Source organism: Sphaerodactylus townsendi, linkage group LG07 (assembly GCF_021028975.2).
Source record: "Sphaerodactylus townsendi isolate TG3544 linkage group LG07, MPM_Stown_v2.3, whole genome shotgun sequence".
NCBI classification, from domain to species: domain Eukaryota; kingdom Metazoa; phylum Chordata; class Lepidosauria; order Squamata; family Sphaerodactylidae; genus Sphaerodactylus; species Sphaerodactylus townsendi.
In genome coordinates, this window is record NC_059431.1 from 36,129,071 (window position 1) to 36,201,159 (window position 72,089).

Here is a 72,089-nt window from a genome sequence, read left to right on the forward strand (position 1 = left end):
TTATTCACAAAATATAACAGCCCACAGTTATTATTAGTAGCAGTGGTGGTAATGCTGTTTGTTTCCCTTCCTTCCTTTCGCTAAACCAAAATTTTGACCAATCTATTCCACACATAACTTGGAACTAAGATCAAAACCAATTTGCCCCTTCATTCAGCAGTAGTTAATCGCTTTGACATTTACTGTACTTCCCCACTTCAAATGTTTTAATCCTTCTGCCTAATTAGAAGGGACACATTTCTGATGCCTAGCATTTTAAACTTGGAACAAGCAGGGTGATCAATAAGCAGTGTCAAATTAGTAGCAGTATTGGTATTGTCATTAAGGCAGGCTCTTTTCCAGCTGCTGCTTCCCTGTTAAACAACATGTGAAGTTTGTGCCAGACACAAAGAAATAGATGCTGGTCTTTTCTCCAAACCTTGCACTGCCGTAGTAACCATGACCCAGATTTGGGAAATCTTTGTTCAGTGACATACTCTTCTGCAATGTGCAAATTAATGGGATCTCTCTTCTCACTGCCTTTCTCTTTACAGCGCAATTTGTGAGATGTTTCAGATCCAAGAAAATGAGGATGTTCACATACTACATTCAGTCAGACAAACAAGGGCCACCACGGAACTTATTTATCAGAAAGATACTATTTTGCTGGACTCTCCCTGTTCATTCTTAAATCACTTCCACCATTGAACATCATTTGCTATGTACCAGTTCTCCAATATACTTTTTCTGTGAAATATGGAATGTAAGTGTGAAACCGTGCCATCCTGAGCAGTGTTATAGCCTGTTATGTCCACTGAAGTCAATGGATGTAGAAGTGCACACTCTGCTTAAGACTGCACTGAAAACGACCATTATTTGCCACTGTGAGTCAGTCTTATAAGTGCTTCCATATTCAGGGTTCATAGCAATTCACAGCCTGGAAAACTTTTTAAATAGCTTGAATCAGCAAGCCATTCTCCTGACACTTCCTGGTTTATCAGCAGAGCCAACTCACGATGCCAAATCTTTTGAAAGAAGTTAAGCGTGCTCATCATGTGTTACTGCAAATCTCATACCTTCAGGAAATCTCCTGCTTGACAGTCAATGTTGACATAGTCAAAGTCTATGGTAATTAACTCTTCAGGGTCTGCTATGAAGAAAGTAGCACAGTGCAGTTGGGGCTGTTCTGCAGTGAAAATGAACTGTCCCTCTATACTCAGCATGTCAAGGCATCCTGTGGAAGAGAGAAGAGAGACAATATTGTATTGTAAATTCTATAGAGCTAGTGTTAGGCATGGTTAGATTTATTTTAGGTTTATAGTGATATGATGCTGTATTTTTAGATTAGTCACTAGACTAGGCTTGTTGTACTAACATGGATGTAGATTGGTTGGGAGTTAGTCTTAGGTCACCGTGGCTACAGAAGGGGAAAGTCGCCATCTATGTTTATTACATTTCTCTATGCTGATTATGTATATTGCTGCCTCATAGCTTATGATATTATGATTATTGATGTTCTTGTTGTTTATAATGCTATGTTTATTGATGCTATGTTTATTGATGCTATGCTTATTTATTGATGTTTTGTTGCTTGATATTATGATTACTGATGTTTGCTATTATGCTGTTGTTGTTCACCGCCCTGAGCCCTTCAAGGGAGGGCGGTATACAATTCGAATAATGTGAATAATACAATAAACAGTATTCACTCCCTCTGCATTTGGTTCTCACTTATGGATAGAAGACTGCATTACATACCCAGTTAGGTACATATGTGTAAAATTAGGCATATATCTATTTAAACCAATGGTTTATGGGATCCATAACTGGACTCCCATGATGAGGTCCCTTACCTCAGTGTAACTGCAATTTTCATTTTTATTTTCAATTATTTTTTTAAAGTGACAATAAACCAGAAAGATGGGGGTCATGGAGGAAGATAATGAGAAAATAAAGGAGAGAAGAGAGAAAGGTGGGGAAGCAGAAAGAAGGGCATGTTTGTGTGTGTGTGTGTGTGTGTGTGTGTGTGAGAGAGAGAGAGAGAGAGAGAGAGAGAGAGAAATCCTGTCAAATCACAGCTGACAATTACACCAAAAGATCAGTGTAACAGAAATATATAACAATCAACCATTGACGGAAAAAGAAAGTTTAGGCGATCCTCTGTAGCCAGAGCATAAGTGTTTGCAGGACCTGAACCAAAAACAGAAAGACCGGCATGTTAGCTAGTTAATGGACTAAAATACCAGCTGTTCCCCAACTGTAACTATTTTTAGGTAGCAAAGTCATGATTGTAAATTGGTATATATCTGAGTGCTGGTAGAGCCAGATTACACTTAGAACAAATGTGAAGCTGAGCCTCATTAATCAGAAGACAGCGGGCTTTTTTCCACGAGTCATGTAAGTTATAGAATTATTATTTATTTTTAATCTTTATTTTATGCACATTAGTACTTTAAGTTCTACAGTCAATTATTTATTCTTTTGTTATGAACTTATAATATAGAATTTTAAGAGACGGTTAAAGAATATGTAGCTCTACTGTCTTTTATGAAAGAATAGACCTGTGAGCTCCCACCACGGAATAATTCTTCTGAGGAAGCAATACTCACGAAACGGGCAGTTACCAGAGACCCTGTCATTTCCAGAGACTCCTTGTTGCAACAGTCTCCTTCTTTCAGTGCCTTTTGAACTGGATTCAAATATTTGTGGCAAATAATAGAGACTTTGGTTGAAGCACTGATTTTTGTCCTTGTTTGTGATCCTTTTGTGTATTTTCTGGGCTCTGTATATGTGTGTATGACAGTGAGATGCTTTGTTCTTTATAGGTTTATTTAAAGCATTAGAATTGGTTGCAGTTTTTGCACTGCTTCAATATAGATCAAATCACAGCTGATAGCCAACATGGTGTGTGATGGTTAAGAGAGGCAGATTCCAATCTGAAGAATCAGGTTTGATTTCTCACTCATCCACATGAAGCCTGCTGGGTGACCTTAGGTCAATCACAGTTCTCTCAGAACTCTTTCAGCCTCACCTTCCTCACAAAGTGCCTTTTGTGGGGGTGGGGGGTGGGGGGTGGGGGGTGGGAGGGAAGGTGATTGTAAGCTGCTCTGAGATCACATACAGTAGAGAAAAAGCAGGGTATAAAGACCAATTCTCCTTCTTATGACAATCCCAGCAAGGTGCGTTATAGCAAGTGAGAAGCAGAGGTGGTTTGCCGTTGCCTTCCCTTGCAGAGTATTCCTTGCTGAACTCCCTTTGAAGTAATTATCCTTCTTAGCTTTTGAGATCTGACAAGGTTGGGCTATAGCAGTGGTGGCAAACCTATGGCACGGGTGCCAGAGATGGCACTCGGAGCCCTCTCTGTGGGCACACAGAGTTCATCATTGGGGGGTGGAAAATAACCCCCCCCACACACACACACATCTAGGCTGACCTGGGCCGCTGGGCATGATGTGTAGGTAACCCTGTTAAGTACTGTTAAACCCCACTGATTTTCATGGGAAGAACTAAAGCGCAATCCTTTACCTGGGAGTAAGCTCGGTTGCTGGCAATGGGGCTTGATTCTGAGTAAACCCTCCTAAGGTCATGATTCACCTGTTCATAGCGTTGCACGGTTGCTTCAAAGCAAAGCCACCAACTACCACCAAGTTTACTTCCGAGTAATCGATGCCTCGGAATTAACCGTTTCCTAAACTAAAACCTCTAGGGGTATTCCAGGTTAAATTGCTGTGTTTGGTACCTCTTTGCAGCCTTAAATAGAGTGCGTTTTGGATTGCAGTTTGAAGCCAGCAACTTCGGTCTACCTGAAAAGGTTCACCATCACTGAGCTACAGCCTGCCACCCAAGGACATATATACTAGAAAACGTTAAAAGAGTTCTGGTGTAGTAGGTTGAAGTAAAAAGTTTGAAATGGTGGTTCCTTTATATCGCCAAGAGCAATGACTAGGAAATATTTGCCCGTCTGTTCTGAGTTTTTTAAAGGGTCAGTCACACCTTTACATACAAGCATCTATCTCATTTATAAGGGACATTTGCATTTTGTACTTGGGTATTTGTGCCTGAACACAAAATTTAAAATAAGAATGACCCCCAAACTCTGTATTACTGATAAATGTTTGTCATGTAGCCTAGTACCTCCCCCTGAGTCTGACAGCTTCAATTCCGCCGCTGGTAATTTTTCCTGCTATGATGAATCAAATGCAAAAAGAAAATGCCAGAGGGCGGGGCCTTTTGGAGCAAACAATGAATTAAGCTCTTTCTGTGATCATTGTTTCTCTGATCTCAATCAACACTTCCCAAAAGGCTATAGTTACACATGTTCACAGGTAAAATGTAATTTAACCCTAACATGGAAATTCTGAATGTTCAAAGATTTTATTTTTATTTCAGCACATTTTTATGCTGCTGTTTCTCTAAGAAACTCACGGTGGAGTGTATCAGGCTTCCCTTTTTAATTTTACCTTTACAACACCGTTATGAGGTAAGTTAGGCCGGAGAGAGAGTGGTTGACTTAAGATAAGTGGGAACATGGCTGTGGGACAGGGGCAGGAGCTGTTCCTCCCCCCACAGTCCTGTTCTAAGACTGTTTGGGTTCTCTCTCTCTCTTTTTAAATAGAAGCAATTCCCTGCAGCAAATGTGAGGCTGCTGGGAACACAAACTGGAGCTGGGAGACCCAGACTCCAAATCTTTAAGAACTGTAATGTTTAGTTTGATTGTGAGAGAGTTGATTGGTTCAAAATCTAACTTTAGGCATTTATTTCTCCTCCGTGGGAACCCAAAGTAGCTTACAATTCTATTCTCCTATCTTCCTTTTTATTCACACTGGCTTTCTGAGGTAGGTTGTGATGAGAGAGAATGATTGGTCCAAGGTCACTAAGCAAGATTTCATGGCAGAATGGGGATTTGAACCTGGTTCTCCCGTGCCCTAGTCCAATGCTCTAAGCATTGAACCAACCAAACTGGCTTCACAAAACCATCTTGGTAAGGCATACAACACCCCCCCCCCCCAAAAAAAAGTATGTCTGCCCTATGACATGCCTGTTGCAGTTGGGTGCTAAGGCTGCATGATAACTTAAGGCTGCCTAATGGAACTGAGCTGAGTTTTGAATGGTGGCTTCACCATTCCCTCTCCAAAGGCCAATTAGATGTGACCTGAGATAGATCAACCATTGGGATCTTCTACCATTTTTCAAAAGGCTAAAAGCAACCATGGGGATGGAGGTCATTCCAACTGACGCTGTGGGCACTGGCAGGTGTAGAAAGCAATTTCCTTTCAGAAAATACCAAGTGCAGAATGCCCTTCCTCTGCATTATGGACCCTCTCCAAATCCCCATTTCCTGTACTTTGAAGACAGAGCAATTTCTGTACTAGGGTGTGGGGGGTAGATTTTAGGAAATGTTACTCCCTCCTCTGTATCATCACACTGCATGGCAGCTGTGAAACTAAAAGAGAAGGACAAAGGGGGAGAGATGATGTCCCCTTTATTCATGAAACAGGCACAAGATGTTCTCAAAAAAACAATTTGTTGTTTTACTCTAGCTTACATTATCGGTCCCTTCTTTTTCCTTCTCAAAGAAGATATTTGATTTCAGGAGTGTCACAAGAATCAGCCACAGCAGTCCTGGCTAAGTTATGCATTGCTGCTTCCCTGATATTCAGTCTCCCCAAAAAGGCTTAAAGTGAGCCCTGGGTCACCGGAAGCAAGCTCTGGTATTTTGCCAAGGCTCAGGCACGGCAGGTATAAAATAATAGCAAAGGCCAGGCACTGGAGCATCTGCAGAGTCATTTACCCATGGTACAAGGGAACAAACCTCAGCAAGGACATAGCCTCAGCAAGGAGATTAGAGGAAATCCAGAGCAGAAGATCAGACTTTTATACTGGTATAAATTTCAAGGGCCTTATTTTATAATTTAAGCAATATCCCCAATTCATTCCACCTGCTCAAATTCTGGTCAGCCCCCTTGCCTTTCAAGGAAAATGATACCACCTTCTTCAACACCCTCTCTCCTATCTACTTTCACTTCTGAAGAGGGGAAACGACCCTTATCCACATCTTGAGCATTCTTCCCAGCTTCCTATTCTCAGTCCTCACCCAGCCTTCAGCATTCCAGGAGGATCTCAATATTCCATTATCTTGTTTTAAACCAGGAACTCCGCCCCACCCATCCACCAACCCACCAATACTTTCATTCATTCCGCTTGAAAGCCAGTTTCTGAACCTACCTGTAGTTCTGCAGAATATGCCTGAAAAATGATTTATTCAAGGCTCATTTTTTGCAATATTTATATGAAAAATGGTGAACAACCCTAACCCCTTATTTAAACCCAGCGAATGAGGCTATTTTTGTGCACTGGAGATGGAAATGCAGAAAAAAAGCTTAAAAAGGCTGCTGAATCTTTCATAGCCGGAAAGTAGGGGCTTTACTACATGCCCTTTCTGCAAATATCAATCTACAGGAGCTTTGTTGTATCTGACCATGCACAGAAAGGCACTCTGCACATGTTCAGGAGTGTTTTATTTACTCTCTTATTCCACATATTCTAAACAAAATTGTAGCATTTAGAACCCACCCCCCCACCCCCCCGCCGCCACAGCATCCTATGAGAATTCAGGGTCAAAATTTACTGGCAGCTGCATTCAGCACACGCAAGCAGTTCTTGGCAGGATGCATAATTAATTGGTGGACTTTATTGCCTCTAGGCATGGTTATGACTCCTGGCTTAAAAAGGAACTGGGTGCATGCACAGAGTCAAGGTGGCTCTTGGAAATTGAGCTTCTTTGTTCAGAGGCAATCTACCGCTAAATAGAAGAGCTCTTAGCTGAGTGCCTTCACCCCGGCTTCTCGGTTTTTTCGAATCAGCGGGCTGGCTTGGAAAGAAGATGCTGGACTAGAGAAGCCTTTGACCTGGTGGTCCAGCAAGAACCTGCTTTTTAACCAAGCCCGGATTCAGCCATTTCCCCGGGGGATCGCGCTTTCCCAGAGCACCGGCTGCCCTGCCCGGAAGACCCGCCGCCTCCCTCCCCGGTCCGAGTACCGGCAACTTCGCCTGCCCCTGCCAGACACTCCCCTCCCGAGAGCCTTTCGAGAAACTCACGCAGCGCCCGGCGGTAGATCTGGCCGCCCGAGAGTTCCCGCTTCATCTGGGCGTCGAGTAGCAGGAAGGGCTCGTCCTCTCCTCCGTCCCTCACCTGGGGAAGCCAAAGGGGAAAGCTGAGCCTTCGGGCAGCCCTCAAGAGCTCACTCAGCTGCCATCCCAGAGGGTGGGCAGGGGAAGGGGCAGGGTTGGGGAGGGGGTCCCCCGATTGCCTCACCTCGAGGTACCTGCTTTCTCCTTCGAGGGCTGCCAAGACGAGCAAGACGAAGTGACACCGCAGCCGGGAAGGCATGCTGCTCCGCTCCGCTCCTTCTCTTGGAGGTGCTGAAGTTTCCTTCCTGGGCTGCTTTCGGAGGCAGCGGCGGCGGCGGCAGCTTTGTTGGGGGATTTTTGTTTTCCGTGACAGATCCTTTTTATAGAGCACTTGGGAAGGGGAGGTCCCCGGTCCCCTGGCTGATAGGGTAACCCATGGTAACTGAATGCTTGACAGGGTGACAAAGTGCGTGGCAATGACGAGGGTCCAGATTCCCAGGTTCCACTTGTGCCCACCCGCTTGGGCTCATGAATTCTGCAGAGTCATGGGGGAAATTGCTCTCGCCCCCATTCATCCACCTGGAACGTTTCCCATCACTAGAAAATCCTTCCTCGCATGTATATTTTTTCCCAGTCTTCTAAAAGAACAGTCCTTGGCCCAAAAACCTGCCTCCAAGCACAACTACTGACCAAGAGAAACTTCCCTCCATTCCAGATGTGGGTGTGTTTTAGTAATTCAGTCATGGGAAGGAAGCCACTCTTCACATGCTCAAGAGCACCTTCTTCGTAATGATTCTAAGATTAAACAGTGGGAATGAAAACCAAGTCTGGAACAAAGCCTTGGTTCAAATTAAGTCCTGACTTTCACACAGTCAGTCCGAAGAAGCCTTTCTTCTTTTCCAAAGTACAAGCCATTATGGTCTACCATTTTAACTGCGCACAGCCTAGTTTAGCAGTTTTCAGCCTAGTTACTATGTAACCTTGGATAAGTTGCTTCCACACAAATGTAGATATGAACCACCTAGCTCTTATCTGTATACACAAAAAGAACCATCACAGCATCTTCCATACTAGTTATGCTGTAGAATTTATGAAACAGAACCACTATCTTAAAGTGCACGGCCCCTCTTCCCCTAGTCCACAGGTGACAAACTCGTGGCCCTCCAGATGTTATAGACTACAGTTTCCAATATCCCCTGCCAGCATGATGCTGGCAGGGGATGATGGGAACTGTAGTCTATAACATCTGGAGGGCCACGAGTTTGACACCTATGCTCTAGTCTGATATTCTCATAATTTTATAGTTAATCATCAAAACAAAACGAAAAGTAAACTGTAAATCTCTTCACCCCTTCCATCACATTACTAAACACTGAAATGCATGGATTTGTACACAGATGGGTAGTGTGTGTTGCTTCTCACTTCCAGAATGACACAGTCCAAGTACTTTGGAGTTGCAGGAGATCTGAACTACCAGGATTTTGGGAGACCAAGAAACATAATCAAAGCCCATGCAATATATCACACTGGATTTTCCCATTTAGGACCTTAAAAAAAATAAAAACATGCATGACCACAAGAAGTTGCTTTTTTCTGTAACTCGATGTGGCTCTCCAGAGTCTTTCCCTTCTATCTCTCAAGTTGAGCTGTAAAGAAATTAACTTGGGACATTTTGCGTGCAAAGCAAATGCTCTGCCACTGAGCTATAACCCCTTCCTGACAAATAACTTGGGTAGGATTGACATGGGTTATTTCACAAGTGAAGTTCATAAGCTTTTCTTTTTCTTTTTCTTTCCTGTATCTAAACTGCACACAGTGTAAAGTGCTGTCAAGACACAGCTGACTTCCAGCAACCCTGTAGGGTTTTCAGGACAAGAGACTTACAAAGGTAGTTTCCATTGCCTTCCTCTGCATAGCAACCCTGGTATTCCTTTGTGGTCTCAAAGTACTACCCAGTGCCAACTCTGCTTTACTTTTGAAATCTAGCCCAGGGCATACAACCCCCAGCTAGCTACAATGTACATTCCCATTAAACACTGGCCCATTTCCATATCTGTCTCACATGAGTGTTTTCAAATGACAGATTATGTCTTAGTATTCTTAGCATTTGCTTTATAATAAACAAACTGACAAGGTGAAACATCAACAATTTATTATTAAATATGTTGCTGATGAACTCAGCATGAAGAAATGGGCTTGGCTGTAAAAATGATGACCTAAAAAGGGATGGGGAAGGAGTACAGTTTTACAGGAATGCGAAATGATGACTATCATGGTCGGCTGCAGATGGATGCTGGCAATCTCTCAACACTATTCTATTCTACATGCCATTATGGAATAACATCTGCAAGGATTAATTTAGGTTTTCACAGTTCTCGGTATAATTTTTTCCAGTTAAATATTTCGGAAGTGTGCGTTGCTACACAGGAATGTTTCCTGTACAATCAACTCAAAGCATATACCTGTGCAATTTTAGCCAATTTTAGTCACCGTTTCTTTTAATCAAATCTACATTTACTAAAAGTGATATTTCAGTAACCATCATGCAACTATTGCACCTTCCTTGCAGCCATTTGCTAATTGCTGTGGGTCATGCCCAGGGACGTAGGTATAGAATTTTAATGGGATGGGTTTGGGGGGGCGTGGCTCAGGTGGAGAGAACATGCCCCACCCCCTGGGGGCATGGCCCCACCTTCCCAAGCCCCACCTCCAGCTTGCAAGCCAGCTGGAGCCCAGCAAACAGGAATGGAAAGTATACTCAATGTGAAGGAGACCACACATGTGTAAAAGCCCCTGAATAACCCAGGCTAGCCCAATCTTGTTCAATCTTGGAAACTAAGCAGAACCAGTCCTGCTTAGCATTTGAATGGGAGACCACCATGGAAGGCCAGGGCCGCTACAGAGAATCAGGGAATGGCAAACCACTTATGAACATCTCTTGCCTTGAAAATCCTATGAGATAGCCATGAGCTGACTGACTTGATGGCACTTTCCACCCCCACCCCCCCAAGACCAGAGGTCCTAAAGAACTCTTCTAACTGGACAATATGACAAATCTATGAGGCCAGTGGCACGCTCTGGGATAGTGTTATCTGTAGCTGGAATCCCAATGCCTTCTTCCATATTAGGGAGGCTGAACATTGAAGACAGAGGTCCAAGTCAGAAACATTTTGTTAGGGTCAGTGGACTTCTTCTAAATTTTAGTAGCTTCAGCCCATTACATCATTCCTTAATCTTCACCCAACTTTTCTCATAACAACATTCTTAGGGCAAAGATGGCAACTTCTTGTTTTCCTAGAACAATACTTGAGCTAAGTATGAGAAGCTATTGTTAAACAGTGCAGTACTATTTAGTGTTATTACTTCTGATTCTTCAACATTCATGGCCCAGGACAGTCTTACCATCTACTGGTTTGCTTCTATTATGAGTCTCATTAAACACTTCCAAACTGTTGTCAGGTATATTCAGCTATAAAGGGTTGGTCTAAGGAGGTACTATATGAGCTGCACTCATAATTACAAGGTGGAAACAAGGACATAAAGTCCAGGAGCCACATTAGGTGAAGAAACATTGCCCAGAGTTTACTTGCCGTAAACTGCATTTCCTTTTCATCCCACAAGATGAATTTCATTCATGACCAGGTCCCACATTAGATAAGGATTCATATTTGTTCTCCTTCAAAGATGCTACCTGGATGCAATATAATTTTAGAGATGTTCTAACTATTCTTAAAGTCTTGTCTCCTTCAAGGCAAATCCTAAATACCTTCAATGTCCTCTGAAGGTTCTGTATGCTGCAAATTATTTGTGAGTTTTCCCAGAAAAACTAAGAGAGGGCTGTAAGTTGCCAAAAGGAACTGCTTGCTGCTTAAAAGAATGTAGTCCTCTTTCTGATTCCCAGGTTGCTTCTGCGTGGCAGTGATTCACTGTTTTAGTGTCATTGTTGCTACAAATGCAAAGGCATTCACAGTGCAATAGATGATTCATACAGGGCAATTCCCCATTCTTTCCTATCATGCCCACTATTCTCTCCCTCACCTCTGCTGAGCTTTTTGTTAGTTTTTTTTAAAAAGTGGTATTAGGTGTATCTGCTATAAAGTTTTACCATTCAAGGTAGGGAAATTTGTGCCAGGGGCAGTCTTAAACGCAGGACAGTAGCCCCAGGCTTTATGCTGGAGGGTGCTGACCTCCTTGCAGCCAGTGGACTAAACTGCTGCTCTGCTCAAGCCAGGACTGCCAGATCTCCATCCCACACAGCTGATTGTGTAGGGTGGCAGGACCCCCCCCCCCTTCTGTTCTACAGCTGATTGCCAGCCACTGCTTTGAACCCATCACTGTGACTTCAGAGGCTCTGGTGTTGGTGAGGCAGTGGCTTCACTCAGGTAATGCCAAGGGGAACTATTAGCTGTGTGGCAAGGTCACAGGGACCATATCCTGCTCCTTGAGTCCAGTAATTATGCAGCCTCCTCCTCGAGTTTTGCCTGGGATCCTAGAATCACCAAGATGGTCCCTGATCTGCACTCTCCCCACCACATTTCCCCCATATCCACTTTGGGTATGATCTTTTCTAAAAGATCATACTGTACTAAAACCAGTTTGGGAAAGAGTATTGCAGAATGAGAGAAAATCCAGAAGGACAACCAGTAGATGATGAAGTCACGTGGAAGCTTCCAGAAGAACTATTGTAATTTGGTGGGGCACAAAAGAAAATCTTTGTGTGGAAGTGACCACATGTAACTGCTACTGCTTTCAAAGGACAGATGGGCCACTTAAGTAGATACCAGAGGGAATCGTGAGAGACTAGAGATGGGAAAGAGAGGTTAAATGGATGAAAATGCATTCAGTGTCAGAGAGGAGGGACCTTTACTTGCAGTTGTGACCAGCCATTACCAGATCCATCTCTCTAACAATAAGAACAACACCACTTGATGAGCTGACAGTTGTATGAACAGTTTCAAAACAGCACAGATGACGAAGATTTTGGAACAAAAGAGTCTTTGTAATTTAGACATATTATCTATTGAACGTGAAATGAATGTGAAAATAAAATTAGCACAGATAATTGATGGATTTTGTGAACAAAAGAAACACAAAATGATGCTTAAATTTATGAGAAGCAATTTTTACTATTATATGTTTTGTATTAGTTCACAGATGGTAACATTTTGTGAATGAGCCATTGAGCCATTGAACTGGGATTGTGGTGTGTTTTGTTTTTTACAAGTTGAGGAAAGGGAACCATGCTGAAGACACCACAAGAAATCCTGTTATTCTCTTCCTTTCTCTCCCTCTGTTCCTGAATTCACTCCACTTTGGGTTGATTCATTATAACTATGACCCTTCATTGAAACAAATAAGCTAATGTAACCTCAGCTTGTGGGTTCTGTGGGGCAGTACTTGGAATGAGTTGCAACAACAATTTTTAAACAACAAAATGGTTTACTTTTCTTTACAATTAACACTTTTAAAACATCAACATTTAACGTTACAATTCAAGGTCCTGTTCAGGTTGCATTTCAAGTCCTTCTATTTACAGTCTACTGATATTGCCAAGTCCAAATTCTTCTTTGCAAGACTCCAAGGGCTTGATGAACAGGTTGCAACATGATGAAGGTTTCCAGGAGAACTCTCACCCATTACAACCACAAAAGAAAACCCTTAACAAGGTGTTAAGGGCTTATAGAAATCAAGGTCCGAGTCTGGTAGCCTTGTCCTTCTGCAAAAGAGCTCTTTCAGCCTCTCTGCTGCTCCGAGTCTCCACCCCTTACTGGGTCAACCCATTCTGGGCCAACCCATTCTGGGCATGGGGGTTACACTAACAGGACAACCTTATGTATCTTTGCTCATAAATTCTATTGTCTGCAAAAAGATTTACTCCCAAGTAAGCATGCATAAGACTGCATGAAATATTCTGTTCACACACACAACCCAGGCTGTACTAGTCCAGGGCTTCATGACTGCCATGTATAGGTAGACAGATGGAAGAACAGCAGGTGCCGTAGAATTCCCACACGAACCAGTCCTCAGACCCACATCAAATTTTACGCGTTATTATAACATATCAGACTAGATTTATCATTTCCATTTTCGAGATTACAAGGATCTATTCAAATCCTTCAGTACAAAACTTTACATGTGTTGTACTCACAAGTACAGGGGAAACAGCCCAGAAGTTTTAATAATGCAAAAAAGCTTTTAAACAATCTTGTAATAGTAAATGATGATCCCACATACCACCCTTAGGCGAATCGATAAGGTGACACTGACCATTCATTAAGATGATTGTTGTTAGCACTTGTTGAAAGTCTCATTTGTTAACGTTGCACTATATTATCTAATAAAACACACTGAGAGGCTGATATTGCTCTGGGCCATCTAAATAATCTAATTTTTCTCACATTATTGTGATCTTGGCCTATGTTGGGAAATTGCACGGCTATAAGTCACAACCCAATTTGCTTGTGGATGTGCATTTTTTTAGTATATTGCTCATACTTTCTGCCATGTCTTTCCCCACCCTGTCCTGAAATGGCAAGGAGTTTGGAATGTCCAGGACACGATGGTGGGTTTCCCTAGAAAACAGAACCTAATTTTATTTATTGTAACTTTTCTATATGGGTCTACATGGCTCTATTTGTGGCAGTTTGTTGATTTATTAATGGACAGGTTGAGCAAGCTTGATAAGAAACATCACCTCTCCCCCCCACCCCAACTCATTCAGTACCCAATACACACAATTGTGAGTCTCTTCTGTCCCAAATTGATCTATGGTGGTTGTCTTAACTGGACAAAAGGTTCTAGGTGTAAACAACTGCTCAGCCTTTGCATATCAATATTGGTGCCACTTACAGGTAGCTGGTTATCCAGCCAGGTTGAGATGACCCTGCAGCAACAGCAGCGTCTCACTGACAACTCACTAGATTTAATTATTCCTGCCAGTTGCCAGGCTCTGCCATGCAGAAAGGAAACACACTTTGTTGACATTGTGCAATAGAACAGCCAGGATACAAAAGCTAGTCTCTCTCTCATCTATAAAAAATTCGTTTCATAGTGACCATCCTTTCCAGAATCAGTTTCATAATCTTCCAACCCTCATTTCAGAACTGTTTAGGTGACAATTTATTTATTTTGTCATATGCAGAGAAAGAAGGATCACAAAGTAGCACAAACAGAGAACAGGCATAAGTAGACTTGAGGTTTTTTTTTTTTAAAAAAAACTATTCCCTGCAAGTACCATCTTTTTGGGTACATATACATGATTATAAAGAGGAGGATCTTTTCTATACCATGGAATTTTCTCCTTGAAAAGATCCCCATTTTTTTCTATACAATATTAGTAATTAGGCAGCTAGCCACTGCCTTTTAATTATTCAAGTGTGGTTTCAATGCTGTTTTTAACATTGATTTTGATTATGTTTGTGTATTTCAATTTATTGCTTCCTAGGCATCTGGACCAGTGTAGGCTGAGAAAGTAAATAAATGAAATTGATAATTCCATACACAAAAGGTCCTAAAAGTACACCTAATTCAGGGGAAACTTGGTGCCTCATGCCAATCCTCTTCTTACCACATCAAAGAAAAATGCCTTGAGAATAAATGTTTGCCAAAATGTTATTCACATTTGATTTGCTTACATTTATATGATTCATTTTCCAAATCATCACTTTTACACCTGTTCAGATATTTTATTCTGTCCTTTATTTCTTTTTCTTTTCAGTGGAAAATGTTTTCCACCCAGCTGGGATGAATTATAAAAAAAAAATCACCCAAAGAATTATAAAGCATTTCAGTCCCCAAAACATCCCTGTTTTATAGGCAATTACAATTCCCAGCTGGTGTGCTAGGATCCTTTCCCAGGATCCGTGAAGGGAGGTGGGATATGGTTTGGGTGTCAGTTTTGAAGTAAGAATGGAGCGCACAGGCAAGGAGATGTAAAGTCCACCTTCTTGCTTTATTGCATCTTCCTCCATCAAAGACCAACTTGTTTCTGGAATCAGAGACTTGTTGGGAGTAAAGCATAGACTGGGTCAAATATTTACCCCCTTCCCGTTGGGTCTGGTTTATTAAAGATATTAAAGGATAGAGAGAATTCACACAGGGTTTTGATTAGTCCATTTCAGAACATGCAAACCAGTCTGGCACACAACTCCTGCATTGCAGATTATAAAACCTTGCTATTTGGATAGTTAGCTAAACAGGTTTTAACTTCCTTAATGTTTATGACTCTTGTTAGCCAATTACATTTTTATTAACATGGTGTTACAGAGAGAAACAGGTGGCAGCATTGCTGATCTCTACTGATTGTGCAAAACTAATGACGCAGCCTTCAGGTAAAAGGTATATTCTTACAAACGGCTGATGATACAATAAACCCGTTCACCACTTCACACTGCAGGCCAGGGTCCACGTGGCTGAATGTTTTTTCTATACAAAATACCTTCCTTCACATAGAAAATTAGCAAGACAAGGCTGAGTCAGGTCTTTGACATTCTAAGTGCTACCCCTAAGCAGAGTTATATCTTTCTAAGTCCAATAAATAGGGTTACCAACTCTGGGTTGGGAAATACGTGGTGATTTTAGAGGTGGAGCCTAGGGAGGGAGGAATTGGTAAGAGACAGGTCATCAGTGGAATATAATATAATGGAGTTCACCCTCCAAAGAAGCGATTCTCCAGGAGAACTGATCTCTGTTGCCTGGAGATGAGTTCTAATTCCAGGAGATTGCCAGGCCGTACCTGGAGATGGCAACTCTAAAAAGACAGTGGGTTTAAAAGGGTGTAACTCTGCTCAGGACTGCACTGTTGGTCTTATTGTTGAGGTACTTTACATGGAGAAACATTTATTCTTATGAGACCTCTCATCTCTAGTTTAAAAGAGTACAATGCCAAAGCAGGTTTAATCGCCTAATCTAGTGTTTATCAGAACTAGGAAGACTGGCACTTTGGGTTGGCATTTGTGTGGCTTTCACCAATCCATGTTACAGTTGCCATGCTGGGTGACCATGGGCCAGTCACAGTTCTCTCAGAACTCTCTCAGCCCAGCCATAGGCAGATAATGGCAAACCACTTCTGAACATCTCTTGCCAATGGGATAATCATAAATTAGGTGTGACTTGACAGCACTTTTCACTACCACCAATACATCTGAAATATGACTGGTAAAAAGGGGAGAGAGCTGCAGTAGGAACAGATGTGTGTACACACACACACACACACCTATTTCTACTGATGGTGAAGGTGAGCAGGTTGACAGCTGAAATTGGTATACACACTAACCCTTGGCAAGCTCTGTCTCTAGCTTCTCTCAGTAGCTCTTGTTTTTCAGCTGGAGGCAGAAAAAGTCCATAGTCAGCACCAGTGAGACCAGTAGAAGTATTTGAGAAGGGGATAACATCATTCTATTGATTGAAGCACTGACTGGTTCTGCATTCTGAAAATCCCTTGCATTTTGGGAGTCTCCATCTCTGCACTCAAGTTGTTACAAAAAAGATATGATCATAAAAAATGTCTGGAAAGGTTTGCTATTTTACATCTGGCACATGAATGTCATAGAGTATGAAAACAGGAAATATAAAAGGTAGACTTTCCATTTGGCCTGAAAGTTGCCTTGTTATCACACTCTCTTCTTTCAGTATCTGTGAAATATATTTAGAATGGGGTGATATACAAACATTTTAACGTAACCTACTGATTAATCAATTGGTTCAGGTGAGTGGTGAACTAAAAATTGTGTAATAATACTTTAAAAGAATGAATTACAACAGTATACCATCAAGTTAACTATTTCCCTGTCACATTAGCATTATTCAGTTGTCCCTTAACAGCACCTATAAGGCTAGCCCAAAGCTCCATAGAACAAAACTTACAGATAAATTTAGAAGAATTAGCCCTTGTCAAGTGCAGCTCCTGAGGCTATTAAAATGGAACTGATGTTTTGTTCATAGCAGATATTAAGCTAAAGATTTGGGAAAAGGTTTGTAGCATGTAATGATAAATCCTCAGTGTCAGAAGCTTACTCATCACTAGTGGGCAGCATTATAAACTTTATCTCAAAAAAGGAGACCTTGGTGAAGAAATAAGATGGTATAGGACTATAAACTTATATTATAACAACTTTTAGCCTATGAAATTTAATTTGCAGTATTTAAGCAATATCATCTTACTAGGGTAGCTGTACTGGCTGTGAAGAAGGTGTTGTGGTAAAATAATAAACACACTCTTTTTGGAATTCTGAATTTATAGCATACCCACTTTTTTTTTACATGGAGATTGACCTGTATGTTAGAAATTGTATGTATGGCCCCTTCCGCACACGCAAAATAATGCGTTTTCAAACTACTTCCACAACTGTTTGCCAGTGGATTTTGCCATTCCGCACAGCTTCAAAGAGCACTGAAAGCAGTTTGAAAGTGCATTATTCTGCATGTGTGGAATGAGCCTATAATAGCCAGAGGTGTAGCAAGGGGGGAAAGCGTCCGGTACACCGGCACGTCCTCCCCCTGCCCCAGTACGCCCCGTCCCACCTGGAACGCCCTCGCCATGCCCCTGGAACACCCTCACCACACCCCCACAGGGGCATGTGCCCAATCCGTTGTGCACCCCCCTCCCCTTGGAGCTATGCCTCTGATAATAGCTGCATAGTCTGGGAAGCATGGTATCCTGCTGTAAACACTCTTCAAGCAAGTATACTCCAAAAAGATAAAACTTACTTTTATCAAGGCAGAGAACTCAGGTATTCAGTTCAAGGTATTCAATTCACACCCATGTTACAGTGGAAAAGAGAGAAAATCTAAGAGATACTAATCTCTATTACAAATGAACTGCTAATCTGGCAGCATTTATGATTATAATCTGTCCACACTTATGATTGTATGGCTGTACAGGAGAGACCTGTAGATGTGTCCTGCTTCTTGCAAGTTCAGGGAGGGGGAGAAAACACAAAGGCCATGCCACAGGAAGAGAAGATGGAATCAGAGAGAAGCCTCCCGTTTAGACAGAGGCATGCCATTCATTAAGAAGACAACACATACACAAATTTGTATCTATTGCACAGTGTCTCCCAATGTCTCACCTTTACTCTGACATCTATGAATTGTTCTCCCAAGAAAGTACCTGAAATTGTCTCTCGTCAAAATAATGACGACAAGCACTGCTCCAGCCAAGCCATCCACACAACTGCTTGGGACAGAGCAGTGAAGAGGGCCCCAATGCACCCCAACAGCTCATCTCATTTACAGCCATCAGAAGTACAGGAGGTGACTGGCATCTTCTCCGGGGTCCACACTGTCAACAGCCAGGTCTCTGGCAGCAACACAGGCCCAAGAGGGAAAGGGGGCAACCGGGAACTATGCCTGCTGAATACAAATCATGCAACAAGTAATTTCCACAGCAGTGTTTCCCCAAGACAGATTGTAAGCCCAGTTTTCACTAGCTGCTCTGCTGTCTTTGAGTCACATCATCAATATATTAACTTTTACAAAGGTAAGAAGAGTCCTGCTGGGTCAGACTAGTGGTCCATCTTATCTAGCATCATGTTACACACAGCTCATCTGAAGGGCCAAAAACAGGGCCTAGAGGCTGAGGCTTTCCCCTGAGTTGCTCCGGGCACTGCTATTTAGACATTTACTGCCTGTGAATGTGGAGGTTCCCTTTAGTCACTATGGCTAGTGGCCACTTTTTGTAGAACTCTTTGCTTCTTGTGCTAAAAACTGTCAAACTAATTCCATTGTCACTCTGGCTCTGTCATACTAATTCTATACCATTGTCACTCTGGCTCTGTGTCCTGTTCCTAGCAATGACATATTAGTTGCCCCTGGGAGTTTATGAGCATTTTGGTTTGCTCTGCCCAAAGCTATGCTAGTTCGAAATTTTCCACCATTAGTGTTAGCTGTTATTTCTCACTTCTGTAGACTTATATTCTGTAGACTTTCAGTTGAGTCAGAACAAGTAATTATCATTATTAAGGCAGAGCTGATCATGATGAATATCCCCCTAGGGGTTATGTTTGGGTACGTTTTCCTGCTAAATTGGAATCCTGCCTTATCTTTTGACTGCCAAAATTAAGCTGCCATAACAGTCATACTTTAGTTCTTTTGACAAAGCCATGAGGTGTGAGGCTTTTAAAAACCTTACTTGGTGACAACAGAAACACTCCCCTTAGCTTACCCTATTAAGGAAGATGAGGTTGCTGCTCGGGGTTATATCTTAGCAGTCTGCGCATGGAACTTGGAGTTTTCCTGCATTCCTCTGTTCTTGCTGCCTCTTCTGACCCTCGGAAAGATCATTCAAAGATCATTCTGCGACCCAGGTTGAGGAACAACTTCATAGGTTCATCTCTTTGCCCCACCTCACCTCAACCAACTGACTCACATGACTGCTCCTTTGCACAGTCCCTATGACTGAATGAATGATTTTCTGGGAGTCGATGAACAAACAGAGAGGATGCAGGAGAACTCCCATGCATGGAACTCCCAAGCATGGATACTCAATCACAAGCTTCCAACTATGAAATGAATATAGAGGCAAAGGAAAACTGTCTAAAAACAGTTTTGTTATAAGACAATGAAAAGCAATTAAAATGTTGAATGTCTTTTATGTTTCATCTATATTTGTGGTTGCTTCTATAGATCTGGAGGAGACATGGCGCAGTGTTTAAGTGCATCCTTTGCATGCAGAGGCCTCTGGCTGAATCCCTTTAATCTCTGGGTGGAGGGGGGTGGGGGTATGTGTGGAGAGTTGGATCTTTTCTGCCTAAGACTCTAAAGAGCTACTACCAGTCACAATATTGAGCCTGGTGAATCAATAGTCTGACTTACTATAAAGAAGAAGAAGAGTTTGATTTATATACCCCCTTTCTCTCCTGTAGGAGATTCAAAGGGGTTTACAAACACCTTTTCCTCCCTCCCTCACAACAAACACCCTGTGAGGTAGGTGCTGAGAGAGCTCAGGTGCTGAGAGAGCTCAGAAGAACTGTGACTAGCCCAAGGTCACCCAGCTGGCGTGTGTGGGAGTGCACAGGCTAATCTGAATTCCCCAGATAAGCCTCCACAGCTCAAACGGCAGAGCGGGGGAATCAACCTGGTTCCTGCAGATTAGAATGCACCTGCTCTTAACCACTATGCCACTGCTGCTCCGCCTCCTGCAGCTTCATACAGTTTCATACAATCTTAGAAAATATGTGCTAGTGCTGGTACAGTATTAGTGCATGTATATAGATAGCAACCTACACAAGTCATGAGTTTCTCCTTACACTGCTCACCCGCTTGCTTTAAAAGAATTGTGTCCCAACTTATTTTGAAAAGGTAAGCTGAAAGTTACTTCATGACTTTGGCCCACTAAGAGAAAAACTGAAGAAAGCCAAGTCCATGGAATTCTGACACCTCAGTGAATTTCATTTTATTTTAAATCAATTGATAATCATTAAAAAAAGGAATTACATCAATTTTTTTCCTGTAAATAATCATGTCTATCCACTATTCTTGCTATGTGATGTTAAAATGGAAAAATCTACCAAAGAAATAATTATAGACTTTTGAGTGGCCTCTTTGTAAATCTGTAGCTAGTTAGTACATGTGACACCGGTTTCAATGTGTGTGTATAAAAACTGAAAGATCCAGCAAAACACAAAACAACACGCACTTTTCTATTTTGGGACTATGAATTGGGAATGCTTTAGGCTCATGTCATCTGCATGAAAACAAATGCAAGTGAATCACTGCAATTTAAGGGTACTTTAAGCTGCTTTAGCCATTGCTCATTTTCTGAAGTGCCTTCCTGAAGTGCCACCTGCGAAAACTGTTATAAGCGCTGATGTTTCCTGTGTCTGGACTAATGCTAACAAACGTTCAGTCTTCAAAGACATTGGGTTTGATTACCTAATGTAACATACACGTACATAAATGGTGTTAGATTACTTCAGGACTCTAGCAACATGAAAACATAAGAAATGTTAAAGAAAATAAGTCACTCTGATGAGTACAGCTGCAAAATGAAGCAACATTTGGACCAAAGCCTGTTGGATTCTGATTGACCATTCTGTATTCTTTTCTAACCAGGATGTAATGTGAAACCACCCCTAGACGAGAGTACTTTCCATTGTATTTTGTGTTTCACATTGCATATCTTCTTACCATACCTTAGACTGCATAATCCTAAAGAGATTTAGTAAAGAAACGCAGGGATACCAATACCATCCAGTTGCCTGTCTCAGGTCCTTGCATATCGCATCATTTGGCTGGGGGCCTGACTAAGGGAAAACGATGTCTATGTCATGATCACCATTTTCTAGGAAGTAAACAAGGCCTGCATTTATTTATCCTCCCTGACAAAGATATTGCTGCAAAATTGTGGCACATTTGGGGTGATTTGTTTGTATTTGTTTGACAGTGTTTATGTCTGTAAAGGATTGCACTGGAGTTCGCACTTTTACATTGCAAGGGGGTATTATCCCGATTGTAAATGCATTGTAATTTATACTTGTCAGAGGTTTAGTCTCTAATTGGTCGAATCCCCACTTGAAATTTGCACGCAGATCCAAACCTTGTTCATTGTGAAACCGTGTCCTCTTCATCAGAGTTTCTCCCTCCCCACCGCAGCAAGCACACAGCAGACACACCCGGTTGCAGAACTCTTAGCAATCCCCACTACCAGGCGAGCTCGCTTCGCTGGTCTCCCCTGATTGGCTGGCATGCCTTGATGAGGTGGGACCTTTTCCCACTGCATTGTAGGGGCGTGATAAAAAAAAAAACAGTGTGTACAAGTTTAACGTTTAACTGTTTAACTGTGCAAACAGTTAATTGTTACCTGTGTAAACCATTAACGATTCAAAGTAAATTGTTACCTGTGTAAACCATTAACGATTCAAAGTTGCTGCAAAAGCAGAAACAAAACCAAGGAAAGGCTGCGTGCTCATTGCAGCGCTGATTGGTTGCCCGAATTCCGCGTCACACTCCAGGGCAGGAAACGAGTCAGGGTTTCAACCCTCATCCCTCCCCTCGGATCAGCTTTGAACCGTGTTAATGGGGTCTATGCCACTTGCAACCAGGTTCTGCTGGAACGCGGATTAACGGGGAGAACGAGCGCCAGAAACGGAATCTGCCACGCAAGCAATGGGGAGTTCATCCCTCAAACCTGGTTAGATTGTGTTCTGAAACCTGGCTAAGACGGCAGTGGGGATTCGACCAAAGTAACAAGTGCATTGCATGGAATTTGTTGCCCAGTCAAGTATTGTATATACTTACTAGCGGGGCCCGGCCACGTGTTGCTGTGGCAATTGTTAGTCATGTCCTAACGCCGAAATGGCTGGACGGATCACCCCCAAATTTTCACATGACGTTCCTCCCTCTTGCGGGCAGGTAATCGGACCTAAGAAAGTCACTGTTAGCTTTATATATAGATAGATTGATAGTGAAGGTTTTGTTTTCCTCCTAACCCTGTCCAGGGTTCCTATAAGCTGCAGTTCATCTTCAGTACAGTATTACACGCAGGTGATTTTTCTGCATGTTATCTTATGTTTAACAGTTGAAGACCAGTGAGGCATTTGTTTCATTATATTAAATTCTTTATTAAGATTATCATGGCTGTATTTGTAATTAGATTCTTCTGTCTGTGTTGCCAGCACTTTATCACCTATGATCACCATTCAAAGCAGCACAGATTCCAAAAATGTAGGGTTTATAATACCAGCTACAGTGGCACCAGAATTTTATACTGTCACCCAGACGGTACCTCCTCAGCAGAGGTGGAACTTCCATGCAGCAGCCTGGGGACAAACGCCCCAGGCAGCCATTGTTCACGTCACGTGGGGGGCAGATCATTGCCCCACACCCCTCCTCCTTTGCCCCTTCACAAGGTGGAACAGCCCAGCCAGAAGCCTGCCATGGGCCCCTGAACCCACCCTCACTCCCATCCCCTCTACTACTCCTTTGGGGCAGCAGGCCAGGGAGTTTGGAAGCCTGTGGGAGCAGCCCTTCAAGAAACCTGCCACAGCCCCCCTGGGCCCATCCCTGCACACTGCCCCCCACTGCTTCTCTTCCTGGCCAACTGAAGTAAGTGGGGCATGGGGGTGCCTGGCAAGAGCTTCCCTGCCAGGCTGAGCCGAAGTGTGGAAGCTCTTGCTGTGCCTGGCAGGAGCTGCCCCCACCCTGCCCACCTTTGAACTCCCTGGGCCGCAGAGGGCCTGATGGGGCACCCTACCCCCTTGCCACCTTCCCCCACCCCTAGCAATCCCTTACCACCTCCTATCCCTACCCACCCTTTTCCACCCTGAGCTGTGATTTGATGGTGATTTTGGGGTAACTTAGTGCAAAATTCATGAAGATCCATGTTTTTCAAGCAGGTTTTTGCACCACTGTGGTGCCACAGAGCATGGGATGTGTGATTGTTTCAGTGCTGTCTGTAGACTAATACATGCTCTATAGTTTCATGGTGGTCTCATTTCATTCCAATGCAAAAATTGTATGAATTCATGAGGATTCGTTTAAAATCATCTGGATCTGGCTTTTATCCAGAGTTGTGAGTTGGGGCATGTTCTATAATGTGATGGTGACTTTGAGATGACCTGGTGCAAAAAAACCCCCCACCTTTGTTTGGTCGTGGTGGGGGAGTGCAGCCTCCCATACGAGTATGGGGGGGGTGTGTGGAAAACTCAGATTTTTGCCATGGGCTCCATTTTCCCTAGCTACGCCTCTGCTCCTCAGTAGAGAAACACTGAGGAGGTGGCATCCCTGGATCAAACCTGATAAAGATGTAATCTCCCAATACCCCAGGCTTGCTTTTTAATGAAACGATGTACCCAAGCAGGAACTGGGGCCAAGCAGAGTACCAGGTTGTAAACCAAGGGTTATCCCATTAAAATTTTCCACTCTGCCACAAGGGCACAGAGCCTGAGAGAAATACACTGGTTCTACTAAGTCAACCGTAACTGCCTTTCTGTTGACTTGTACAACTAAGCATTACCTTAGGAGCCATTTTCAATTCAATTGTAACAATTACACATCATGGCTGGTTAATGCAGCACTTCTGGTTTTCATTATTTTCACAAAGAGTATTCTTGCTCTTGCAGCTGAGACAAGAGGGAAATAGGGAATGGCCCCTGCAGGGAAGCAGCCTTAGTCTCTCAGATAGGCCATCCTCCCAGTGATGTTAGTGACACTTTATTTTTATTAACTGCCCTTCGGAAAACATTGAACAGTATTTCAATGTTTCCATTTGTGCCTTTCACGAGTCTATCATTTTTAAGAGGCCAATAGCTATATTGTTTAAGGTTACATTCCTTAGCTTTGAGTTCTCGAGGAAAAGCCCATGAGATTCCACTTAACACAATATCCTGGACTAATGTTTGTCCTCGTTATTAACCTGTAAGTGACGATAGATGGGTACATGGATAGACAAATAGAGAGACAGACCCAGCCCTTTCCCAACCCGATCAGGTTCAGGGTGGCTTCCAACAATCAATGCTGCCTATTTTGGATAAGTCTCTAAAAATTCTATCAACCAGCTTTCTACCCAAAAGCATTCTCTCTCTCTCTCTCTCTCTCTCTCTCTCTCTCTCTCTCTCTCCCCCCCCCCACCCACGCACTTCAGCCAAAGGTACTATTGCCTTCAGCAGAAACTTTGCATTTCATCCAGATAACTAACAACAACACTACCTTTCATCTAATGATGTGTGGCTAAGGGAAGATAACACTGACAGTCTTAATTTTTTTCCCTGAGAACAATGAAACCAAAATACAATGCTGTGCAACCAATCTAATTATGCCTGAATAATGGAGAATTCATTAATTGTCATACTGTCAGTCAAAATCCCTCTTATTGGACATGGAAACAATGTCATGTCTTTGTCCAAAAAGAGCCCTCTTATCAACCAATAGTATATTGTGCAAGGAATCCTATTTTACTTATGGGGTTTGACTGACCTTGTTTCTCAATGAGAATTAAGTGGGAAGATGAAAACTGGCTTTGTGTCAAACCTGAAACCTGCTTTTGGCTGACCACATGCAAAAGAATTTGTTGAAATCAGAGTATCTTTCCTCACTGAGTTGTCTTTCTAGTTCCTTTCGCCATAATGAAGGTTCAGTGGAGTAAACTCAACCCAGCTCATCTAAGACACCATGGCTATTATGTTGTATATTTTGATTTCACTCAAATGCTCAGAACTGTAGGACAGGCAACTTTTCTTTCTACCAAAGATTCCATTGCAGCCAGTGTTGGTTCAAATGTACTAATTATGAACGCCCTTTTGTGTCTCCAGTCCCTCACAACCTTCTCTAATTGGAGAAATGACAAACCTCCTCCACCAACTGGAAGCATTAATTCTGACTTTCAACCTCCTCTTGGCAAGTCTGTGAAAGTCAGCTTTTGTTTTCTGTTGGGCAGTCCCTATAACTGAGTTCCCTTGCTGATGCTGAACTACAATCTACTTCAACACACTTCCTGTTCTGCACATGCATTGAATGTCTGTGTTCTTGCCTGCCTCCTATCTGTGTGCCCTGGGTTACAACAAGCTGATGAGCCGCACAGTCTATCTCTAGATTCATGGCCTGGATATGCTGCTGGATCACCTACTTAGCCCCTTTGTAAAACACCCAGCCTAATTTCATCACCGTTCAGGTCTGTACTTGGATGGAAGACCACCAAGGAAGGCAGGGGCCACTATGCAGAAGAAGGCAATGTCAAGCAACCTCTACTCATCTCTTGTTTTGACAAGGTGGAACTTCATGTGGCCAACATGAATCAGATTCCATTTGATGGCACACTTTATAATTGTTGTGCAAGGCCAAGAATCAGAAACCATCCCAGATGATCTCCACTGCAGAAAAGGCAGATAATACACCCCACATCACACCCCATCCTTTGCTTACTTTTTGCTCCCTTTTTCCTATTCTCTGAAGCCTGCACTGGTACATGAAGGTGATTACAAGGTCCACAGAAGAGAACTCCCGAACCCTCAATGCAAGGAAAAGTTGGGAAGTAGATGATTTACGTCAATTGGTGGGCTAGGGGAAAGCCAGATATCATGATGTTCTCTCCTTTGTGATGCATTTGGGGTAGGGAGAATGAAAGCCATATAAAGGATGGCATATGTCCCACCCCTTCTCTTTTTGACCACCTCTCTTTATTTCACAATGGGCACTAGCTAATCATGCTTTTGGAGGCCAATGACAATTTTTCCTCTTGGGTAGATTGATATTAGGACTGGGCAGTTTTTCACTACTCTACTGTGAAAGGGACAAAAAGGAATCCACTGGATTTAATAACACCTCGGCACTGGTATTCCATGATGGTAGTAGCACTGTGGGTCAAGTCGCTTGAATGGTGTGCAGTACAGCTTAGGTGAACCTCCGGCATCATTTGGATGCTGAAGGGTTAACCCTTAGACCAGACCTGGGGACAGGAAGCCTTTGAGTAGTGTTATTGTCCTTGACCCACAGACTACAGCTTGGGGGAAAGGAAATGGCACACCTCCCTCAAGCATCATGAAGGAATTGCAAGGAGGAGCTTGAGCCGTACTTATGTGAAAGTTCATGGCTTGGAACCAGGGTGGCTGTGCCCGTAAATTCAGGGATGCACACACAAGAGGAGGCCTGATGCCTCTGTACTCCACCAATGTCCTGTACTGCATCTAGGTTTGGAATGGGGTTTTTCAGGCACCAAAGATCCCCTTGGGTCCATGTAAACAAATAGTATAAAGGCAGAGGAATCACACATACAAATTCTCTCTGCCTATAGGAAGCTAACTCTTCTAGAAGAATAGTTGTAGCTTCGTCTTCTCCCACCACAGCAATTTTGTATGGGCAGAGAACGATCAATGTGGTGAATGATTCAGTCGGACCACTTCTCATCTCTGTCTTTAAGTGGTTCAGTCCCCCAAAATATGTCTCGTAGGAAATAAATGACCTATAGGATTATTCCAGCTTGAGCAAATCATGTCTGCCTGGTAACGACATTTTCAAATTCACTGCAGCTCTTAAGGGTCTATGAAATAAATTAACAAAATGAATCACAAACACTGTAATCAGTATTAGCCTACTCCAGTGTGACTTTCATTTGCGTAACAAAATTAATTTCATAGCACAGTGAATTTCTGAGAACATTGCATGTATGGCCCTCCTTTAAATGAAAGGCAGATTCATCCTGTAACTGCTGCTGCAGTTTTCATGACTATAATGGCAAAATATGTCTCATTCATTAATTTTCAATTAGTTTAACAATACTGCATGGCCATAACTAATGTGTCAGTGTGGGAGAGAAGAAAGGTTCCCTTCAAACTCATCTTCACTTTCTTCCGCAACCAACCCCACCTCCGGGTGTCCATCGTTATCCAAACCACTCATTTGTTCTTGTTTGAAATGCTGGGGTTGAATGATACATTTCACCTTGAACAGTTTCTTCCCTCTTGAGCCATTTGAGACCTCCACAGTACTGCTAATATAAGAGGATGTCAGTAGTGTTGCGCTGAAATGGGATTTAGTTAGCCGATCAATGCATGAAAGAACTGCAATATTCAGAAGTCCACAGCAGCAGATTGACGTCATTGGGCATCTTATCACAATTCGTGATTGGTTAAAGCACTGAGTGATGATAAAGACTTCTTAACAGTGGCTTGCCATGCATTAGAACGCATTCATCCGGTTATTTCCCTGAGCACTACCCAAAGTTTCATTTAAACTGACATAAAAGTTATGTATCTGGGCTTAGACGTAGGTGAATTTATTTTCTAAATGACTTATGCATCTTTAATGCAACTCAAATCTTGCAGGAACTTTAAGAAGTTCTTGCTTGACATTGTTCTATATATATAATATATATATGTTTACCAGTCTCTCGTGTAATGGGGTTGATGTTAGGCCATAAATAGCTTTTACTTCACAATCGATTGCTCAGGTAGATTCTCCAAGATAGACTACTTTCTTATTTAAGGGTTTAATGGGAGATCTGAGGATGTTTGGATAAACCCAGGCAGCAAGCCAACCTTTCATTGTTCCAAGAGGGATTCTAGTCTAAATTCATGATCATGGTGCAATTTAATTAAAGACAGCAGATAAATCTTCAGCCTCTGCTTGACTTTCCATCCCTCGCTCTCTGTCCCTTCAATTGATCTCACTAATAGAAAAGATAGTGTTGTCATGTTTAGAACAAAGAATTACAGATTATACCCTACCTCTGAAGAAAGTGTACAACTATTAAGTGTATAAATATAGTACCCTCTATCCAATCTTATAACGCACGCTGGTCAAATTCTACCACAAGCATTCTGCGTAGTTCATATTGAACCAAAGAACTATACCAGACACATCCTCTGGGACCCTTTGTCAGTTTCTAGGTTATGTACTAAGGAAAATCAGATTTTTCCATAGCACACACACAAAAGACTAATCTCTAAGATGGGCAGGAAGCAGGTTCCCCTCTTCTTGGCCAAATAAGGAACTCTCAAAGTATCTTCTTCATGCCCAACAGAACACAGGCAAAGGAGGCATTCTTAAATATTAGCAGCCTTTTGGGACAAGTACTTGTCTGGCCACTTTTGCTGCAAGCAGGTCTGCCTGGGAAACAGTGAGTACACCTGCAGAAGGGAAATAATCATGAAATTCAAACTGGGAGACTCTGATCTGTTTCCGTTCTGAAACGTAGGAGGGAGCTAAGTAAGCTTCTCTTTGCTCAGACTTTCTTCTCTTCTGCCCTAGCTTTCAGAGCCATTCTTTCCCTCTGCACAGAACTTCTGGAGTTACATGGGTAAGTCAACTGGAAAATAAGGGTAAGGATTTCATGGGCGGTAAGAGGATTTCTCCTCCTGCTTACATTTTCAAGTTGCCCCTTAGCAAGGAAGGTCCAGGACAGACCTCACAAAATATCATTCTTCCACTGCACAACTAGCAGGGTGGCATGAGTGCTGGATAAAGAGTCTTCACTCTTTACCCAGCAGCCTGTAAGCCAAATCACTGCTTGCCATCACCACAATCCAAATGAGAAGTGGAACTCAGACCTACCTGGTAACACACAAACACATCCACATTCTGTTGGTGCAGACCTGCTCTTTTCTGGATCACACTAAGTATGATTCAGTCTTTGTTCACATGATATATACATGGCCCAATTATCACTTAATAAGCAACTTTGTTAGAACTTTTGGTCACACCTGATTGCCATCTGTCTCTACCCCATGGATGCAGTGGAGTCTCTTGTTAAGACTCTGGCAGAAGCTTTCCAAATAAACAATGGAGTGACATATAAAAGAATCCTATTTAAAAAAATTCTAGCAAGTAAAGTTGCATTCTGCAACCACAAATGGTGGTTCCTGGAAACCTCTCTTTCCCTTGAAAAAGCATGCCAACCATCATGTTGCATAATATGTTTTGTACAGAAATACTTGCTTCTGATAAAATAAATGTCATTCTCAAAATTTGCTGATGTAAATTCATCTATTTACAGACTTCCCTAATAACCAGGGTGTCTTCAGTTACACGTGGACCAAAATTCAGCTCTAGCTCATTCTGAAGTTGCTTTATATATTTTGATGTCTTCTAAATATGTAAAAATGTTTTGTTTATACTTTTTTAAAAATAATGATGCCATGAGTTACCCGTGAACTACATTTCAGATGTCAAAGCCATGTAGAAGTATACTAACAATTCTGAAACTCTCATGAGCAAGTCATTCTCTAAAGCAGATATTCTTAGTGCCTAACTACATGTTAAATTTCCCCAGATAATGCATGCAAGTAGGATCACAGGCTTGTTCTTGGAGCACTGGACTCTGCAGGTGCACATCAACCTGATCTGGGATAACAATGTATAGTAGAAGGGGGTACAAATCTTCCTCCCATGCCACTTTCATGACCTGAAAAAGCCCCAGGAAGCAGGTCTTCACACACTGAGGGCTGCAGATATTCCAATATAACTACATGTCAGCTTCCTCAATTAAGCAACTATTAGCTCCCTATGGTCAGGGAAATGGGCAGGGAGAGGTTTAAACCTCATCCTCCTGCATGTCACTATCCTAATCCAAATCAGCACCTAATCTAAATCAGAGTTACTGCAAATGGCTGAATCTTCTCAAAAAATGATGTGAACAACCTTGACAGTACATATGATTTTACAAGTGCCCACTTCATTCAGTCAAGCAAGAGTTAATTGTCGAAGTCACATGACTAGAATCACATGAGCTTCTGGAAACGTCCCTAGGGCAGTGCGCCCCTGCTGGTTCAGGTAAATATAATGGGTCAGAAGTGTTGGGGGGGGGGCAAGTTCTGTGGGAACTTCACTCCCCAAACTCTTTTTAAAAGAGCCGGAACTGGTTATATTTGGCCTGTGCCGAATGACTATAGCACAGGGGTCTGCAACCTGCAGATCTCCAGATGTTCATGGACTACAAATCCCATCAGCCCCTGACATCATGGCCAATTGGCAGGGCCTGGTGGGAATTGTAGTCCATGCACATCTGGAGAGCCACAGGTTGCAGACCCCTGCTATAGCAGAATCACTATAGCAATTATAAGACATAGGTTTTCTCTGCACAACCAAAATAAGGGGTTCTGAGGACGTCTTAAACAAACCTGTTTCCTAATTTTTTGTCTACACAGCATGGACAACAATAAAGCATTTGAGGAGATAGCCCCTGCCCAATGCATGTTATTTTTCCCACCTCACTTAAATCTTTTTACTTTCAGTTTTTCCTGATGATTTGCTACTTGCCTGCTGAATTGCACCCACCATTTGGTTAAGATGTCCTGAGACATTTGCTCTGCAGGCATTGCGGCTGCTTGCCTTTTTACTCAATAAAGCTCATGATTGGAACCAATTGCTGCAACAGCTGCTGTTTGCCTACTGAGAAGTGCCAGAACAGTGATCCATCTTCAGTCCATTTGAACTCCTATATCAGCATAATTGGGCAGCAGAGAGCTCCCAGGACACATTTGTGATCTGACCCAGGGAAGTATCTGGGGGAAATATAACCAGTAGTTAGAAACATAATACTTATCTGTAGGAGCATCTTTAAGAATGCACACTGATGTCACATACATTTCATGTTTTGAAATGCATGGATTTAGCAATATGTGGGGGCAGAGGGTTGGGGAATTAGAGGTTATGTTGTTCCCTTACACTTTTCGATCTTGTCATGAAATGTTCAGAAGACCTCTCACACACAAGTCTCAAACTCAGAGTCTTTGATTCATTTCCATTTATTGTAGCTTACTTTTGTGGTAGTTTTAATGAAGCACAAAAATTACAAAATGCCAATGGGAGAAAAAATAGTTCAACAGAATTTGGGCCATCCTTAAAATAACAGATTATTCTACTCACCAAATTCTAAAAATGGTTCCCCAGTGGACGAAGGCAATCTTTTGAGAGGATGATTATATGGCTAGAAGTGTTGGTTCATAATAATGTAAAGCAGGGAAATTGGAAGAAAGAAGGCTTCTGGGTCAGGTGAATAAGATGGTAGGCTTGTCTCAAACAAAGACATAATTATTTTGGTGAACCTCATAGAAAAAAGTTGGCAAATGCATTGCAGCAGATTGGGAGACACAGGAATCCTATCAGACACTATGACCTGTAATGGACAAGACTACCATCAACACCTAAGTCAATCTGGTCCCTGCCCAGGTGAAACTTTTAGAAGGTGTTCTTCTGACATCGCTCTCTCCTTTGCATCATGTTTGACAAAATATTCTTACTAGTTCTATTGCCATTTGCTGGTAACATTTGAAGCTCTGCACTACCGACTGATTCAAATAACGAGGAGTTCTGTGCTTACTTTCTCAAACTTTGTAGCATGATGCCTGTACCACAGAAAATAGGGCAGTCATCTGGAGAGTCTCACAATAGAGTTAACCCACCATGACTAGCTGTCCACAGTTATTCAGAAATATGGAGAAGCAATGGGGTGTGAGTAATGGTGTGCTTAAGCTCACTGCACAATTAACTTCTAAATGGCTATCCCAGAGGTGTCCAACTCTGGCACTTCAGATGTTCATGAACGACAATTCCCATCAGCTCCTGCTGGCATGACGTGATGTGAATTGTAGTCCATGAATATCTGAAGCACCAGAGTTGGACACCCCTGGTCTATCCTATCCTATGAACTTCTAAATGGCTATCCTATGGCTCCCTGAATGCCCTCTGCAGTTGGACATAGTGGAATGGAAACACCTTCCTATGGCAAATGGGGTTGCCTACAGTACCACACTCCAGGTTACAAAATTAAAGGTTGCTTTCTTTCACTCCAGGTTGTTTTCTTTCAACTTCGTCAGACCCGGCGGCTGGCCCCCTATCTCTTCCAGGCTGACCTGGCCACAGTGATCCATGCAACAGTCACCTCCATGTTATACTATTGCAAGTTGCTCTACGCGGGCCTTCCCTTGCAGCTGATCCAGATATTGAAGCTGGTCCAACATGTGGCGGCTCGCCTTCTCACAGCTGGCTCGGTTCTGGACCACATCTCCCCCATGTTGCGCCACTTGCATTGGCTCCCAGTGGAATTCTGGATCATCTTCAAGGTGTTGGTGTTGACCTTTAAGGCCCTTTGTGGCCTGGGCCCTCATACCTATGAGACCACCTTGCCCCATATGTCCCAGTTCGGCCTCTGCGTTCTGCAGAGGCAAATTTATTGGTGGTTCCTGGGCCCCACAATGATGCAGCTGGCCTCTACCCAGGCCAGGGCTTTTTCGGCCCTGGCCCCTGCCTGGTGGAACGCTCTTCCTCCAGCTGTTAGTGCCCTGTGGGACCTTGGTGAGTTCTGCAGGGCCTGCAAAACTGAGCTGTTCCACTGGGCCTTTGGGGAGGCTAGCCGCAGATTGTCCGCTCCCTCCTGATGCCCCGTGTACCATCTGGTTTCCATCTGCGGCGATCTGCCGATCCCCTCCCCTGGGGGCAGAAGGTAGGTAGTTTGGGGTTTGGACGCCATCCTAAATATGGTTCATCTGAATTATGATGCTACTACTGTTTTAATGGATTTTAATGCACCTTTTGATTTATATTGTTGTATTATGTTTTGTCACTGCTTGTTGTTGGTTTTATTGTAGGTAGACCGCCCTACCTCAGCCCTTTGGGGGTAGGGCGGTCTATTAAATTTAATAGATAAAATAATAATAATAATAATAAAAGTAACACAAACAATATTCAGCTGTGCACCTTGATCTACAAGTGGATAGTATTTAAACACATCTTATTTAAGGACAAATTGTTTACGTTTGCAAGTATCAGAAAGAATCTGATGAAAGAACATTGGTAGGATAGCTTGGGCTGGTGGAGGAGAAGGGAAGGCCAAGCACCAGTACTGGGGAAAATCAAAAGGTGAAAAATTGTTTCAGTTGAAGCTACTTTCTTCCATGTCCAAAAGGTCCATTGCAACCTGTCAAAGCAAACACAGATGAAGTCAGCATTAAGAGATGAAAACAATCTTAGGGGAAAAGAGAAAATATCCACTGGAATGCAGCTGCAGTTAGTTTATTGCTAGATGCATTTGCAGGAGGAGGAACAGAGATGTTGGTGCTGGGAAAGAAAAAGGTATATGCTGATCTTTAAACCTGAAGTAGCTTTGTATAGCAAGTTGGTGCAGGTTTCATTCCTTATTGTGAATACTACAACATAAACTACTGCACATTGTGAAGATCTAATATAATAATTAGCTATTCCAGCACAGAAGGTGCCAAGAGCATTACTGCTATCCAACACAGACCTCTGGTTAGTAAGTCGCAAGGATGATTGCCAGTGATCTTAACAGGTATGTTGTGACCTTTGAGAATGCTGCACTTTGATCTTAACTGAGTAGCAAAAAGTACCGTGATCATCTTTTTGGCATCTATTTAGATTTTCTTTTTCTTTTAAAAAAGAGAAGGGGTGGGGGAGTTCTGGGAGATCCAGGTTCAAACCCTCATTCTGCAGTTGAAGTTCACTGGGTGACTTGTGCCAGTCACACGCTCTCAACCTGGTCTACCTTACAGGGTTGTTGAGAGGACAACAATGTAATCCACTTTGGGTCCTCATTGCAGAGAAATTCAGATATAAATGAAGCACACGAAGACTGCTTTGCAGAGGACAGACTCCAGCATCTTCAACTCACATTGTCTATGATGCTCTAATAGTGTGCTTAGACAACTAAAGCTTTATTTTGGAGTGCAAAACACCCATCACAGAACTTATATTGATCAACTGTTTTCAGAGCAAATGCAGCGTTACCATCCATCTCCAATCCCTGCCATCCTCCAAAAACCCTCTAAGGCAGGCTAATTAGGAGAAAACAATTCAGATAGGATGATTTCATGTTACTCACCATTAAGGCCTATTGGTACAATGAAATGTTATTATGCCATTTCATTTCATAATTGTAATATGGAGTTTTTGCTTGGCTTATTAGCAATGTGGCAATGCAGGGGGGCTGGGCATGACCTAGCAACTTTCAGGAGATGAGGGATGATGTGCACTTATCACAGGGGGAGGCAGTGACCACCACTATGGGATGGCATTACTTCTGGAATAACCTGGAAGTACCAGCGTGATCAAGGACTTAGGTAAGGGGGGGTTCTCGGGTTCAACCCCCCCCCATTCATGTCCGAAGCTCTGCCCCTCTGTTTGTGGGTTTTTAAAACATTTTTAGTGTTTTTTGATTTTGGCCTGCAGGGGGGGCATTGTTTAGGCTAGCAGCACCAAACTTTCAGGGATTGTTTGGGGGAGCCTCCTGATGATACTACCCAGGTTTGGTGAGGTTTGGTTCAGAGGGTCCAAAGTTATGGACTCCCAAAGGGGGTGCCCCAATTCTCCATTGTTTCCAATGGGAGCGAATGGAAGATGGGGGCTACACCTTTGAGGGTCCATAACTTTGGACCCCCGGAACCAAACTTCACCAAACCTGGGTGGTATAATTAGGAGAGACTCCTAAAGATACCCTGAAAGTTTGGTGCTGCTAGCTTAACAATTGCACCCCTGACAGCAGGCACCCCTCTTCGGCAAGGATTTAAAGGAAGAATCTGAGGTCCTCAGTTTAGAAGAAGAAGAAGAGTTTGGATTTATATCTTCCCTTTCTCTCCTGTAGGAGACTCAAAGGGGCTTACAATCTCCTTGACGTTCCCCCCTCACAACAAACACCCTGTGAGGTGGGTGGAACTGAGAGAGCTCCAAAAAGCTGTGACTAGCCCAAGGTCACCCAGCTGGCATGTGTGGGAGTGCACAACCTAATCTGAATTCCCCAGATAAGCCTCCACAGCTCAAGCGGCCGAGCAGGGACTCAAAGCCGGTTCCTCCAGATTAGAATGCACCTGCTCTTAACTACTACGCCACATTGAAAGTGATGCTGTTTCACTGTGGGTGATAATCCACCCCAAAACAGCATCACTTTCAATGTTGTTTAACTGGGGACCCCAGATTCTCCCTTTAAGGTGGATTTAAAAGGAGAATTTGGGCTCTCTAGTTTAAACACCATTGAAAGTGATGCTGTTTGGGGGTGGATTCCAGCATCGCAGCAGCTGCCCGAGGTGTGTGTGTGCAAAACTCAGGGTTTGCACCAGGTTCCATTTTCCCTCTATGCCACTGCCCAGAGGGGAGGGCAGAAGGAACTGTTAGCTGCTGGCTGGGAGCCCAGCTGGTGGGGGGCAGGGGAGGGCAGGACGGGGGAGTCTGCCATCCCCGGCTTTGGAGAGCTGCTTTTATAAGTGCTAGGCCGGGAGCAGGGCTTGGGGAGGCGTGGCCATGCCATAGGGGCGGGTGGTGGTGTGGCCCCCCTGAACCCCACCATAAAAAATCTATACCTACGTCCCTGAGGGTGATGCTTTAGCTCTTTAGCACTAGTCCTAAGGTGAATGCTGGAGCATCACCCTGGCATGCTGTCAGTACTTCCATGTTTGCACTGGAAGTGATGTCATCACATGGTGACAACAATTACTTCCCCCTCATTTGGCCAACCTCTTTCTGCCCACTGACCAGCTGAGCATTGGCGGACTGTGGCCAAAATTGCTGGGAGTTTATCACCCTCCTGCATCTTACTTGTAGAGGCAGGTACCTGGCAAACCTGTTAGTTAAGTAGTTAATAAAGTGTTTCTTAAGAGAATATATAGGCCCTGAACAATTTAGGGTCAAATTAGATGAGTCACTGGAATATTCATGAATAGACTTCTAAACAGCAGCTGGAAGGAGTTCAAATTAGGTGTAGTGCATGTGTGTGTGTGGGGGGGGGAGGGGTGTTTTTAGGGCTGTCAGGGTGGGAAAAGAAGGGAGTTTAGCAGGGTTGTGATAATACCCACCCTCCAATGCAACCATTTTTTCCATGGGTGCTGATCCCTGTTGTCTGCCAATCAACTGTAATTTGGGGGAATCTGTAGGCCCCACCTGGAGACTAGAAGCCCTATTCATTATAGAGTCAGATATAGAAACAGACTCAACTATTCCTCTTATTGACCTCGGAAGAAACAAGAAGAAATGCTACAATTACAATTTCCCAGAGTGAGGGTGGGATTAAAACATGGGTTTGTAGATCCAGTTCCCAAATCTTCACTCTGCTCCTTTCTTCTTTCCTTCCCTAATCTTTTCTCTGCTTACTGGCTGTATTCCGTGGCTACTGAAAGGCACTAGACTACTAGACCATATCCTGCCTGTTCAAAGAATGCAACAGCATGTTTCCAGTGGAATGAACTGTCCAGAGAGCATCTTTCCTGTATCATTTTCTCTTTTCCCTGTAATCCATCAAAGGGGAACTAATGTCCTATAAGCCCAGTTGTCCTTTCCTCTAGACTCCAGATTGAGCAACCACTTTGGCCCTGTTTTTGGCTGGCTGTGCTCCATGGAAGCAGTACAAAGGCAGCACACTACACATCCCTCAGTGTCTGGATGTTTTGGTAACTGGGCCAAGTGGAACTGCCTTGAAGCTAGTGTTGCTAGACTCCAGGTGTTAGCTGGCGATCTCCTGTTATTACCACTGATCTCTAGCTGACAGTGATCCATTCACTTGGAGAACATGGCAGCTTTGGAAGGTGGAATTCATGACATTATACCCCATTGAAGCCTCTCCAATCCCCAAACCCCATTTTCCTCAGGCTCCATTCCCAAAATCTCCAGAGATTTCTTAACCTAGAGCTGGCAACTCTACTTGTGTTGGAAGTGAAAGACTTTGCTGTAACTCTTAACCTCAGACTTCAGAGGGGGACTTGACTAGTAAGTCAGAGAGACAGAGTTAGAGGGATAAAGGCACTGTGCATTCTGTCCATCCATAAACATTAATAGATTGCTTCCACAGAACTTCATAGATTTCCTAAACCTTGCTTAGGTATGTAGTTTCTAAAGTTTGTACCCAATGTGGGTTTGTGGGAAATGCAGATAGGAAGCTCTGGATCTTATGTCCTCCCACCCACATCCATTTCCCCCATGCCCACGTACTCCTAGTTGGCTTTTTGCAAGCTGCTAAAAAAGTACCAGTATTTTCTGTATCGTACGCAATCTATCAATAAAAGGCAAAGTACCCACTGCAGGCAAAGGGAGAGGAAAATGGCAGGCAAGGGGAGAAATAAATGGGAGGGGGATATCACTGCAACAGCAATGAGATCAACTTGTCAGGAATCTCTCCAGTGCAGATGAAGTCACAAATACTTATGACAATTCATTAACAAAAAGATGTTAGGAAAAAAAGTTAATTGATCCTTAAAGTGTTTGGAAGGACAGATTGAGAATTATTGTTGTAAAGCAGATGAAAAAAAATTAAATCGCTGCTAAATCTAAAATATTTAAATTAAATCCAATTAACCAAAACTTTTAGAAGTATCCATCCATTTGTATTTGCCCCTGAAATGTCTAGCAAGCAAAGTTAATTTAATTACTAACCAGACAATTACTAACCCTGTACAAATGGACTGTCGAGGCATTGGAAAGAGTCAGTTTGGCCTCTTCCAAAGCACGTCACTCCAGACAGGCCTACGCTATGGTTTGTTTCAGTTTACAGATCCTACTGAGGACAACAAGCAAGTCCCTTAGGACTTTTCCTCTGCAGCTTTTGTGCACCAACATTAGGGACCAGCGTATGCAACTGGTGAAGGCTTTGGATGGGTGTCAGTCACTGTGAACGCGGCAGGTTGGAACTATCTGGTGGAGGGATAGACACAAGAGAGCTCAAAATCAGCAGGGTTATAGCGTCACCATAAAGTAATATTTCTGCTCATTCCATCACTTCATCTGTGTCATGTACAAGACAATTCCACATGACCCCATTTGCACTGACATGAGCACTTCTGCAGCAGGGTAAACTAACACGTTTCACTTACCGTTTCCTAGTCGCCCTTTTTCCTCATTTGCTCTTCAAAGAAATCATTGCATGCAACAGTTAATGCAGCAACCAGAACCACAAATTCATTAAAATCCACTTCATTGTCTTTATTGCTATCCAGATCCTTCATAATCTTATCAACCAACTGGGGATCCTTTTGACACTACACAGACAAAAAACACGTTAAAATATATTGACATGCAACTTGATCCTGGTTATCAGGTCTGTTGAGACACTGGATTACTAAAGAGCGTTCTCTTTATTTCCTTGTGGGCATGCTATTTGCAACTCTTGAGGGAATCTGTACATATACTCCATGACATTTACCACTGTAACATATCCTGCATTCAGTATTTGCCTCAACAAAAACATGTCAGCTTTATACAACATCAAGTTTATTGGTAACATTTTTGTCAGTGTAATTAAGAAAGTAAGAGTAGAACTACAGCTTATGTGTAGCTTCATTGGTTTTTTATGATGGTTTTCAATTTCTTTTTTTAAAAAATGCTGCCAACAAGCGTGCAATTTGAATATAAATTATTAACATATTCTTGAACAATAACCAAAATCTATGGAGGGTGCTTCTTAAACATTTGCCTTTGTACTGTTCTTTTTCTGAAAAGAATTTCTTCACTCCAAGCTATTTTCTCTTGCAAAGGAGAAAAAAGTTGGAAAGCAATTTTCAGCACCCTATTCAACTTCTCCAACTCAGTAAATTTAAGCTGATTAAAATCTATATTTTCAGTCCAATTTTCAGTTCTTGGAAGTGAATCTTGTCCTCACTTAGACAACTGGACGTCTACAGAGATATAAAGGTGAAATGCAGGACAAAGAAAATTTAATCAAAGAAAATTAATTACTGGTTATTTTTTTCTTTTACAGAGCTGCCAATTTTTAAGACTGTGGGTTTTCTTAGGATTAATTGACCACAGGATGCCAGTCCTATATCAGATCTAGTTTTTTAAAAATACAAGAATTTCAGTAGCATGTAATTTAAGAGCAAAATAGAAAAGCACAAATCACAATGTTGCTGATAATGCATCTCCAAGGAAAAGCTCTTCGCAGCTGTCTTTCTGCTCAGTACAGATAGGAAGGCTATATTTAGTAGTTAAAGGATTTAAAAATCAACCTGTGAATATAATACTATGTCACTTCCAGCCTGAAGAAGTACTTAAAAATGACAACAGTTCCAGACCTTGGACCAAAGTTATCTGCATGCGCTCACCCACTTTCCATAGTGATAACTCAAACTGCCAGTTCACTTATTTCTGTACCGCTTTGTTCACATGAGTGGGGGAGATACCACCAGAAAGCAGAGTAGGACAGCAGAGAATGATAATAGATTGTGTCGGGGGAATATGTAACTTTTCCTTTGGACAAAAGTGCCCCAGATACCCCTTCACCCTAGAAGCGGCAGACGACTGGAAGATGTCTGTGCTTATGAGGCAACAGCTGCAATTATTCCAGCCCCACCTTCCTCTCAGACCTATTTGGATGCCTAGCAACCAACACACCTCCTAAATGGAAAGAGGCAAGAACTGCCATGTCTTATACCTACTAGGATGGCTACAAATAAAGAAAGAGGGGAAAGAGAATGCTGGTGTAAGGAGCAGTGAACAGGGAAGGAATAAAAAAACAACAACCAAGAAGGGAAATGAGGAAAAAAAGAAAGCTAGGGCTGGCTCTTGCCCACATAGTTAGCGTCAATCCATGTTTAGGGCTATTTTTTTAATGCTTACATCATCCCCATTTGGTGGGCCTCTCTCTAATACATGTATATATAATTAAGGCAATTACTCTCTTCTAAAGTCCTTTGCATCACCTGAGTCATAAACCAAATTTGACATTGATGGCAAGGCCTATAACAGATTAATCAGTAGTGATGTACTGATTCATCTTTTTTTTAAATTGAATCTGATAGTATTATATATATATATTGGAATAAGTTTGTCATACTATTAGCAAAAATGGACACACTTTCTGAAATTAAGCAGCTATTAAAGGAGTTGCCGGCACCGGTAGCAGCAGGTTGTTGGATACCAAACAACTTTCCACATTTAGCTGACTGAGGCAACTTGGAGATTGCACTCTGCAGCTACATTGCTTCCACAATCCGGATGTCTTCTTTCCTCAGTTAACCCAAGTGATGACAAAAGCTTGCACTTGTTTTTTTCTGAGAATCTGGAGCCCTTGGACACGGAGGTCCCACAGCTATTGGCTATGATTGCTAACCAGAATTTACATGCACAGGATGTTATCCTTGCAAGTACCGGGATCTGAAAACAACCAACTGTGGATCTGAGAGCAACCACACTGTGCTCGGGAGATCTCAAAGGCATCTTGACCACTTTTGGAAATAGAATGCTGGACTGTGGATCATTTTTGGCACAGCATATTAAAGTGGATCATTTTTGGCACAGCATATTAAAGTGAACAGCTGCACAGGGTATGGAGAAAGCCACATAGATGTAGGGCGGGAGTAGCAGCAGCCACCTGCCTTCTAGTTATATGGTTCCTTGTGTAAAGCCAGTAACCAGGACTCAGAGCAACAGCCTATAAATACAACATTTAGACTGGTTCTGTCCAATCCACAGAGACAACTACTTTTTGTTTCATGTTTTTTCTTAATGCCAATCTTGCGCTTAGTACTTTTAGAACTGAAACATTATACTACCCTGAGAGTCAAAAACTTAAAACTAGAATCACTTCTCATGCACAGAGAGAATCTGAGGCAGCTTGGACGAGGAATTTCTCTATACTTGGTCTACATCAATAGCATTACCATAATGTGATAGACACAGCTCACAGTGAATTCTACTAGACAGTACAGCCAGGATACAGCCAGTGAATGCAGTATTTGCCACAGATATAATGATCTCTAGAAGATTTAGACCAGCCCTCAGGCTGAGCGATGGCATTAGAATTTTCAAAGGCTAGCCAACAAGTTTCACTCTAAGGTGGGATTTGAACCCAAGACTTCCACATCCATGTCAGATACCATTTTTATTATCCACTGCACGAGGTCAGCCCTTGGCTTTCTATATAAAAACAATAGCCCAAGAGCCCTAAGCATTTGATCATCACAACTCAGTCCCATGGATGTGGCAAACTATAGTATTTGGGTGCATATTATAATTGCTGTTGCAGAAAATACTTAATTGCACATCTGAAACATAAAATCTGTTCATGGATCCTTCAGTAACTAGAGGCATTTGCACCATTACCAAATAATGCAATCTCAATCCACTTTCAATGCACTTTAACAAGTGAATTGCAAGTGAATTTTGTTGTCTCACACAGTAAAACCCAGCTGCAACATGCATTGAAGATAGGTTGAAAGTGCAATATTCAGCATGTATGAAAGCAATCTTTATCTTTCTCAGTTCTCCACCCTATTAAGTACTGAGCAAAGGAGATTTAACAGTTCCACCTTACCGAAAGGAAGTCAGTGAGTTCGCTGGTGAGGAGCTGTTTGAGTTCTCCTTTGTTGAGTTTATATTTATCCCCTTCCTTTGCTGAATAGTGATGAAAGATCTTGATTAAGGTGTCCATCGCATTCTCCAGCTGCGTCGGCATGCTGTAAAGGGATAAGGACCAAAGACTGGTGGCAAGCATGCAGAAACTGTCTAGAACACATTCATTTCCTCTGTGCAAAGAGATAAATTCAACAACCCAGAAAAGCAATGCATGATAGCATTTATCTCTCTGCGGTGCTGAAACCAGGTGCTCAGGCTGTGGTTTACAAGGCAATATTAGGGGAGAACTTTAACAAATTTAACCTGAAACAAGATGCACATTTACTTGGTTGGTTAAGGAATGACAATTATTTCCGCTCATACAGGGAGATAAATACAGTAATTCAGAAAAGAAATAGAGGATAGCAGTATACCATACAGCAAGATAATTCCAACAACACCTTTAAGTATTATTTCCTACCTGTTCCAGCTAAAGCAGATCGAAAGCCAAGTATTTTCTCCAAGTACAGGTTATATTCAAGTTTATCCTGAGGGTTCCGCCCTATTCAACTAATTTCCCTTGAGCCTTTAGAGGGAAATCACCAACGATGAAAAGCCCTGACCCCTGGTTTCTCTTCTTTATTTGTGACTGCCTGTTACAAATCAACAGATATGAACATCTTGCCCCAGGTGGCCTTCCCGGGGCTGTTTGACTTCCCTGAGCATTTAGAAAGGAGATGAAAGTTACCAGTTCATTAAAACACCAAGGACGGAAATGGCAATTAGTTGCTAGGAAGCCAACAAGTGGGAAAATAACTACAAATATAGAACTGATGAAGAAGAGGGTGGCTACCCTGGCTTTTGATAGTCTGGAAGCACACTTTTAGCAGGAAAAAACCCAACGCTTCAGTTTGAATTTAGTTTAATGGGAAGAAATTTACCTTGTCATCCTTCAGAAGCATTACTAGACCATCAAGGGATTTCCAAGAGATGTTCTGGTAGGACATAAGGCTCAATGGCCAGCTAGTTGCAGGAAAATTAACACAGAAAACAGTGTTGTGAAAACAGCAAATTCCTCTTTCACCAGACATGCTGCTTTTAATGTATTGTTTTGCTAGGATGTAAAATAGTGGCATTCCCTACTAAATCTCTACTAAGTGATATTGGGTTCCTGGGGATATGATTCAGAAACTCTGAAGTAGGCCTCACCCAAGAGGTACAGGAGTGCTAGAGAAGGCATAATTTATTTATTTATTTATTTATTTATTTATTTATTTATTTATTTATTTATTTTTTCAGATTTTTAGACCGGCCCATCCTTTAGGGGCTCTTTCCTACCTAGGGGATCTTCCCTACCTTTTTTTTTTTGGGGGGGGGGGGTGTCTCACCCATGATAAGAAAGGATGTTTGCTGGAAATGTGATTATCGCATATTTATAGGCACCGCATTATCCTTTATTCATGATCTTGTTTATCACACAAACAATTGCAATTGACATTCCAGGAGAAAAGAGAGAAGTAATATTTACACAGCAGCAGCAGTTCAACTTCTGAAGAAAAATTCCCCTGAAAAAGAAAACAAAAAAAATAGCTGGATCGTCCTGGAGCTTTTGAATTATAATGGAGAATATTATCAGAATCCTCCACAACAAATCCATTAGCAAGCCCATTTAAGCCGGAAAAGCCACAATCTGACGATAAAACGATGGTATTTAAGAGCCTGAGTAAATTGTTACCTGTATTGCTAACTACAAATAATTTTTTGGAGTCTGGCTCCCCCTTGTGTACAAAGACAAAGTAGCTTACTGAATGCAGAAAATGTATTATCTAACACTCTCAAGGCACCTAACAAGGCTTATACATCTAATAAATTAAAAACAAAGACCAAACTAAAACTTGACAAAAAAATAAAAAATAGTCATTAATTTAAATTAAATATTTTTATATATTTACAATATTTGTAAGCATGCCTAAAGATATGAATTAAAAGAACCAGAGAAAGAGAGGAACATAAGAAAGAGTCCAGAGTCCATCTAGTCCAGCACTCTGCTACTCGCAGTGGCCCACCAGGTGCCATTGGGAGTTCACATGCAGGATGTGAAAGCAATGGCCTGCTGCTGCCGCCGCTCTCAAACACCTGGTCTGCTAAGGCATTTGCAATCTCAAATCAAGATTGGTAGCCATAGATTGACTTCTCCTCCATAAATCTGTCCAAGCCCCTTTTAAAGCTATCCAGGTTAGTGGCCATCACCACCTCCTGTGGCGGCATATTCCAAACACCAATCACACGTTGCGTGAAGAAGTGGTTCCTTTTATTAGTCCTAATTCTTCCCCCCAGCATTTTCAATGTATGCCCCCTGGTTTATCAAGAAAAACTTGATAAAGTAACTGCAGCAGAGATCACTGCCTTTCAGGGAGCTCCCAAAGCAGTTGTATTGAGGAGTCAAAGGCTCTTCTAAGGACTTTTATTTTATAAGCCTGCTAAACTGAATGAGAGATGTAACTCGTCTGATTTCCTCTAGAAGGATATCCCAAAAGGTTGTCAACTCTGACTGGGGAAATTCCTGGGAATTTGGAAGTGGAGCCTCAGTAGGGTTGTGATGCCTTAGAGCCCGCCCTCTGAAGCTGACATTTTCTCCAGAGGAACTGATCTCTGGAGTTTGAAGATCAATTGTAATTCCTGGAGAGCTCCAGCTACCACCTGGAGGTTGGGGTTGGGAGCTCTAATAACATGGGAACAACCACCCAAAATGCCCAAGGCAGAATATACTCTTGCAGGGGTTGGAATGACTGAAGACATTGGTGCACCGAACAAAACTGCCACATGGGCTCATACCAAGAGTAGTGGTCTGTCAGGTATGTGGGCCCCAGGCTGTGAAGGGCTCTAAAAATAAGCACCTCGAGTTGGTCTGGGAGACCAGCAGGAACCAAAACACCACAATCGTATCACATCTTAATACGATTCCTGCACCCCACCCAATCATAAAGGTGTGGCTGCATGCTGCACTGCTTATGTTTCCAAGTAGTCTTCAAGAGCAGTCCTGTGTAGTACACTAGTCAAGCCTTGAGGTTACTGCTGCATGGAGTAGCGTAGGCAGATCAGCTGTCTCCAGACAAATGGAAAGCTACCAAATAGTTTGTGAGATGAACTTCTGGCCACTGCAGATTCATGTTTCTCAAACTGTTGAGCTGGATCCAGCAGGACTCCTAGGTTCTTCCTGGTAGTTGTCAAAGAAAGCTGGATTCCCTCTCACATGGATAGTCAGCCCTCACCCAAAGCTGATGACTTACTGAGCAACTTCATCTTAACAGAATTCACTTTCAGTTTATTTTCTCTTAAGATGCTTGGCCACAGCTGTTAGGCACAGACCCTGGGATAGTAGCACCATCTGGTTTAATGATATGTAAACCTGAGGGTCATACATACACAAGTGACAACCCAATTCCAGAGGATTTTGTTTAAGAGTCGCATGTCTATATCAAATAGCATCAGGGAGAGCACAGAACCAAGTGAGAATCCCTACAGCAAAATTTCACATAGCTGATTCTTTACCTCCTACCAGCACCTTCTGGATCCAACGAATCTGTAGAAAAGTATGAAAGGCCTTGGAGGGTCAGTGGTGAGGACTGTAGTAAAAACACTGTAGCTACAGTGAGATTGTAGTAAAAGCAATTAATTGAACCACAGTAGATATGAGGAGCGGTAACTACGGTGGTGGTATAAAGTACAGTTGCAGCTGACTTATGACAACCCTGTAAGTTTTTCAAGGCTAGAGGTGGTTTGTCATTGCTTGCCTCCATGTTGCCCTCCTGGTATTCCTTGGTAGTCTTCCATCCAAATACTGACCAAGTTCCACCCTATTTAGCTTCTGAGATTCAACTAGCCAGGGGTCTGCAACCTGTGGCTCTCCAGATGTTCATGGACTATGATTCCCATCAGCCCCTGCCAATTGGCCATGCTGGCAGGAGCTGATGGGAATTGTAGTCCTTGAACATTTGGAGAACCGCAGGTTGCAGACCTCTGAACTAGCCACAGGCATAGGTGGCTTTAAAGGGGGATTTAATTGGACTGATATTACTTCCATATTATGAATTTACTCTTGATTTTCTGATATATAAATATAGCTCTAGTTCTATATGATGTGTTTGAATTTATTTGGGTTGTAGTTTATTACTTATCTACAACTGCTTATAACAGGTTTCCAAGTTAACCCGTGCAAAGACTTTCATGACTGATGAAAATTCATAGGCGAAACAGGAACTCAGCCAGCATCCTATCCTTTGTTCTTTTTCATATTTGTTGTCATTTTGACTGTGGACATATTATGACATAACCTTGTACATTTGTAATTACAATCATAATCCTTTGTACTTCAATTACATTTGAAGTTTTTATATACAAACTTATACGTTTATAAATTATACATGCATTATATATACATATACACACACACACGATGGTTTAGGAACAGGGCAGTTTCAAATAAGAAGTCAATTGTGGCAGCTTTCTGTAGGGTGATTCATGAACCTTAACTGGCTAGTATGCTGTTTGTGGAAAGGATTCTCCAGGCCTGTATGGTGTTACCATACATCAAGAACATTACTTTAAAAAGAAACCCTTAGACACAAACAATACAACAGCATCTTGCCTAGTTCATTAAAATATCTGAGTATGGTAGCAGTTAATTCTTTCCTGCTCACCTTTGCAGTTATCCCCTTCAATTTGGAAATACATGTGTCTTATGATACAGTCAGCCATGTGTGAGATTCCATCATATGCAAACAAAGCATTGGACTGTAAATCAGGCATTAAGAACAGGAATCTCGTAACAAGAAGCAATAATAAATCCTGCTCTGCAACATTCTTGCCATAGCCGGGTAAGTCTATACTATATGCTTAGTGTGTATAGTTCAAAATCCACCCATTGCTTCCTGCAAGATGGCAAATCTCAGAGTGCTTTGTTACCTGTTACATAACACTACTGATATACCTTTTTGACATTCCAAATATTTTGCTTGACCCAGATCACACAAATATTCTAACACAAAGTGCCTGAGCCATCATAATCATACATCTTAAAATAGATTCACTAACTCACTATGGGTGCCAAAATCCTTAGTCGGTTTATATACACAATATTCCTTAGCCACACATTCAGACTGGTAGAATGACCACACACAATACCAGAAACAGTAGCAAGTAGCCCTTGGTTCATGAACACGAGTGGGTGGGTGGTGAGCCCTATGCCTACAACATAACACATACACACTCACACTTGATGCCTGTCCTTAACCTCATTTTAAAATCCCATCAGATACTGTTCAATGTTAGGAAAACGACTCTGGGTAGGGATGCTTAAATCCCTTTCATTTGTGCAACATTCCTGATGTAAACTGGCCCTACACCTCAAGGGGTAAAAAACAATGTTTGGGGCAATAGTAGACAGTGAAGAGTGAATATAGTCAATGTTAGGCTAACAGAGGCTTTTCTGAATAGAAAAAAACAGAAATAACTGGTGGATGTCCTGAATATAAATAAATGCTCAGTCACAAAGTTTATTGGGTGACACTAGGTCAGCAACTACCTTTCTGCCTGAATTATCTTATACAATTCTTAAGAGGATAATGGGGGGATACAATATATATTCTGTAAGCTTTTGATCTCTTGTCTTGCTCTTCTAACATTGCAGGCACAGAAAACAATGGGCCTTTCCCCACTTACCTTCTGCTGCGTCCTACTCGGGCCAAGTAGTGCGGGGTCCCGCAGCACTCCCAACTACAGGGGCGGCGACAACACAGCCGCCCCGACGCTGCCGCTGTTGCGCCCCCTCAGCGCACGTCATTCCTGGCGCTGGAGAAAACGGCGCCTTTTGACGACCCCGGGCAGAGCGGGGGTCGTGGGGAAGCCAGGGCGCATGCCAGAAATGACACGCGCAGTGAGTAGCGCGCAGCGACGGTGGTAGAGGAAAAAGTGGGGAAAGGCCCATTGTAAAAAGATGGATAAGAAACAGGACTGATAGAACAGCAGCCTGATAAAGCAGAAAAGTTAAGGCAAAACGAGGGTCAAAGAAAGTGAAAATACAGAGCTGATCTAGATGTTATTTCATCAAGATCACATGTTTTTACCAGTTGCAGTCTGCTTCTACAAGTACACTGCCAAAAGGGACTTGTCCTGCTTGTGTCAGTGAAAGCCACTAAAAATAGGCAGGGAACATAACAATGTGAAAACACGCAAGGGAATGTTTGTTGATGTTAGAGCACAATGGGGAGAATTCAAGTGCCAGGGAACACCTGGTTGCCATGGTAAAGGCAGACCCACCCAACCACACAAAAGCAATACAGGAGCAAAGAGGTAGATAACTTAAAATCAGCTTCTACTAATCAGCTTCTACTAATCATAGAGTCCATGGACAATGTGGCACTTCCCAGTGTGCTTCCTGGCATCTTCTTGAGTTTTGGAGATAAAACTCAAATGGTCTTGAGAGGAATTCTAAAACCAAAAGAAGTCATTCTGCCAGCTGATGCACTAGCAAAGTGCTGGGCTAATCCTGAGTAGGTACATGACAGCCACATGCCTTCAGGCTGGCCACAAACATAGACTTTATGCCACATCTTGAGGCTGCACAGGGAACCATCCCCTACTCTCCTTGGAAATGGAAGCCAACAGCATTGTTTGGCTAAAACAAACTGCTGCTTCTAACTTTGTGGCATCTCCCTGAAGCAAGAAATTCTTTGGAAGATCTTAAAAAATGTCATGGCCACATCTGGAATTAAGTTTTTTTTAAATTAGGGCCCACTTCTTCAGATGCCCGAGTTGAAACCTCAGATCCAACACTAACAACAACAGAAAGAAAATATTACAAAACACAGTGGGAGAATACTTTGTTGTGCAGACTTTTCTTCAACAGAAGAATTGCACTGGGAGGACCAGTCTTTTTCTCTTTAATGAGTTCCAGTCCAGCAGTTTCATGCTGATTGCATTTTTCAAGACTTAAATAAAGGCCAGGGATTCCTCAGCTATTACAAACGTTTAATCGGTTTAGCTAAACTAAGAATAAGAATGATCAGAGAAACTCAAATCCCCCACCCCCTTTTACAATGTTCATGACTCACTGTACTATGTAAGTCTCCAGACTGGAAATAAAAGAAGTCCAGAACAGTGACGCACGTAACAGGAAATCCCTCTGGAGGTAGGCAGTTCTTTCATGTCTTTTTATCTGGAGAATGATCCAGTCACCCCTGATGCAGAGCGATTACTAAAACAGTCAGACAATAATTAGGAAAAGACAAGGCCAGAGAACTGACTCATGCAAAGTTTCAGCTGCTGCGAACGGGTCCTTTTGGCTTATTAGAGCCATCAGTTCATTTCTTTGTCATGGCCCATGAGCATGATCTCAAGACATACTGGAGTAAATCTTTGCATGGCTTAAGAACTGCTACCATACACTGAGGGCTCTGGAAAAAATTGGGGTTCATGTAGTCCATAATATGGTCAAGTATATTAGAACATAAGAGCCTACTGGATCAGACCAGAGTCCATCTAGTCCAGCACTCTGCTACTCGCAGTGGCCCACCAGATGCCTTTAGGAGCTCACATGCAGGATGTGAAAGCAATGACCTGCTGCTGCTGCTGCTGCTGCTGCTGCTGCTGCTCCCGAGCACCTGGTCTTCAAAGGCATTTGCAATCTCAGATCAAGGAGGATCAAGATTGGTAGCCATAAATCGACTTCTCCTCCATAAATTTGACCAATATTAAAATGCCATTATCAGAACTTTTGATCTATCTTTTTAAAAACAACCAAATCTATCAGAGAGAAAGGATTCTATTTGGTCTTTTCCAGGGTTAGCTAGTTTTCCACATTACTGGGAAGTACTGGTGCACAGGAACTTTGAAAATTGTAATCTCACCCCTTCTGAATCTAAATGGTACAATCCATTCTACCATCACAGAACTCTTTGATCCTATTTCCATCAGATTCTTCTGCAGCCCAGATTCTGATCTGGAGAATGAAATGGTTAACACCATTCAGAGCACAAACAATAAGAAACCTTTTAAAAATAAGTTCAGAGTAATCTAATATACAGATATAGAATGTAATTCTAATATGATAAATGTGAAAGGAACAAATAACGCTTTAGCATAGAAAGTGCCATCACCAAGACAAATGTGTTGCGTATGGACACCCTATATGATGTTGAGGTTAGAGTTGAGTCAGGACTTGACAGTATGAGATTCAAAAATCCCTATCCAGCTATCAGGCTGTTCAGGTGGCCCTGGTCCAATTACTTTGTTATCCTAACCTACCTTATAGTGTTGTGAGGATAAAAGAGAGATGAAACAGTAGGTATTCTACCCTAAGTTCCTTAGAGGCATATCAGTATAAAATGTTTACCTTTCTACTTCCCAACTGCTTCCCCTGCTAATGGATACTTAAATCACAGATAGGCAGCACTCTTCTCCTAGACAAGTTTTTTCTACAGAATTGGGACCCCCCACCCCCCGTCTGCAGAAAAATCTGAAATTAAATAACAATGGGGGTTTAAATCCCCTACAACAGGGGATTCCTCCCTGCAAGAAGGCTTTCCTCCCCATGTGTTTTTCAGGCTTCCCCTTGCAATATATAACACTGGGTAGATCCTAATGTTTGTTATATCATAATGCCATTCCCCCATCCCTTTTTTGACTGAACATTTATTTGACTAAATGTTTCTTAGATTTGAACACTCTTGAACTGAAGGCACCCCATTAGACTCAAGAAGTTAGAGGTTTGGTGAACTGAATCAACTATCACACTGACTTGCTTATACTTCAGTGTTTTTTAAGCTAGACCGTTCCCCAGTTTCTTTAAATGATGGACAAGAGAACCAAAGCTATTCAAGAATCTATTTATAAAAAATTCAAGCTACTGAAGTGAAATTGCTACAAAGCAATTTGAGAAACAGCATATCATTATATGATACAAACAGAATAACCAATACTTATTAAATATGTTTAAAATAAGATATATGTGTATCAGTGCAAATAATGACAGTCCTTCATAAATTCTTCTATCTGCAACAGATATGTTTGGCAAACATGAACAATTGGTTTACACACTGCTACATGTGTGTCATGAGATATGACTTTGTCTGTCATCCACAAAGTGTGTCATACTAAAGACTGTTAATCTGTCAGTGACAAGAGTTCTGCTATCTTCTGGTGCAATATACTTGGGTATTAATAATAGTCCACTTGGCTTATCAGCACACACACACACGGTGCTTTTAAGGCACAATGGGTCTGCAAAACCTTCTGATTTCTTTTAAGCACAGCATCTCCATCAGAACGACTGCCGATCTTTCCATTTGAGAACAAGACTGCTAGCATAAGTCACTTGAGTTTGTACCGGAAAGTGAAAATTAGGAGCTGCCAGTTCTGATCAAGTTCCAGCATGAATGAATCTTGGCTATAGCTCCATTCCAAATAGCTGAAAACTCTCTGTGCAACATGTTGAGACTTTCCTGCCTTCCCCAAATATATGCTTAGTATGTTGATCTAGTCGGGTTTGAACTCGATGAATAAGAATGGGATTTCCGTGGGTATCGGTTTGAAGAGAGGGAGACTTGCATCCTCTTTACGGAACGCACACTTCGACAGAGAAGCGCATTTTTAAGATTATCTCTGAAGTCTTTTGAAACGAAGTAATAGATGAATGGATCAATGCAGCTATTTAGAGTACACAGGCACAGTGATGTGATGTATGCTGCATATGCATTACCAACACGGTAGTTTCTGATCTGGGAGTAGTGTACCACAAGCAGAACGTTGCTAGGCAGAAAGCAGATCAAATACATGCAAAGTACTGTAATGATGAGCTTGATGGCTCTTTTCCGTTTCTTCCCACTATTCACATCTGTAATGGAAGCATTCAGAGTCTTGATCATGAGAATGTAGGCAGCAGATGTAAGAACAGCTGGAAATAAGAAGACCCCAATGGCTAAAGAAAGGAAGTAATTATACATGTCACCTGACAAGACTGTATCAGGCAAGACATCGTGACAAGTCGTGATGCCCAAGTCCGAAAGATAAACTGTTTGTTCGACAAGGTACAATGGAATGGTGCCCAGGAAAATTAGAATCCATATTGCCACTGAAATTCCCACAGCAATGTCTGCCTTCTTTCTTGAGTGAAGAATAGGGTTCACAATTACCCAGTACCTTTGCACACTGAGGCAAGTCATAAAAAGAATGGAGCAGTACATGTTTCCATAGAAGAACCCAACCAGCACTTTGCAGAGGCCTTCACCGAAGATCCAGTTATTGCCATTGACATGGTATGCAATCTTCAGGGGGAACCAGACCACAAAAAGAAGATCGGCCAGTGCCAGGTTAGCCATATAGATCACCGCTGGGTGCTTCTTCTTGGTTCTTGCCAAGAACACCCATAGAGCCATAGCATTGCTTGGTAAGCCAACAACGAACACTATGATATAGATCACTGGCAGGAACACTGTAGTCAATTTTCCAGTAAGGATCTGGGCTGCAAAGTCATCCACACCATATTCATCTCCTGAGCTATTGGTTGCATTGATCCTTTGCCGAATGAAAGTTCTCCCTTTCGGTGTGACAATTTGCTTTTTCACTGGGGGGGGGGGAGGAGACAAAAGTGAGAGAAAGTTTGCACACTCCTACCATTTTAGCAGTGAACAGATTTGTGTAATCTTGCCAATTAAAGTATTAATGCATCTCCAATTTTACTTTTGTTACCCCCCTCATTTTACCCTCACTTAATGCACCGCATATCAAATGCTGTATGCACTGTCGCTGGCCCAGCAGACATTAGTCAGACGTGATTAGACATGTGTCAAGGTACAGCCTGGCACAGTGCCCCACAGCTGAAGCATGGCGGATATACACTGGGAAAGCATACAGCCCCAGCAGCACTGGCATACAGCACAGCAAGGTGGAAAGAAAGAGAAATGCCTCCATATCAGTTACATCATACCTTCCCCATCCAAAAGTGGCAGTGGCAAGCCACAGCACCAATGCAGCACCACCCACCACTCCCAGGGGAGCTTCCGGATGCAATCGGGAGGCTTGAACAGTTAAAAAAAAAGCCTCTACATTGCTGAAAAGCCCCCATTGGGCCGAAAGGTGACATAAATCCAAGGTGTAATGCTGGCAAAGGCCCGGAGGGAGCCAACTAATATTGGTTGCTCCCCTAGCCACAACCCTTGGGATGCTGGTACGGCATCCTGCGCCATTCCCAGTACTGGGGAGGACTTCATCAGCCACGCATCAGCAGAATCGCTCCTCTGCTGGGTAAGTGCCTGGAAAGGGCCAATTTGCCAGCACAGCAATGCAGTGCTCCCATGAGCAGATTGCCCCCCCCCCCCCTTAGATGGGGCCATTAGCCAGCCAAAGCACTGTTCCCGAATGCAAAGGGAGCTACAGGGTCATTTGTAGAGGAGGACCAAAAGGTAGGAAAGGAGTTTCTTGTACCGTTCCTTTTCCTCTTCCCTTCCAAGATCTAATTTCCTCCAGGATTATGTTCCAACCAGTGAATGACACTCCATCCCACCCCTCAACTACAGTTGGCCAAGGGGCAGAATTTATTGGCAGCCGAATGAGTGAGAAGGAAGACACATGATCAGTCTTCCAGTTGTGCATGGGAGCACACTGCCATAGAAGAGCAAGGAGCAAGAAAGCGCTCTTAAAAGACTCATTAGTCCCGCTCTCACCCTCTTTGTCCTGCATGAGAAAACAAACTTGACACTGATATTTCTTCCCTTTAAAAAATCAGACAGGTTGAACATTGGGCAAAGTACTCTTTACTGCCCACTCACTTGCATAGATTTTATATTTCAGCTAATAAGAACCTGACCCTGTTACAGCAAGCCTCTTGTTACATGGCCAAACTCATCCCTTTGAGTGGTTAGTTTATTGGATGCTCACTGGGCCCATTAACTAAAATCTTACTCAATAAGCAGTTACTTATTCAAACTAGGGGCCTTTCTGTTACTGCTGCTGCTCCAGGACAGGCCATGGTTTGTGCGCCAAACAACTGAAACTTCTTGAAAAACTGGAATGAAACATGTCTCTGTTTCCACTTTGAGTAGGAGTACACAAGCAAATTAGAGTAGGAAGTGGAAGGCGAGAAAATTGGGAGCAAATTATAGCCATAAATTGTGATGCGTGCAGAAATCCAGAAACGAATGGTGCTCTAAGCTGGTGGTCATCAGCTTTGCGGCACCTGGGACACAATATGAACCCTGATGGTCATCATAGTCACGTGACAGTATAAGCCACAGTATCTCCACCTGCCTATGCTGCAAAAGAATTCTCTCCATTGCTGAATGACTTCTCTTGCCCTCTTACTGCTGCTCTCTGAATGCATACAGAGGCAAGTTGCTCTTGCACTCTATACATATGTATTGGAAACAGAAGCAAAAAAGCAATATACATGCACACACAAAAAGGTCTGCAGTGACACGGGGGGTGGGGGGGTGGGTGGGCAGGGATGCACAGCCCACCTGAGAATGCCACGCATGGGTTGAACAGCACCTCTATATTTTTAATAAATAAATAAATTTAAGATTTCAAGTATTGAAGAAAGCCCTGTCCCCACGACTTTTTTGTGACAATAAGGCCAACATACTTTTGGGGGGGGGGGGCCTGCAAGAGTAAAGAAATTGTCCCGTCCCTCACTCACAACTGAGCACATTGGTTCTTCCAAGGCACATTTACCTCTCACGGGGACATTGAGTCTGAGACACCATTCCTGGAAATGTTCAAAAAGGCACATTTCCAGTCACAGGGATAGAACAAACACATGCACACACTTGTAGGTATGTACAAATATAGCCAGGGCACTTTATTTGTGTATAACAAGCATTCACACAAGAGGGATAGGTCAGTGCAATTGATCATGAGTGGGGCCAGCAAGTAGGGCCCCGCTTGTTATGTACATTGGTGCTTTAGACATGCATGTCTTTGTGGAAGAATACATAAGAACTTTAAATTGAAATGCACAGGTGTCTTCAGAGATGCTGTAAATCTGTTGTTTTAAAATGCATCAAGGAACACCACAAAGTTCTGTTGCCAGCTTATAAGGAGAGAAGATCAACAGTGTTGTGTCAACAACAACTTTTCCTACAGTCCTGATTCTTCCCTCCAACAAACAGCAGTGGGGAAGGTGTGTTTGAGGGCACACTCAATTCATGCAGAGGTATCAAGTCCAACAGGCCTGACCAGCACTCCATGCAAGGTGAGTGTGCTCTTTATAATATCCCCCATCCTCTGTAATACTCTCAATAGATGAGTCAATGTGGAAAGCTGTATGACTGTTATGCGGACATATGTGTAACTTTTTAATTTTGTGTGAAATAAAAATGTTTTAAAACTTAAATACATAAATGCGGAAAGCTTCCACCAGGGTAGAAAAGCCTTTAACATCGCAGCTTAAAAACTTTGCCTTCAAATATGTGAATGCCATTATAGCTAACCAACAGTGGAAGAGAACTCTGCATATGTTCAGGAAAACTCTTCCCATTAATTTGATATGTTTTAGGGATAGTGACACACTGAAAACAGACTGATTAGTAATTGAAGGTAAGTTTTGTTAAATTTCTTGGCAAAGAAACCGCAACTGATTCAGAGCTTCAAAAATGAGTTGCTTATAGATAACACCCTTAAAGCGGCACGCTTATTTGGGATCAAGCCCTCCAAAATTCAGAGGGATTTACCTACCAATAGTAATGCTTAGGGATCACGACGGACTTTTATGCAAGCTTCTATGGGAAACTAAGCTCAGTGGAGTGCAACCTCTGCTCTGAGTAAACATGGAATTTGATGCTGCATGAACCAAAATGCACCCTCCCCAACCTGCCTATGGCAAGGACGAAAAAAAAAGTAAAAACGACGCAATCGCTGTAGTCTGCAGTGGGTCACAGATCCCAGCCCAACCTGTCCCCATACCAAACTTTATCCTCACCTGGATCAGAAGCGATCGCCAAAGTGACACACACGATCAGGATCCACAACCACAGCGACCTGAGGCGCCCCATATCCGCCACTTTCGCCCAAGAAGTGACAAGAAGGCGCCCAACTTCCTCCTCTGCGGTCAGCGCCTCTGGAGTTTCTCCGATACTCAAGACCCAGGGGCGGAGCTCACCTTTGTGACGACAGCCCCGCCCTTTCATAGGTGCGCTCCGATTCCCAGAGGAGGCGACACGAAGAGGCGGAGCTAACTGTGACCTCAGCACTTCGGAACGCGGGGCGACCCTGCCAGCGAAGGGGAAGGGAAAGTCCGGGAGGCGTGTGCAGACTTGGCTTAGATGGCGCCGCAAACATTTAGCCCTGAAGCGATGGATTGCGACATAGGAAAACAGGCTTCAAGTGTCCTCTCCAACTGAAATCCAGTTTCGTACAGCCAGTTTTTTTTCTTAATCATACCTACCTCGCAAGGTCGTTGTGAAGATACGGTGGGAGGGAAGAACAGGGTAACCCCAACCATCCTTCTCCTGTGCAACCCCAGTGAAAGCAGCAACAGCGTTGGTAGAGAAGGGGATGCATTCTCCCATGGACTCCAGACTGATTTCCAGGGACAGCATCTTTGCAGCTGACACTGAACTCCTGTAATAGGGGGCTGGGAAGTCAATACATTTGTATGCAGGCATTCCTCCAATAGAGTCAGGATAGTGTGCGTCACAGTGCGTAGTTTGTCCTCACAGTAGTTTGTCCTCACTGCAACCCTACACAATAGACTAGCTGAGACCTAAGGTTATTTCATGGCTTAGTGGGGATTTGAACTCCATTCTCCAATAAGGCTGCTACTGGTAGACCCAGGTTAGGAAATACCTGGAGATGGTGTGTGTGTGCGTGCCTGAAGACAGTTCTGTTTGAAGAGGGAAGGAACTCAGGTAGTTCAGATCTGGCCAGTGCCTACATGGTAGACTGCATTGGAACCAGATATAAGTTTCTCAGGGCTCTTTAGTGAAAGCGGCATGGTGTAGTGGCTAGAATGTTCAACTAATTTTAGGGAGAAGTTTGTCAGGAAGCTTACTGGTGCCCTTAGGCCCAGCCACATATTCATAGCCTAACTAACAAGGGTGTGAGGATAAAATGGAGGACAGCAGAATGATATAAGCCACTTTAGGTACCCACTAGGGAAGGTGGGGTATAAATGAAGCGAACAAATAAATAATATAAAAGTAACAGAGCATGTAGTTCCTATTACCTAGTTCCAGGTAAAATGCATGCTACTATATTTTAACTTAGGAAACGGATCCATATGCATTAACCTTTTGACACAATGAACTATAAAGATTATATTGGATGTAGAACAAGGACAGAATAGTGATAGGCAAGTTACCACAAGCATATGCTTTGGCAATCACTGCTATCTGTATGAGTCATGAGCTTCATGAGCTTTAGTTTTTTTAATCCTTTAATCAGGCAGAATATAAAAGACTTGGCAATAGTCTTTATTTAATAAAAGAAGTCACCAAGTTCCTAAAATTATTCAGGGAACACAGAAACAACCCTTGTTGCCTTTTCCATTCATCTGCTTCAGAACAAAGTCTTACATTGACTTCAAAAGGCCTGTAGAGATAGTGTCAACCTCACCATTTGAGGATTAGGAAATGCCACAGATTAGGGCAGCAGCGGAAAAAAGATTGTCTCACCTGGGATAAAACCGGCTCCTGCCCAAAGGTACCCTGTTTCTGCCTCTTCTGACCAGCTTAAAATGTTCATTTCCAGTTAAGCTGAGTTGGGAACTGGGGAATGAGACCAGCTCAGGGCGGATATATCCTAAGGGTCATAAGCTTTTGACCCGCTGTTTTGTTCCGCTTTGTTCCGCTGAATGTTTTGCAAAATAAATATAATATTTCAACACTAGCCCAAATAACATTATTTTGTTTCCTCCCACTAAAAGCAGTAGATTTGCATAAGGCGATGATTAATTTAATCTTAATTTTTTAAAAGGCTAATTCCAAGAAAGAGAAAACATACAACAAATCAGCTACTTAAAAGTTTAATTATATTTACCATAGTATATAATGATGCAGATATGAAAAGTATCTGTGCCATGAATGATTTGCACTATTTCTTTCATTCTAGGGTCCAGCTAATGTGTTACACGTAGTTCAAAATACTGCATTATTTAGATACACATCCATGCTTATTTCCCTTCAGCTTTTTAGGAAGCACAGCTCTCATGTTCAGATTTACATTATTCTGACTGGAAGTTCTTCAAGTGCAGTTCTTCATAAAGGTATTATACATGTTCTAGGTTTATTCATGAACAGCTATTCTCCATAGAATAAAACCATTGTTGTGTGAGAGAGGAAAGATTGTGTTACTCCCTTTTAAAGAGAGAAATTAATGAAACTGTCTCCTTGAGTTTGTATAGCAAGTCTAAAAGATGCCTTATGTGTTCTTGGGATGTATTTTCCAAAAAGAAAGCAAGAAAACAACAGCAGTAGCTGTATGGGGAAAGTATTATGTCCTTTGTTTCTGAGGTGTTTTAAATTAACTTCCCTTGAAGCAACAGTTTACATATAAAAATAAGTGAAGCAGTTGAATGTGTTCCCTCTCTCTATACTGATGGCTGAAAAATTGTATTGAAGAGTCTGAAACTTGTAAAAACTCAAATCAAAAGGAGGTCTGTGTTATCCAAACCTATTCAAATATCATCAGGTGTCAAAGTTAAAATTTTTCCACAAATTGTTATACAGTTAGACAGTTATACACCTTGGTACCATCTTGTACAGGCAAGTATCTCTGTACAATATTTTTGTACAATACAGCATATATTCCTTAACATATATCCACCATGTTAGGAAACTTTTTTGGCATAGTCTAACTTTTTAATAGATCGTTTCATATACTGCAGACATGGAACCTTTAACCAAAAAAGGGGAGAAAGGTGCAAACATGTTCCCATTCCTTTCTACTTAGCTTCTCATTTCATCTTATGTGATATATGGATGTTTTGGAAAGAACACAGAGTTTTCTTATGACTTTTGACATAGCAAGCTGTCCAGTCTCTTCTGGTTTCTGTATTTTTAACTGAATATTTGTATTGGACAAAATGTGAGATCTAATCAGTTGCAAAACTCATTAACAGATTTTGAAAAAAATTATTTATTGTAAGAAAGAGTCTAGAGGCTTGTTATATAGTTTACAGCTATTGAAAATTGGTGATAAGTATTTATTGTTTGTTACAAGGTGGAATGTAATCTTTACTGCATTTTTATCCCACCTTTCCTCCAAGGAGTTCAGGAAAGCATATGTGATTTTTTTCCCTCCTCCATTTTATCCTTATAACAACGCTGTGAAGTAGCATAGGCAAAGCGGGAATGATTGATCTAAGGTCACGCAGTGAATTCCATGGCAAAGAGAGACTTAAACCCAGGACTCCTCAGCCCTAGTCTAGTACTTGAACCCTGACACCACACTGCTGAGTAGGAAACTTGGGCTATAAATTCAAGAACAGCTGCAAATTCCTCAAAAGTTAACTTCTGACTTTTGTAACAAACTATCACTTCAGTCACTGTTCAGAATGACTAATATCATCAGCATGCCCATTTTTGGTAATAGTTAGGTAATAGGTGACTGGTGACTCATTAGGTCTGTTTACAATTAAACAACATTCTCTGTTTCACTTGAACATCCTGTTGCAATTATCTGAAAGTTGACCCAGTCATGTAATGTCCCACTTTCTATATCCTATGGAGTTTAAACAATACAAATGTTGAAAACATTAAAAAGCATTGTATTGTTGAAGGCTTTCACAGCCAGAATTAACTAGCTGTTGTATGTTTTCTGGGCTATGTGGCGTGGTCCGGTAGTTTTAGCTCCTAACATTTCACCCAGATGCCAGCCACAGATGTGGGCAAAACGTTAGAAACCAAAACTACTACGCCATGGACACACAGCCCAGAAAACCCACAACAGCCAATATAACAGCATTCTTAAATTTGAAAAGTTAAGGAAGGCATTTTCATGCAAATTCTTTCGTTTTGTTTTATAATTATTTGATAACACTAAAATACAACCTATTACTTTCAGTACTAAATTGCAATCATCACATATTAAGTAATTTAAGGATATTTACTTCATTGGGATTATTTGGGGGGCAAATTATTTGGGGGCAAATTGTAAAGAAATCCTCTTCTTTGCAAAGTGCCTCGGGTAGGATCAAAAAGAGAAATGAAAGGATTTGCCTCAAAGAAATGATGGGAAGGAACAGGATGCTTACCTTAAACTATCTTCCCTCCCATACGTCATTATTTTAACTTGCAGCCGGGTTCATACAGTAGAAAAAATATTCAGTTTCAGCACTGCTGGCCATGTGGGGTTCAATAAATAGCCACAGAACCACAGTAGCAAAAAATAGAGGCTTGTGCAGGGAGGGGAAACTAATTGGTAAGAGGAGAGTTAATTATTTTATTTTCCATTCATCTCTCTTCTGTCACAATTGTCTCATCTTGGAGCATCATCTACTTTGGTCCTTATTCTTTTTCTCCTAAGAATTCATCCCAAGATTTTTTAAAAAACTGTCCTGAAACAACAGCTGATACATCTTGCTTGCGAAGATAAGCATAAGTCTTTGGCAACCATGATGGTCCCTACTTGTTGTACTATGTTCTTCCTACTGAGACAGAAACTGAAAAAGAAAAGTTTTAACTGGGTTTGATGAAAGAGGCCACAATATGATTAGAAGAAAATGTATTTAATAAAGTTGGGCTGCAACTTCAAGACCATTAAATTTTTCACTTATTCTCTTAGGCTTCTGTCTCCACCAAGCCCACAAGGCAAGGAGTGGTAATGATATCTCTGAAACAGCAGGATAAAGGTCTTTAGTTAGTTGGAAAGCACATTGGTGCTGTCCCTACATGATGATACCTAAGCCATTTTGAGGCAAATGTGGCTCAGACACTAAAGTGTTGAGCTTGGTCACCATAAACCTAGATTAACATGCTGAGTCAGTAATAAATGTCACTAAACTGATGTAAAGAAATTACAACCTCTTAGCTTAACCTGTTTTACGGGGTTATTTAAGAGAAAGGGAAGGATATAAAAACAACTAAATAAACTTTGCCTGTGAAAATGCTGTTCCATGTATTGCACATTTATTACTATAAATTGCTGCAGGACTTAGTTCTATAAACAATGCCAACAGGAACTGGTAACACCAGTTTTATCTCATCAGCATAATAACTGCTATCAAGATGGTCATATAAATGAAGCTAGGAGCTGAACTCTGATATCCTTTTCCTTTTCGAACTTCAGTTGTTCATATCACCTTTTTCCTTACCATACCTAAGCGTAAGTTGAGCATATGAGAGATGGTGTTTCTTTTATCTTTCATGATCAGCACTGGGCATTTTCACAATATGTAGAACATTCTGTATCCTTGGGAATGATTTAAACCTGAGCAGACAGTAAAATGAAGGAATACTGGATGGTTCTTTGTGTGATGGGCCGTTTATGGTTGACTGGCTCCAATCAATAATAGTGAGGGTTGGAAATGCATGCACTGGAACATGGATGGAAATGGAACATGGTCAGTCTAACCATGAGATTTATAAGTACCAAATAACTGTGACATGGTCAGATTTTCCTCTCTCTGACCACTGAATAACTGTGCACCTTGACCTCCCCTCCCCATAACATAGCCATTTCCTTTCCTTTAAAGGTTTCTTTTAAAAACTTTAAAATTGCCACCCACAAGGTAATCGATTCATTGAGTTTTCACGACTTGGAAGCAGCTTGACAGCACTTAACACTCACAGACAATCCCAGTGCTGTGGTTTCTTCTTGGAAAACAGCTTCAAGTGCCTTGCTAGAAGAAGTAGTAAGCACGTGGATTTTTCACAGTGAGATGTGTAAAAGATATTGGCCTTTCACAACTATTTTTAAAAGTTGTGTGAATGCTACTCTCCTTTTAAAACTTAATGAAAGGAGCGGAGCTCAATATGTATATAATGCATACATTTCTTTCACTATAAAAAGCCCTAGCATTGACTGAAAAGGGGATCCTTATCATAACAGTCAAACCCAAAATCCATGAAATACCTTTTAGTAATAAATACCATTCAGTAATAAAGGGTACTGCACAGGTTTTGTTTTTGTGTTTTGATATGGATCAGCAGGGTTACTAACTTTTTATGGGAAAATTCTTTCTGAGAGCCACAACATCTCTTTCTGACCCACATATGCCATGCTACTCATCGGCCTTACCCCAGCTCACCATTGCCACAGTGGTACAACACTGTTGTCATTCTGCTTCTCAGCAGTGCAGTCTGATCAGTATTTCCATTTCATAATACATTTTGGATCATGCCCTTGCATGTTCTGCCCTTGCAATGACCCTAAGAAGTAAGAAATGTGTCCGATTCAGTTGTTCTCAACCTATGACTAAGAAACATCCTCACTGAAAGGAAGATTAGTATACAGCCCTAATCCACTTTGATGGTTAGATTCAGATAAACATAATCTGCTCATGAAACTGAGCTTTCCTGTTTTACCATTCCTGGTGCAGTTTCTTGTGCTCTTCAAGTATTCATGAGGGCAGGGAATTGCTGTCCGAGGGTGGATCCATTTTGTGCAAAACCTTTCCCAATAATACACACCACTCCAAGGCAGGGTAATAAATTGTACATAGCCATTTTATTGAGCGGAAGCGTGAGGCTAAGCATGGGTCTGGATCTGGTCATGCGGGTTACGTGCTGAAGCTTTCGCAGAGCGGGTGCCCCGTACCCGAGCTTCGCTCTATTGCGGGGCTCTGCCGGGCAGCTGCTCCTGGCAAGAGATGTTCCCCCTTGACCCTGTTTGGCAGGAGCAGTCGCCTCTTGCCGCAGTCGCCATTCCCAAGGGGAAGGCCTAGCTCCTTAGCCCCCTTGCCCTTCCAGATCAATACCCATGTGCCAAACGGCTAACCTATCAAGGCTATGACAAAAGCAGAATGCATTAACATAGGAAGAAAATGTAGGGAGAGGTGGGTGGGAAATCGTCAGCCAGCGAGCACATGGCTTGCACAAAGGAGGGCGAGCTTCTTTAAAGTCTCGGTTCGCCCCTCCTTTCCCTGACATTGGCCCATGCCAGACATGGGTAATCCTCTTCCCCTTCCGCCCTTACTGGGGGGCATCTGCTGGTTTCACCTCCCCCCACCCCGAGCAGCAACCGCGTCTCGTGGTGATTCACAGACGTCTTTAGTAGAAATGATAAAAATGGATGGTTTTTTTGGAATAGAAAATCCATGGACCCTCCTCTCCCAAATGTAAACCCAAGAGAACCTGGATGCATACCTCTCGTGACTTCTCACCTCTTCCAATTGGGGAATCAGGGGGTGGTTCAAGTTAAGCAGATGGTTGCACTCCAAGGGTGTCTTTCCAGTGTTCTCTTTACATGCATTTGGGGATAGTTCAGCCTTGAAGTTGCTCCCTTAAATGCAGAGGCACAGCAGGGCAAAATGGGGGTCCCCCATGCCCAGAGGTGGGAACCAGCAGGTTCTCACAGGTTCCCGAGAGTAGGTTACTAATTATTTGTGTGTGCCAAGAGGGGGTTACTAATTGGTGGTTTTGCCACGTGATTTTTGCCTTAATTACACCCCTCCTCCACTCCTCAGCAGTAGCGCGCAGAACTTGAAGCAGTCTAGCAGGAGGTGCACCGGCGTGCGTGGCAGCCTGCGCCTGCGTGCATTCGTTTCCCGCCCAAGGATTGGCGCAGCGGCTGCATCCTTGCCACAGCCCCGCCCAGCAATGCCACGCCCCCAGAATGCCCACCCACGCCCACGTTGTGCCCCGCCCAGCCTTATTGGCGCTACGCCACTGTTTGAATCCCACCACCATGGGAACCTGTTACTAAAATTTTTGGATCCCACCACTGCCCATGCCCCTCCCCAGTCCCCCATGCCTCACTTACCTGAGCTGGCAGCCTGAGGGGCACCGAGCAGGTCTGGGGAAGGCTGCCGGCCACCCCACCTCCTCGGGCTGACCTGCAGGCCTCGGCCAGTCAGCCCGAGTGAAAGAGGGCTGTCTGGGCTGTCTGCTGGGGCCTGGACTATGCCTGCATGGAGCAGCCAGCCAGGTCTCACCCACACAGACACAGCCCAGGCTCCAACCAACGGTCTAGCCGGCCAGCCCCCTCTTGCTTGGGCTGAGCAAGAGAGAGCGGGTCAGCCGGGCTGTCAGCTGGAGCCTTGGCTGTGCCTGACAGCCCCTCTTGCTCAGTTTGCCCCCTATTGCTTGGGCCTGCATGGAGCAGCCGGGCACCACTGACTGCCCAGCGAAGGCCCTCCTGCTGAGAGAGAGGCCTGTGGGTGGTGGGTCACAAGTGTGGGGGCGATTTTCTGCCCCCATGTGACTCATTGGGGGACGCCTGGGGCATTTGTCCCCAAATGCCCCTATTATGGCTACACCACTGCTTCAAAGTCATCAGATGTTCAAAACATGGTATAGTTCATCAAAATGTAAATAATTTGTAATTTTAACATTGTATAGTTGCATCTTGTATTGCTGTAAATGACCTTTAGAATTATAATTTTTAAGATCCCCAAAGAGGGTACTCTGAAGAAAAATACAACCAGTGTGTTAGCTAAGGGAAGGAGAAGTTCAAATCGGACTCCTGAATTATGATGCCAGTATTTTTTTTGCATCTTTCTGCTGATGTCAGATGTATCCATGAGACATTGGCCTGCAAGCAAATTTTAAAGTCTCTATATATACAGGAGGTTTGGTTTTACCGGTAATTTGCTTGCAGGCCAATGTCTCATGTTTAAAGGGAAAGGGTGGATTGTTTAAAGGGAAAGGGTGCATCCACAACAACTCTATGCCCTGCTGGCAGGACTTCCTATGTTCCTGAACAATTAATGCATTATGTATAGATAGAAGTGCTTTTTGGCTAACTAGACTCTACAGCCAATCAATTTCACTGAGTGACCCTAAATTTTAGAAAAATTCCAAGTATCTCTTATCCATACCATGAGTAATTCTGTAAATTTCCAAAAACACACAAACCCTATTGATTTATTGTTCCTCTTTTGTATACAAAAAAGACTTCAACACATTAGCCTTTCTTTGTAATTAAGCTATGCTAACAACATGATCATTTTGGTCACCATTTTCTGCAGTTTTTCCTCAGTTCTCCAATATCACTCTTTGATGTTGGACTGGATGGATCTTTTTGGTATTTACATGTCACCATGGATGCTATAGATTAACAAATACTGTAAGCAGGCGTGCTCATCTTCAAATTCCAAAAATGAGAGTCATGTAATCGCTTTTATTAGGACCAACTAAAAATACCTCAAAACAGTGTGCAAATTTCAAGTTCTTAGAACTGATCATCAGGCTGAAGGAAAGGAAGAACAAAGAATGTTATCCCAGGTCATGATGACAAAGTCCACTCCCAAGTCTATTGTTGAAGTCTTAAAATGGAGTACAGGATGTACTGTCTACTAAAGCGGGGGGTTTTGGGTACAAAATAGGTTTTCAAGTTGTACCAACGATTGGTGAGTCAAAGAATGGGAGACAGCAGTTAGATAAAAGTCTCTTCTATTCGGATATTTGGTTAATATAGCAGAGTTTGCTCAGTCATAGAAGTGTGAGATTAGGTGCAGCAGATAAATCAACTGAGAAGTATATTGCAAAAGTACAACTTGCATGTATTCAGGTAGATTCAATTCACATTCAGGTTTCAGTCAAAAGGACAGAGAGAAGCCTAATCTAAGGAGTATTTTCCCAATCACAAGTGGCCAGATAAATCCGGCATCATGCATGTGAAAGTGTGAGGACATTGTTTTTACAGGAAAGACTTGTAGAAATGTGTGACTTCACCAAGAGCCATGCACAGAATGAAGGAGAACAAAGCACACGCAGAGAGAGGAGCGGTCAGAGAGCATTTCCCAGGTTAAAACAAAGAGTGAGAAATTCCATTCAAAGAAATAACTTTTTATTTATTTATCTGTATATCTAATTCTGAAGTATGCCCCCTGTCTACAGATGCCTAAATCCAGTTGGGTGGAGAGAGGAGCATGGGTGCGGAGCTAAGTGGAGACAGCAGGGTGATTGGCGGGAGACTAGGTGCTAGAGGTGGGGGTTAAGTGGAGAGAGGAACATGAGTGGGAATGAATATAGTTCCAACAGAGGGTAAGAAGTGTTCTACCTGTGCCCGCTCCCCCATTTATTATATCTTTATCCTGCCCTACCAAACTAAAGCCAAACTCAGGCTAATAACATAGAATTACAATTAAAATTATGAAAATCATATAAATAATTAAAACATTAGATTATCAATAAACAATAATGGTGTCGTGATCATGGCTCTCAGGTGATGGTGTCTGTGGCGACCCCTCTTCCACTGTACAGATTTTCCCACATTTCCCTTTTGGATCCCTTGGGACTGAGTAGCCTTTCTGGTAGTATGTGATAGTTTCAGGCTGTAGTCCCCCTACTCACCATGAGTCAGTCTGATAGCAAATCCCCTTAAAAGTGGCATTGGAGAACTTAAGGCAGGTTAAAAAAAAACTAAAAGGAAAATTTATTGAGCCAACAAAAATGGAATTATGAAGAAAATCAACAGATGGAAATCAGGCAGGAGTAATCTGCATTTGATAATTTTAGGTTTTTGTCACAGGCATAGCATTTTATCAAATTTTCTGGATTTCTTAGTGTTTAGATGTTAGTTATGGAAGTGCAGTATTGTCTTAAGTTACTCCTAGCTGCTATTGACTTATGGATTCCAAAAGAACTCTGGGTTCTGAAAGGCTGATACCCTTTCTGTCAGTACACGCAGCCTCTCCATGGTTAGAAATCCATTCTACAGAAATCTCCCTCATGAGCTGACTTCAGCAGATCACATACACACCAGACAGGGTATCCTCCTCTGAGTATAATTCCCTTCTATCTGGCTTCTTCTCCTATCCCCAGAAGATATATTCCTTTCACCTTTTATTTATGGTTACTGTGGAAAGTCCCTCTTCACTATTCCACTTCACCCTTGACCAATAAATAAACTTCCAGTTCTTTTGTCTCTGTACTTTTGCTGTCAGCATACACTGACACACACCATATTTCAAATCAGATTCACTGTCTGACTGAAATCCTTTCAGGGTAGATTTTCAGACACAACTAAAGGACTTGATGTTAACACGCAGGAATCCAAATACAAAAGGTGTTCAGTCATTTCCCTCTCAGAGCGACACCTGCTTCCCCTGTTATTCACCTGGTTGCTCTACCAATTGGACTGTTGTCCAGTTCCTAGAAAGTTTTTTTCATTTGCACTCTGTTTGTGACTGCACTTTGTTTCTGGCTGGACTTCCAAACTTTATTCATCTATGTAGTCTGTCACAATGTCATTTTCAGATTTGGAGAAACCAGGCATACCCAGCATGGGGAGACACAGGTTGTTGGGCATAAGATACAATTAGGAAAAAAAGGGAAGGGAAGGGAAGGGAAGGGAAGAGAAGAGAAGAGGAAGCTGAAAAGGGAAATGAAGAAAAGGGGGCAGGGGAGAATGGGAGAAAGGGCAATAGGGGAAGGGAGGGGAAAGGGGAAAGGAAGGCCAGTTAAGAGAACCGTTGTTGTCCTCAACCTATACGTCTAGTGGAACATTTCTGCCTTGCGCACTATGCGGATCTGTGCTAGGTCCCACAGGACCCTGGTCTCATTTGACAGAGAGTTTCACCAGGCCCCAGGGCCATGGCTCTCATTGAGGACAGCTGAGTAAGTTTTGGGCCAGGGATCACTAGGAGATTGTCATTTGTGGGGCACAATGTTCTTTTTTGGGAGGCATACTATATCAATGGGAGTGATGTAGTCTCCCCTCAGTGCCCAGGCATGTTGAATTGCTCACTCCAATATCCTCAACCCTGAATAAGACACATTGGTCACTTGTACGGCAGAGAAAAATAGGATAATTCGATGGTCCATGCATTATCAACACTGAGAATTAAATTAAGGTGTTGCACTAGGTAAAAGGTCATCAGAAGTAATTTGAAAGTCATGAAAAGTTCTAGAGGCTGCTTTGTGACACACAGATATGTGACATTTTGATTAGTCTTTGTAAAAGGTACAACATTCTTTTTTATTTAGGCATGAAGACCTCATGATTTACATAATATGTGAAGTGGCTCCAGCAAGAGAGGAGAAAATCACAAGGTGTTCTCTTTTTTAATACAGAAAGACTTTGAATTAATTAAAAGAGAAAACTTGTACTACCAAAATATGATTTAATCTATCTAGTTTATGTATTTTTCCAAGAAAGATTATGACTTTGTTGATCAAAGGGCAGGAGTCAATGAAATCAGTAAAACTATGCAGCTGGGAATTGGAATGATGCAGCTGGAAAGCGGAGAACTTGTTCAGAGTTAGTGATGCTTTCTTCCTGTTTCCCATTACCTTTTAAGGGTATTCTTAACATGCTAGGCTGAAGAGGACAAGTACAGTTCAAAATGCCTGTGAAGTACTTACAGCACAATACCAGTCAGAGTTAATTCCAACTAAGTCCATGGAAGTCAAGAAGGGTATAACTGCTTGGAACTGCACTGTTAGGATCGCACTTCTGTACAGGTTCTTTTACTTATCTAAATAAAGTCTACTTCCTCCATTAGGCTGTTGCTGGGTAGTGGGGGAGGCTCAGTTGCATATTCTGCAGCACACATGCTCTGTTCCCACAATTAGGTTGCTACTAGAATGTGGGGGAGGCTAAATTTTCTGGCAGAGAGGGCTCATTCTGTCGTGTGTGCACCATGTTCCCCCATTAAGCTGCTATTGAGTGTTATAGATAGATTAAATAATGTAAAAGTGCAATTGTTTAAGTTCATAGAGGTCAACATAATTTATTCTATTGTTTAAAAGAGTTTTTGATTATATATGTTGGTTATATACATACATGCGTGTGCATGTGTGTATAAGAGGCATCATTTTGTACTTTTGCCTCCCTTCAAAAAAAACGTAGATCTGGTCCTGGTGCTACTGGACTGAAATCTAGCTGTTCTACTCTGCAGACCAACATGGCTTCCATCCAAAACTATCTTATTATTTGGTAATTCATATTGCAAGCAAATCACAGTTATTGTCAGGAAACAATTGGCCAGGATGTGGAGGACACCGCTGGTTTACATGTTGTACTTGTGGGCTTCCTGGAAGCATTTGAGTGGCTACTTTGGGAAAGTGGATTCTGAACTGGATAGACCTTTGGTCTAATCCAGAATGGCTCTTTTTGTGTTCTTAAGCAAAATGTAAACAGTATAGAAATGGTTCTTTGTAGCTTACCTTATCATACAGCCTAATCCTAAGCCTTTTTACTTGAGTTCAGTAAGGGTGACACCAGATGCAGAAAAATATATCTTGTGCCATCTAATGGAGTTTTGAGATCCTTACATATGCCAACATCATAGAGGGAGGCTCTGAAGGGCAACCCGTTTAGCAAGAAATGATGGGCTGACCACCCTTGGTTTTCTTAACTCTACAGAAGACACAGTGTTGGTAGGTTTATTTGTAATGTGGAAGTGATGAAAGGATTCCTCTGAGGTCACCTCCATGGATTCATTTTAGAATACAGGGAGCTAACAGCACATCCATAAGTAACTATTCATTAACCAGCTTGTAATCGCTTCCATAATTTAGGAAATTATCAAGTGATTTCATACTTCTCTTGTACCATTTTGAACAAACATAAATTTAGAGAGAGATCTGAAGAGCCCCAAGAAATAGTTTTATTTAAAACAAATACTGAATTGCCCAGAAGAGTATGATGTGTATACCTAGTTGCAGATCACTGTTCAAAGAAATGAATGTGTGATGATGGTTTTCTAGGATAATCCCTGAACACGTATACTTCAAATCTGTCCTTTTCTGCAGAGTTTTTGATTTGACCCCTCCACCTTGTGACACTAAACACAAAAATTACAGTAGCCATTTTCCAACTTGTTCTTTTTTCTTTCTATCATAGAAATAATGGTACAGAACATTAAATCAAATATAGAAACCAATAACTAACATACAGTGGTTCAGGCTTTTTGTGCTCAGACAGACTAGCAGAGTCTCAGTCTCTTTCTGTCCAGCTGGGTCCCTTAGAGATGGACAGGTTTTGCAGCTTAGCTTTGCTTTTTCTGAGCCATCTATTCCTCTCTTCAAGGCTTCCAATATAGCCCTGGAATATCAGTATATACAGTAGTTCATAACAAATTTGAAATCCTTCTGAGGTGAACTACATACAATTTCAGGTTCTCCACAAATCTGGGAGATTTCATATAACATCCATTGCAACTTTGATAACAGAAAACCAAAGCACAAACTATTAGGCAACCAATATAAACACAACCCCCCTTTCAGCAATCAAATACAAATATTCTTATCCTGGGAATATCAATATATAGTTCATGACAATCTTGGAGAATCGGGGAAAATTGCGCCTTTTCTTCATTATAAGGGAATATCCCAACTCTTTAGCTAGTGGACTCTGGGTTACCCTTGCATTTCATTTATTTAATTAAATTGTTTATTATTCACCTTTTTTGCTGAAGCTCAGAGCTGATAGCACCATTGAAAAGAATGCAATAAGAACAATGTAAAATATGACAGTGAATAAAACTGGACTACAAAAGCAGAGGACAGTGTATTAAATACATACAGTAGAACATTATTGTTCAAATAAATGCAACAGGACTTTGTTGCAAAACAAGAGAACAGTGCAATAAAATAATATAATTTATACAAGGAACAGTACAATGAAATTTCACAGACATTATCGTCAACCTTATTCCCTATTATAAATATGCTAACATGAACAGTTCTGTTTTTCACATTTTGTGAAATGATCAAAACATAGGAGACTTACTGACCTTATCAGGTAGGTCATTCCATCAGGTGGGAGCTACAACACAGGATGACACTCTACAGGTGGGAGCTACTGTAGTTTTCTTTTTTGTAGAGTGTCATCCTCAGAAGGCTTCAATCAGATGAGCAAAGGGGGGGAGGTCAATACACAAGTCAAGCCCCAAACTTATGACAGTCTTCTCAACAGCCAAAACTGCAAGCCAGCCAGCCACCACCACCACCCCGGGTTAGAGGATTCCTGTCTCCCACCACTGCGTCTTGCCCCAGCTGATCAATCAGCTGATCAATAGGTGGGACTTATTAGCATCAGGGAGAGGTCTAGGCAGGCATGGCTGTGATGATGTACCATAAAGTTATTCTATGGTTTATCAAAGAGGTTTTTCCCAACTATCAGTGTCCATGCCAGCAATGATATTGCTGCATTGCTGGCAACGTTGCTGTTACACTGGCCTAGGCCTCCTCTTGCTGCTGAGGACCTTCAGTTCTCTCCATGAGGAACAATTTAGATCAATCCAAAGCAGATCCATTGATTCCTTCTTCTGCCTTCAACTATATCATCAGAATGATACGGTCTATCTATCATATAAAAGACTGCTGTTTCAATAACAACAGTTCTTGTTGACATTCAAACAGAGGTTATAAGCTAAAGCCCCCAACAGTGCCTCTGCACCATGGCTTAGCCTGAAGCCATACTGAAAGGGGCTTGGGGCAAATGCATCATCTAGAAGTTCCTGGACTTGTTCTGCAACTAGTCTTTCACAATAACCTTGCTCAGTAAGGAGAAATTAGTCAGCAGGCTGCCAAAGAACAATTCTTCATGCATTATGGAAAATATCCATTGGTTTTGGGGTGCTTACCCTTTATCAGGTTAATGCAGTCACGTGTGAGTTGTAGGTTCTCCTGAATTCCTGCACATGTGGTACCTGACTAGGATCAGAACTGCAGTACATTTTCCCAGTGTGAAACAGCCCTAGGGGAGAACTGGCAACTCACGTGCATTCCAAGAAACATCAGAGTTTCCCCAGGTAGTATTTGACAGAGCGAGAGATTAAAGCTGAAGTTACCCAAATATACCCAAAAATGGAGTGATATAACTTTTGAAAATGGAGTGATATAACTTTTCTTCTATTTCAATAGCATATATTAATAACAATTAATATGAATATTGGACAAAAACAACAGGTTACTTACAAGTTAGTTTTATAAATTAAATAGTTTTACTCACAAATAGTTTTACAAAAACTGGCCATAATTACAGTGGAACCTCGGTTTTTGTCGATAATCTGTTCGGGAAACCTTGGCGAAATCTGAAACCAACGAAAACCAAGGCAAACACTGGACAGCAATGGAACTGCATGGGTCACTGTTTGTTGTCGCAAAATTAGCACGCACCAACGAAATCCAACGAAAACTGAAGCAAATGAAAAAAACTGAGACAAAATGTTTAGGTGAATA

General features: G+C 42.2%; 3 protein-coding genes across 4 annotated transcripts in view; all 3 read right to left on the reverse strand.

Annotated features, from left to right (window-relative positions):
* The window catches only part of LOC125436166 (corticotropin releasing hormone binding protein), a 16,273-nt gene extending 8,707 nt beyond the window's left edge, over window positions 1–7,566 (reverse strand). Inside the window, exons 1-3 of the mRNA XM_048502890.1 lie at window positions 7,295–7,566; window positions 7,078–7,171; window positions 1,056–1,213 (exon numbers count right to left, since the gene is read on the reverse strand). Coding sequence (XP_048358847.1) covers window positions 1,056–1,213; window positions 7,078–7,171; window positions 7,295–7,369 — 327 coding nt within the window. The 5' untranslated portion in view covers window positions 7,370–7,566. The remainder of the gene's footprint in view (window positions 1–1,055; window positions 1,214–7,077; window positions 7,172–7,294) is intronic.
* A 23,704-nt stretch (window positions 7,567–31,270) lies between these two features.
* On the reverse strand, window positions 31,271–55,896 carry S100Z (S100 calcium binding protein Z). Of its 2 annotated transcripts, none has more exons than XM_048504786.1 (4): window positions 55,778–55,896; window positions 41,786–41,927; window positions 38,349–38,513; window positions 31,271–33,457 (listed from the first exon to the last, which is right to left on the reverse strand). In XM_048504786.1, the coding sequence occupies exons 2-3, from the start codon at window positions 41,924–41,926 to the stop codon at window positions 38,355–38,357; spliced, it is 300 nt and encodes a 99-aa protein (XP_048360743.1). In that variant the 5' UTR covers window position 41,927; window positions 55,778–55,896; the 3' UTR covers window positions 31,271–33,457; window positions 38,349–38,354. The 2 variants fall into 2 exon arrangements, with proteins under 2 accessions (XP_048360743.1, XP_048360742.1); XM_048504785.1 differs by lacking the exon at window positions 55,778–55,896 and adding an exon at window positions 42,287–42,434.
* F2RL1 (F2R like trypsin receptor 1) lies at window positions 50,677–55,907 on the reverse strand. The gene is made up of 2 exons (XM_048504783.1): window positions 55,778–55,907; window positions 50,677–52,426 (listed from the first exon to the last, which is right to left on the reverse strand). Exons 1-2 carry the CDS (start codon window positions 55,848–55,850, stop codon window positions 51,327–51,329), a joined length of 1,173 nt encoding a protein of 390 aa, XP_048360740.1. The 5' UTR covers window positions 55,851–55,907; the 3' UTR covers window positions 50,677–51,326.
* Between the last annotated feature and the right edge of the window lie 16,182 nt (window positions 55,908–72,089).

Coding starts and splice junctions, on each gene's coding strand:
- S100Z (XM_048504786.1), bottom strand. CDS start 41,926: ATGCCGACGCAGCTGGAGAATGCGATGGACACCTTAATCAAGATCTTT. Junction 38,514..41,785: donor AACTCACTGACTTCCTTTCG/GTAAGGTGGAAC, acceptor TTGTCTGTGTAG/TGTCAAAAGGATCCCCAGTT.
- F2RL1 (XM_048504783.1), bottom strand. CDS start 55,850: ATGGGGCGCCTCAGGTCGCTGTGGTTGTGGATCCTGATCGTGTGTGTC. Junction 52,427..55,777: donor GGCGATCGCTTCTGATCCAG/GTGAGGATAAAG, acceptor CCCCCCCCCCAG/TGAAAAAGCAAATTGTCACA.